The sequence below is a fragment of the Rhinolophus hipposideros genome, assembly GCF_964194185.1.
Source record: "Rhinolophus hipposideros genome assembly, chromosome: 8".
Classification (NCBI taxonomy): domain Eukaryota; kingdom Metazoa; phylum Chordata; class Mammalia; order Chiroptera; family Rhinolophidae; genus Rhinolophus; species Rhinolophus hipposideros.
The window spans coordinates 34,099,798-34,171,886 of NC_138054.1; positions in this window are offsets into that span (position 1 = coordinate 34,099,798).

Here is a 72,089-nt window from a genome sequence, read left to right on the forward strand (position 1 = left end):
GAGACTGGACTTTATCTTTTAGGCAGAGACACTGTTGAATGATATGGAATCCTTTGGAAAACAGAAGTGACATCTTTGGATTTTATGAGCCCTCAGGGTTAAGGTTTCCAGGTGGGAATTCCCGCCCATTCTCAGGAATATTTTTCACTTTCCCGAGAAAAGTTGGTCAGAAAATTGGGAAAATCAGCTCCTTGAACCCAGGTGGTTGGTAGTATCGGCCGTCACTTTGATGAATAGTGGAAATTATTCATCGTGGAGAAAACAGTTTATATCTCGGGATTCGGGAACAGGAAAGCGAAAACAATTCCTGAGAATGGGCGGGAATTCCTGCCTGAAAACCCTACCAAAAAGGAAGCTCTGCTGCAACTAATTGGTGTTATGAAGACTTTAATAGTCTATAATAATATCCAACATAGCCTGATTAAACTTACCAGTTCATTTTACTGGCTACTAAGAAACCACTGAAGCATATGAAATTGGAATCATTGCTATTTACATATTTGAATCAAGAATGAGAAATTAAAAGAGTCATAAGTTAACATAATTTTAAAATTAAGTAAGCCTGTTTTTGTCAGTGCTGAACAACATGGAAAAGGAATTTACATATTACAAGGATAACAGACGGGCTATACAGTAAACTTCTGATGTCAACACAGAGAGTTTCAAATAAACAATAATGAGCACATAATTTGAGTTACAATGCTGACTTTGTTGTGCTTGTTACATAAAATATGTAAAACCGAAGTCTGCAAACAGGGCTGTATAGGGGTTTCTTGCAGCATCAAAAGAATTTGTCAAGGAGATTGCAAATAAATAGCAGTTGTAACTCAGCAGGTAACCAAAATTCAAGGTGAGATTCTAAGAAGAGATGAGACATTTGTCCTCTCTAGGAGCTGAGAGCTATGAGTTACAAGAATTATAAAAATGTTAAATTGGTTTCAGAAAATACCAAAATTACAAAAAATACTCCTAAAGTATGTTGATAAACTTTCTCAGTTATTTGATTCATTATTTTCAGGGTCAATATTTAGTGACCAGACGATCTCATCTCATTAATCACTCATTTAGTAGACACTCAGTCAGAAAGTTTCATCTCTTAGATTCTAAAGGAAAAGGTAAATGGAACCTGTATACATGAAGAATTACATTGTAACTTGCAGGACTAATTTTTTTTCATAAGTTTAGCCAACCATAAACTACAAGAATTATGATTCTCACATTTCCTTCTACCCCTATCAAAATAGCAATCTAAATCTGTTATTTCTGAGTTAGGGATATGAATGCTGTAAAAGGAAAATAATTGATACAAAAGGAAAAGATATTCCAAAGGAATTTCATGTAAAGAACATTATGTTGGGGGAAAGTAGTACACATTTTGCTTTAGACAAACACAAATAAATGATTGTTTTTTAAAATACAGGTCTTTTTTCCAATTATTTGTAAGAGTTTGGACATAGTAAGGAAGTTAGGAACTATCTCATGTTATCCTCTGAACAGCTCTAACGGTTAGATCATCATGTCTTCTTTTACAGAAGAGAAAAATAAGTAATTAGGAGAGCTTAATGACTTGCTCAAGGTTACAAAGTTAAGTTAGAAGAAACATTGAGATATGAACCCAGGGCTGTCTGACTCTAACATTTTTTAATTCTCCAGTAGTGCAGGTAATATTATGCAGTGTGTACTATGCTGAAAAACAGATTCATAATTTTCATCAGATTTTTAGTGGCATAAATCATGTGAAAGACACAGTAGTCTTAGTTTTCCTTGGGATCACCAGGAAAATATAGTGCAAGTGGAGATGAGGCAGCCTGGCTTAATCTCACTGGCCTCAGAATGCCTCCAGCATCATGGAGTAGATAAAATGAGCTTGGAAGGTTCCCTCTTAGCTGTAGGGTTGGTACCGCCCGATATGCTCTGGTATAGACAGAATTTGTTCTGGTTGGTTGCATGTCTGACCTCATGGTTTAGGTATAGGTTCTGATTAGTCAGTGCTCTCGCCATGTTCATTGAGAAATATTTTGAAAATTTAAAAAGTTTTCCCAAATGTTAAACAATACAATCACCATTCCGTATTACAAACGTCATCTGCAATCAGTCCCATACTGGAGCCTCCTATCACCATCCAGAGAATCTTTTTCTTCATGGGTGTCTCATCTAAGAGTCTACTAGGTCTCTTGTGGGATCAGTTGTTGCTTTAGCATTCATTTGAGAGACCATGAGGTAAGGGCAATTCCTATATCTGTCCCAAGTAATACTGCTCAGAAGAATGAGTGTACTCCCCAATACTCAACATTATCTCTTTGAACACTGAGATTACATCTTAAATGAAAAAAATGAAGGATAACTATTCCATCAAAAATTTACCCTAATCCTTAAAGAACATTATAAAATTGTATGAGATAAAATGGAATAAATAACATCACACAGTTAGATTATTTTGAGATGTTCATACATGTAGACCCTCAGCTTGCTAAGAGTAGAGTTCCAACAATATCACTCACTCCATTTCACTTGAAACCATCATGTTTAAAAGCACTGTCACTGCATAGTGGGAATTTTATTTATTTTCTCTCCTCTATCTTCCATTGTTGTAGAAATCAATTAATCATTTTAGCTAAGAGGTAAGTGGAGAAAAGGAGGGTGGGAAATAGCAATATAGAGATAGAGCTCCTCTTAGATATAACTAGAATATGCAGCAGGGTGCTCTGTACTCACAGCTTCTTATTAAAGCCTGAAAGTCTAAAATTGTCAAGTCATCCTTTTTTGTTATTTATTGCTTTCTTCAGCTAGTTTCTTTCCTCCCTCCCTCCCTTCCTCCCTCCTACCTTTTTTCTCTCTTTCCCTCTAGTCCTACTTTTATCTTTCCTTTCTTCTTTTCTCACTCTCTCCTTTCCTCCCTCTTGTCTTCCTTCCTTTCCTTCCCCTCCCCCCACCCACACACATATAATGTTCATTCAATACCGAAAATACCTCACAAGTTAAGTATTTTCCTCATTTTTCAGATTAAAAAATGGAAGCCAGCAGGATAAGTAAGGTGGCCAAGACCATATATTTATTAAGTGGCAGAGCTGGGATTCAAACAGCTGGTCTTCCTTTAATATAAAATTATTGCATGGCTATCATTGTGGAGGGAAAAAATGCCTTTCCTTTTTGCACTAGGTCGTCAACATGAATTGACCTTTTTCTTTCTTTTTCTTTTTTTTTTTTTTTAATGATAGTAGCCTTGACAAATGTAAGAGCACATACTGAAAAGAGTAAGGTCTGAGATTTTACAAAATAAAAAATCTCACCAATTTTCCAGGGTCAAACCACTAAATGCCAGTGTGTTCAGAGTTACCTGATAGAAGATCATTATCGGGCTGTTTCCATCTTTGTCAAACAAGGTAGTAGTGCTATAACAGAAGTTTCCTTATTCAGAAATTAAAATTAGGGTTTACCACTGAAAAAAAAATTCTGAGAGATCTGTTAGAATCTCTTTCCTTGAAAATTCTTGAAACACTTATTCCCCAGAGATTATGCAGGTTTTTCTCTATACAAACAGGAATTCCAATATGGCTCTATTCCGAAGACTATTTTGCTATTAGCTTCTAAGTTCTTTTGTAAATAGTCAAGTAATCTGATATATAAACATTAATAGCTTACATGTATTAAGTAATTCACATGAGAAGTGCTTTCCATTCAATCTTCAAAATAATCCAGTGATACAGAAACAATAATACAATCATTACAGTTTTACAAGTGAGTTAACTGAGGCTTTTTGGCAGAAAGTAAGTTACCCAATGTCACGAAGCAAAAGAATAAAGGAATAGGGACCTGACCTTGTTGATTTGACCCCCAAGCCCACCACTTTGCTCACCACTGCACTGTATTGCCAGAGACTGTTAAATTAAAAAATAATAATAATAAATCATTCTTTTAAAAAATCAAGCATTTTATTTCTTTAGAATATTTATATTGTTTCACTTATGACATTACTAAATCTCTTTATCCATGGGTTAAAAAATATTTTGCTCTTACATTTCAGTGTAACTTTCCCCTTGAATGTGGTAATTTCTCAAAGTGTTAACCACATTGTTGATAGAAACCTATCAGTTTTATAAATTATTCCAAAGTCCAGCTGTTGTTTCAAATTGAAAAAAGAACTTTTAGCATGTTTTTATCTTATGATATAAATCATAATAGATGGATAGATGTTCCTTTGGTGTTTGTTTTTAGGTAAGAATTGTTGGAAATACTGGGAACATATGAAGAAAACTGTTAAAAACTCAAAAAGAAAGACGGAATTACTGAAGAAATACATAATTCAGAAAGCAAAAACCCCTGTGTACTAATGTACGTAAATTTATGTGATCAAGCATCCTTATTTTAATTTCCAATAAGTTATTAATATAAAAATGTTACAAATTGCTAAGAGTACATCTTAATTTGGCATCAGAAAAGTTTATATTGGCATTAGACTATTAATATAAAACTTCTGGGATTAAGGTAAAACTGTGATTTTATGGAAATAAATTAAAATCAGTGTGAAGTCCCTTTTCTTACCATCTGCCAACTCCCAAAATTAGCACCCACAGTAATCGTGAGTGAAAATATTTATCTCTCTTCCATTTAGAATTTTGTGTGTGTGTGTGTCAGAATTTAGCATGGTCTTATTTTCTCATTTTTGTGTGCTATAAACCAGGATATGACAAATGCCTTTTAATTAAGGTAATTTAAACAAAATGACATTCTGAATGAGCTGAGTGATATAGTCTCTGCTGCTTCTCATTTTCAGACATTGACTTTTCAAATATTCACTTCCTTATTTTTAATAATTATCTCACTCTAGCAAAGAATCTATCACAGGCAAACAAAGGAATAGTTCAGAACAATAAGCATTATGTGAATGAGATGATCTGATTACATGATTGAGATTTAAAGATATATATATATATATAGATAGATAGATATAGATAGAGATAGAGATAGAGATAGAGATAGACAGATAGATATAGATATAGATGATATAGATATATATATAGATATAGATATAGATATAGATAGATACAGATATCTGCATCTATCTATCTATCTCTATCTATCTATCTATCATCTATCTATCTGTCTGTCTGTCTGTCTGTCTGTCTGTCTATCTATAAATATAATTTAGCATTGGGGAGGGAATCCTATTCAAATTCACAGAAAAAAATGCATTAAATACAAAATACTGAAGATCATGTGAAAAAGTTTGCTATCTCAGTAAGGTTTTAAATGGTGTTATAAACTTCATTTTGTCTTTTATCCCTAAAACTAGAATCACATGGTTTACCAGAATTTCTTTTCACTGTCTACCCCTCTTTGTGACACTTGCCAAGAGCAGTCTCAAACACTGTAGTCAAGGGCATTTTGTTTAATCCAATACCAATAAAACACAAGTGATTTCTAGAGCTTTACATTATGCTAGCCCTATGAGTGATACGAATATATAAAATTAATTTACTTATGAAAAAGAGCTTACATTTGCTTTCTTAGAATTTCTCGGGTTTTCTGGTGAGTGAATGTCCCAAATTTCACTCTCAATCTCGTATCCTCTTTCATAAAGCATTCTTTTGCCCATGGGCACAACGATCCTAATTTGACTTCTCTAAGCTGGGTTGCCTAAGCCTGCATCCTTGTGTGGAAACTGGGTTACTTTCTTCCTGTATTTCTTTTCTTTTTTTCTCCCAGATTTGTTGAGATATAATTGACATCTAACATTGTGTAAGTTTAAGGTGTATAATGTGTTGATTTGATACATGTATATGTTGCAAAATGGTCACTAGCACAGCAGTAGCTAATACCTGTATTATGTCATATAATTACCATTTCTTGTCTGTGGTGAGACTATTTAAGATCTACTCTCTTGGTAACATTCCAGTCTATAATACTGTATTATTAACTATAATCACTGTGCTGTACATTAGATCATCAGAGCTTATTCATCTTATAACTGGAAGTTTCTACTCTTTGACCAACAGCTCCCCCTTTCCTCTGCCCCCTAGTCCCTGGAAACAGCCATGATAGTATCTGATTTTATGAGTTTGGTGTTTTTACATTCCACATATAAGGATTTCATACAACATTTGTCTTTCTTTGTCTGACTTACTTCACTTAGCATAACACCCTCAAGTTCCATTTATGTTGTTTCCAATGGCAGGATATTCTTCTTTCTCATGGACGAATAATATGTATCTCATTTTCTTTGTCCATTCATCCATTGACAGACACAGGTTTTTATATCTTGGCTATTGTGATTAATGCTGCAATAAACATGGGAGTACTGATATCTCTCTGAGATTCTGTTTATATTTCTTTTGGATATATACCCAGACGTGTGATTAATGGATCATAGTTTTAATTTTTTTGAAAAATCTCTATATTGTTTTCCGTAGTACTGTACCGATTTGCAATCCCACCAACAGTGTGTGCAAGTGTATCCTTTTCTCCACATCCTTTTCTCTTATTTTTTTCATAGTAGCCATGCTAACATATGTGAAGCAATATCTCGTTGTGGATTTGATTTGCATTTCTCTGATGACTAGTGATGTTGAGCACTTTATCATGTCTGTTGGCCATTTGTATGTCTTCTTTGAAAAAGTGTCTATTAAGTTCCTCTGCCCATTCTTTAATATGATTTTTTTTTTGCTGTTGTATGAATTCTTCATATACAAGTTGTGATCAAAAAACATGGTAAGTGTTTAAATTAAAAATAAAATTATTACAGTAAAAGACACATGGCCATTAATTCCCCTCAAAATATTCCCCCTGGCTTCAAACACACTTATCCCATCATTCTTGCCACTTTCTGAAGCAGTTCTGGAAGTCCTCTTTCATGAGTGTCTTTAGTTGAGTTATCGTGGCTGCCTCAATGTTCTGAATCAATTCAAAACGTCTTTCTTTCATGGTCATTTTGACTTTGGGGAAGAGCCAGAAGTTATACAATGCCAGATCCAGTGACTAAGGTAAATGAAGACACACTGTAATATTTGTATTTAACAGAAATTGACACACCAGAAGTAATGTGTGACAGGGAGCATTGTCATGATGGAGGATGAAGTAAAGACACTCATGAAAGAAGACTTTCAGAAATGCGTCAGAAAGTGGCAAGAACAATGGATAAGTGTGTTTGAAGCAAGTGGGGGGAGGATATTTTTAGGGCGATTAATGGCAATATGTCTTTTACTGTTAATATTTTTTTATTTAGACATTTACCATATCTTTTGATCACACTTCATACCTCTGTCATCTCCTTTGTTAAATTTATTCTTAATTTTTTATTACTTTTTGATACTATCATAAATTAGTGTTTTCTTAATTTTTCTTTCTTATAATTTGTTAGAATATAGAAATGAAATTAATTTATGTGTGTTGATTTTGTACCCTGCAACTTTAATGAATTTATTAGTTCTAACAGGTTTTTTTTGGTGGAGTCTTTAGGGTTTTCTATATATAATACATGTGATCTGCAAATAGAGACAATTATTCTTCCTTTCTAAATTGGATGGATTTTATATATTTTTCTTGCATAATTGCTTTGGCTAGAATTTCCAGTGCTATGGTGAATAAAAGTGATGACAGTCGGCACCCTTGTCTTGTTCTTGACCTTAGAGGAAAAGCTTACAGCTTTTACCATTGAGTATGATGTTAGCGGTGGGCTTGTTACATATGGCCTTTATTATATTCTATACCCAATGTACTGAGAGTTTTTATCATAACATCATGTTGAATATTACCAAATGCTTTTTTCTGTATTTATTGATATGATCATATGCTTTACATCTTTCATTCCACTAATGTGGTGTGTCACATGTATTGAGTAGTGTTATGATGAACCACCCTTGAATCTCAAGTATAAATCCCACTTGACCATGATACATTATCCTTTAAATGTGCTGCAGAAACTTTAGTCTGCTAATATTTTGTTGAGAATGTTTGCATTTATGTCATATATTTATCACAAATATTGACCTATAGTGTTTTTTTTTCGTGTTGTACCCTTACCTGACTTTGGTATAAGGATAATGCTGTACTTATAAAATGAGTTTTATAGTGTCTTCCTCTTCAATTTTTGGGGAAATTTTGAGAAGAATTGTTATTAATTCTTCTTTAAATGTTTGATAAAATTCACCAGGGAAGCTATCTGTTACCTAACATTTCTTTTTGGGACATTTTTGTCTACTGATTCAATCTACTTACTATAATTAGTCTGTTCAGATTTCCTATTTCTTCATGATTAAGTCTTGGTAGGTTGCAAGTATAGAGGAATGTATCCATTTTTTGTAGGTTTTCCACTTTGTTGATTTATAATTGTTCATATTAGTCTCTTAAAATCCTTTCTATTTTCTGTGGTATCAGCTATAATATCTCCTCTTTCATTCCTAATTTTATTTATTTATGTCCTCTCTTTTTTCTTGTTAAGTCTAAATAAAGGTTTGTCTATTTTTTAAATATTTTTAGTAACACACCTTTTAGTTTCATTGATCTTTTCTATTATCTTTTTAGTCTCGATTTCATTTATTCATGCTCTGATCTTTGTTATACTCTTTCTTCTACTAATTTTGGTTAATTTGTTCTTTTTCTAGTTTCTTGATATGTAAAGTTATGTTGTTTATTTGATATCTTTCTTCTTTCTTAAAGTAAGCATTTATTGCTATAAATTTCTCTTTTGATGAACTTTTGCTGTATCTCATAAAGTTTGATATGTTGTATTTTCATTTTTTTTTCTCAAAATGTTTTTGATTTTTCTTTTGAATTTTTCTTTGACCCAGTAGTCATTCAGGAGGATCTTATTGAATCTGCACATATTTGAATTTTCCAGGTTTATTCTTGTAATTGATTTCTGGTTTCATAACATTATGGTTGGGAAAGATGCTTAATATGATTCCATTCTTCTTAAATTTATTAAGACTTATTTGTGGCCTAACATATGATATCTCTTGGAGAATGTTCCATGTGCACTTGAGAATACGTATTCTGCTACTTTGGATGGAATGTTCTGTAAACATCTGTTAGATTCATTTGACTTAACATGTCACTTAAGTTGAATGGGTCCTTAATGACTTTCAGTCTGTACAATCTATCTATTTTTCAAAGTGGGGTATTGAAATCTCCTACTATCATTATATTGCTACTTCTCCCTTCTGATCTGTAATATTTGCTTTATATATTTATTGATTTAGTTTTTTTTCTTTATTAGTTTCAGGTGTACAAAGCAATGTAATATTTAGTCATTTACACCCCTCACAAAGTGATAACCCCCCCAACATACTACCCCTCTAACATCGTATACAGCTGTTACAATACAATTGACTGTCTTCACTATGCTGTATGCCATATCCCAGGGATATATATATATATATATATATATATATATATATATATATATATATTTAAATTAAAGAAAAAATATATATATATATTAATATAAGACCTGGTCTTATATAATATAATATAGTGTGTGTGTGTGTGTGTGTGTGTGTATATATATATATATATATATATATATATATATATATTTGCTGCTTTATATATTTAGATGTTTCATGTTAGATTCATAAATGTTAGCTACCATGTTTCCCCCAAAATAAGACCTAGCCAGACCATCAGCTCTAATGCGTCTTTTGAAGCAAAAATTAATGTGAGACCTGGTCTTATACTATATTATATTATATAAGACCTGGTCTTATAGTAAAATAAAATATTATATTATATTATATTATATAAGATATATATTATATATCTTATACTATATTTATTATATAAGACCCCGTCTTATAGTAAAATAAGACGGGGTCTTATATTAATTTTTGCTCCAAAAGACGCATTAGAGCTGACGGTCCAGCTAGGTCTTATTTTAGGGGAAACAGTAATAGCATATCTTCTTGATGAATTGACCCCTGCATAGTCCATATTGGGATGTTTTTTAAAAATAATGTATGCATGCAATTATGAACTTTTTATCCTCTCTCAAAGCATTAAATGACTTTTATATATTGATCAAATAAGAATATGGATACCATTCATCGCTCACCCTTTGTATGCCAGGCACCATCATAGGCAGTTACCTGTTATCCTCACAATGATCTTAAATAGTAGTTACTACTCTTCTTATATTTCAGAGGAGGTGAAACAATTTGCTTGAAGTCTCCCATCCAGTAAATAGCAGGACAAAGGTTTGTACCTTGATTCAATTGATCCAAAAATAATTTGCTTTCCACCATAAACATATGTCTACAATCTTTGATTAAATATTACCATCATTTTCAAAATTCTCTGATTTTAAAATTATCATTGAGTGAAGAATCGCTTCACCTGTCGATGCTCTCACTAATGGGCTTAGGAAAGATAGAAGGCCTGGAGAACACAGCATGCCTGATCTCTCTTGTCTAAAGAGTGGGCCAAAATCTTCAACCCTGGGTTTAGAGACATGCTATTCATAGTTTTATTTGGCTTAAAACTACTTGAAAAATGTTCTACAGCCTTCTAAGAAAGTAGAGCTCTTAGTTAATCTCACTGAGAAAAATCCTTCAGAGTATGTAACAGAAAGAATATTCTAGAATTTCTTTGTTGGCATAGTTAGCATGATAAACACACACTAATCAAGTAATATTCAAAGAAAAATATCATCATGCATAACCTTCTGAACAATAGATTAATTTAACATAAATTCCAACTTGAAAGTATTATTCCACGGAGAATTAGCTTTGTATTTGCTTGTCTTTTGATATATTGTTTCAATAACAAGACATGTTATAATTTGAGTTCCAAGAACTGATGGAATAAGGACATGTAGAAAATTAATTCTGCTTTCAGAGGGAGGAAACACACTAAAAAGATAAAATTTCTTCCTAGTATGTAGAGTTATGGAATGCTTTCAGTTTTTCAAAATGTATTGGATTTTATTTTCTTCAGGGTTGTTATTTATTTATTTATTTATTTATTTATTTATTTATTTATTTATTTATTGCGTGTGTGTTTAAGTTTCATTATCTGAGATTTAAACTTGAACGTATACTGTTTAATCTGTATCTCATAAGTTGTATTTAAAATAATAAGCATTTGCTGAAAACTTACAGAATTACTAGCTAGTAATTGCTAGCTAGTAGTATTATTTAGATGCATATGTTTAAAATAATATCATTTACGAGTCAAATTCTTAATGTAAAAATATGTGAAAGCTACTCAGTTAATTAAAGAAAACCCTGATGAACAAATAACTAAGTATGGTCAAAGTTTTGTCAAGCAGTCACAAAGTACTTAAGAGTTTGGGTCTAGTTATGGCTCGCAACCTAACCTTCTCAAATTCATCCAACACTGTAATCAACCATATGCTTAGTATAAGGAATATACAGAAGTTAAGGTCAGAGCACAACAATTGTAACTGCAATTTTTCATTTTTTTGAAAAATGACGAATTACAATACCATTCACCCTGAGCTACTGCTTATTAATCATAATATTTCAAAAATATTTTTAGAAACACTAAGTTTCAAGACTAAAATCCTACCATTTAAATCTTTTATTTCCTTTCTGTGGAATTTGGCATCATATATGGGAAATTTATTTTAATATCTATAGACACTTAGATATATTCAAACCAAATTGAATGAGAAAAGGAATTATGAGCATATTTCATAGTATACATTTGCAAACTGTGAAATATGCATGAATCACTTTCCTGGAAAAGATCCACAATTGAAATTATACTCCAGAATTTTCTGAGTGACCCGAACAGCTTGATGTGAATAATAGTCTAAAGTCATCTTATTGATAAAACAAATCTGTGTTTTGAGGCAATAAATAGTTATGTTGCAGCATACTCTAAACTGTCTAAGAAAATGGTCACCAAATCTTTTCTATGAATATTTAATTAAATTTATCTGGCTAATAATGGTTCTTTGAAAAATCTAAAGCTGAAAATTAAGAGAAGCCATGCACCTGGGCGTCTGATTGACACCACTTTTATTTAATATAATAATACCTATTGAATTCAATTGAGAAATTCATAATGGCCTTTATTTACATTTAATTAGCACCTCTCTGGATTAATTCCTCATTTTATAAACCTAATACAACCTTAATACTGGAAGATGAGAATCGAATATGATAACAACGTGAACCTGGTTGTTTTAATTAATCTGTCTAAACTGAATGTGCCACTTCAAATTCATAAAGATCAAGTTTCATGCTACCATTAGACTTCTCATCATGTTAATTGGATGCTCTTCTAGAAAATAACCTTTACATTATTCTGACTCTGTGGCAAATAGTACAATTCCAGTTGGTTATAATGAGCATGGAGAGTAAACGTACAATCCTTATTTCAGATATTTATTTATTTAGGTTAGAGGAAAATAGAAGTATTAATGTTGGTTAATCCCAAGTGGTGAAAGCTAGATGATTAAAAATAATTTTTATGTTTTTCGTAATTTTCTACAATGAAAATTTGTTATAGCTGTGAAAAATAAAATTATATTATTACATATATGATTTATATATGTATATATGTATATATATGCATATGTATCAACATATGTAGTTGAAATCTGTCTTGGAAAATTAAGGAAACCATGCATCACACATATTTTTTGCTCATATTCTACTTGATTTCAACATGAATAAATGTAAAGGTGAAAAGCATATCAAAAAATATGATGCCATGTGAACCTTATTGGTTTGGATAAAGGATAATAAGAATAATTTAAGTGTACAAATGAATGAATGAATGCTGTCTTATGCCTCTTCCTTTTGGGGAAGCCGATGGCCAAATACAGTGTGGCAGTTATTGTCAAAATGTCTTTGTTGACTAAAGTATTTGTTCATTTTAGTGTTCTCATTGGATTGGACTCAAGACAACATATTTACCATCAGATTCTAAGATTAGAGTCTGTTGCCACTAATTAAATAAATAAGTGATTATAGGTTATATCAGAGGCATATTCCAATATTTTGTGATTATCAATTAGCCATATTCAGATGGAGAGAAACACTCTAGTTAGAGAGACAAAGAATTTAAAATGTAAAACAATATGTTGACAAGTAGAAAGTGGAAATATTATATAGTTTAGAAATTCTATAAAATAGAATTTATGATGTCATATCCTAGTCAATTCTGTAAATTGAAATTGATGCCAAAGGCAACCAGAATTAGGTGCCAAAAAAGTCTAACCTGTTAACATAAACAATTTCTCCTATAATATTCTTTATGCTCCAAGAACTTAAAAAGTAATGTTGAAATATTATAGAAGTAATTGTTGCTGTGTCATATTTGATAATGGGATTTTTTTAAATTTCCGTGTTCTTACTAGAAAAAGCAGAGTTACATTTGTATTTCAAAGTTAATTTTTAAGTGGTTTTTATTTTGCATGTGTTTATATTAGTTTTTTTAGTTTTTTATCATCTTGATTGCCCCACTGATTTCTTGCAGCATCCTTTTCCCCCAATCTTTAACTGTCGCCTTTAATTACACTCTATCGCTAACATAAACTTGTATACTTTGGAGCTACAGACAGGGAGCCAGACACAAATCGTTCTCTAGAGAAATAGGGAGGAACGCAATGATTAAATAAATATAAGACTGACTGGGACAAAAATTAATAAACCTTAAAATGTTGACTAACCAAAATTCCTTGCACTCCAACATTTGATAACAGTAGTTTTCCTTATTCATTCAATGTAAATAAAGGCTGTATATCCACACTAAATGAGTGCTCTAAATCCAGTGGGATTACACAGCAGTACTGCGACCAAGCTGGGAAACAAGGAGACGTAGATTCTAGTTCTGGTTTTGTTTCTGCTTAGTTCTAAGACTTTGAATAAAGCATAACTTTTGAAACATCTTTTTTTCACCTGTAAAGACTTAATTGACCTATATGATTCTGGCATCGCCTTGAATTCTTACCTATAAACCTGGCAGGTTATGAATAATTCCACCCAAAGGTAAACTTAAACCAAATTGTTTACCAACTTGAAAGAGTACGTAATGTGATCTGTTGATTCATTTCTCCTCATTCCTTATTTTGTTGATTGTCATTAGTTTGTATTGATAATGTGTTTTTTCACTTTAAATCAATATTATGATCTATCTGTTTACAACCTACTCCATGAACACACTTCACAAATAACAAAGGAAAATCTATAAATACATTTTAGAAATGAGTCTTATTTTATGGGTTGTCATATTTGAAAAGAAAGATAAAAAATAGAGCACTGTGAATTAGCCTGACCACATGCTTATCACACCTTTCATGTCAAAAAGTTGGAGCTAGCAAGCAAACCGTGTGTTAATATTACAAACTTACTACATTCCAGCTAAAATCCCCTTTGTGGTATTTCCAATACCCTATTAATCTGGACATTTTAAATATCCCCAAGTAGGTTAGAAATTGTGTACAATACCCAAAGATTTTAACCCTTTATTGTCAGAAGCATTTAGATGTCATATTTGATAGGAGGTGCGAGGAGGAAGTACTACAGCCACAGTTAAGAAGAATTTGGCTGTGAGAATTAATGATGTACATTTGACTTGTGAGTTTAAGCTTTTTCATTTTCTTTTATATCATTTACAAAGTAAGGATAGCATTATACTCATTTCATGGAGTTGCTGTGGTTTTTAAGTGAGATAAAGTAAAAATATATATGTAAAGTGTTTATCATCAAAATGGCTCTTACAAGTTTTTCTGTAAATGAGATTAATAAGAAAACATTTCAATGTTTGAGAGTCAAATGTTATTTTCCCAGGCGTTTATTGTTTGCTGTTAGAGTTTTACAATTAAAATACCTAAAAATTCATGTTTAAATGTATAAGTTTTTAATATATTCATAGACCTTTGCAATGATAATCACTACATAATTTTAGAACATTTTTGGCACTCCTCAAAAAATGCCATTGCTTAATCTCTTTTCTGTCTCTATGCTGGACATTTCAAATGAAGATAATACAGCACGTCTTTTTCTTTTTCTTTGTGTGTGTGTGTGTATGTGTGTAACTGGCTTATTTCTTAGCATAACATTTTCAAGTTCCATTTCTGTTGTAGCATGTATCAATACTTCACTCCTTCTTATTGGTGAATAATATCACAATTTGTTTATCCATTCATCAGTTGATAGACATTTGGGATGTTTCTACTTTTCCACAATTATGAATAACTAAGAATATTCATGTACAAGATTTTGTGTGGCTATGTGCTTTCATTTTTCTGGTTTATGTACATATGACTAGAAATGCTGGCGATCATATGGTAATTCTGGTCAATAGTCTGAGAAACTGCTAGAATGTTTTCCAACATGGCTGTACAATCCTACAATCCTACTAGCAATATATGAGTTTTCTGATCTCTCCACATCCTAGCCAACACTTTTTTCCCCCTGTGGTTAGCCATCCTAGTGGGTGTGAAGTTATATCTCGTTGTAATTCTAATTGACATTTTCTTACTGACTAATGGTATTGAGTATCTTTTCATGTGCCTGTTGGCCATTTATATATCTCTTTGAGTAAATCTTATTCAAAGATTTTCCCCTTTTTAAAATTAGTTTACTTATTTTTTTGTTTGTTTGTTTTGTTTTTATTGTTGAGTTCTAAGAATTATTTATATATTGTAGATATTAATCCTTTATCAAACACATAAGTTGAAAATATTTTCTCCCATTCTATGGTTTATCTTGGTACTTTTGTGATTATGTTCCTTGAAACAAAAGTTATTTAATTTGATGACGTTCAATTTTTTTTTCCTTTCATTGTTTGTGCTTTGGGCTTTGTACCTAAAAATCATAGCTTAGTCCAATGTCACTATATATACATATAAAATTATAGTTGACACTCAATATTATTCAGCTTCAGCTTCAGCTTCACGTGTACAGCACAGTGGTCAGGCATCTATACCGTCCATGAAGTGTTCTCCCTTATGTATTATTCTTGATATTAGGGAGAAAGCAGTGATCTTTCCACCTCTAAATATAATATTTGCTGTGGGTTTTTGTAGATGTATTTTTACTAAGTTGAGAAAGTACCCTTCTATTCCTAGTTTCTGGAGTGTTTTTACCACATGAAAAGGTAACAGACTTTTGTTAAATAATTATTCTGTACATATTGTTATAATCTTGTGGTTTTTATTCTTTATTCTATTAATATCACATAACAGAATAACTGATTTTCAGATGTTAAAACAACTTTGCATTCCTGTGATAATCGTACTTGCTTATTTTTGTTTAATTTTTTACATGTTGTGGGATCTAGTTTGGTAGTATTTTGTTAAAGATTTTTTTTTTGTTTATATTCATTTGCAATATCAGTCTATAGTTTTGTTTGTTTGTTTTTGTTGTTGTTTTTTCCCCCCTGTAATTTCTTTGTCTGGTTTTTGACAGGGTAATACTGGTCTCATAGGATGAATTGGTAATGTATCTCCTATGCTATTTTTTGGAAGTGTTTGTGAAGAATCGATATTAATTTTTAAATGTTTTCTTAGAAGTCACCAGTGATGGATCTGAGTGTGGGCTTTCTTTATTTCAAAGGAAACTGTTACAATTATTAATTCAAATTCATTATTGTATTATAGTCTATTCAGATTTTGTTTCTTTTAAAATCATTTTTGACTGTATGGTCTTTCCAGGAATTTTTTTTATTTTTTTTTTATTTCATCTAAGTTATCTTTTTTATGGCATACATTTTAAAATAGTATTTCATTATAATCCTTTTCATTTCTATAATGCCGATAGTGTGGTCTCATCTTCATTTTTGATTGAAGTAATATGAGTCTCTCTCTTTCTCTCTTTTTTCTTAGCTATTCTTTCTAAAGTTTTGTCAATTTTTTGAACAAACAATAAGCTTTAATTTTATTGATTTTTTCTTTTGTATTTCTATCCTCTATTTCATTAATTCCTGATTTGACCCGTATCAGTTCCTTCATCCTGCTTACTTTAGGTTTACTTTCTTCTTTCTCAAATTTCCTTTTCTCTTTCTTTTTTAATTAAAGTTAATTGAGGTGACAATTGTTAGCAAAGTTAGATAGATTTCAGGTATACAATTCTATAATACATCATCTATATCTCACGTGGTGAGTTCACCAAATTTCTTAAGGGAGAAGATTAGGTTATTGATTTGAGTTTGTTTTTTTGTGTTTTTCTTTTCTTAATAAACGTGTTTATAGCTATGAATTATAACTTTAAGCCATGCTTTAGCTGGATCCCATAAGTGTCAATATGTTGTTTCTTCATTTTCATTCATCTCAATATATTTCCTAATGTCTCTTGTAATTCATCTTTGATTATTTAGAAGTCTGTTAATTTCACATATTTGTGAATTTCCTAAGTTTTCTCTTATTTTTTTTCTTCTGTGATTTCATTCTCTCATGGTCAGAGAATATACTTTCCATAATTTCAACCCTTTTAAATTTACTTAAGATTGTTTTATAGCCTAGCATATGGTCTATGCTAGAGAATCTTCCTTATGTTCTTGAGATCAATGTATCTACAGGTGTTGTTGGGTAGAGTGCTCTAGAGATATCTATTAAGGCTAGTTGGTTTATAGTTGGATGTTTATCTTCTGCATGTTTTATCCTTTATTGAAAGTGAGGTATTGAAGTCTTCAACTATTATATTTGAATTATCTGTTTCTCCTTTTAATTCTATCAGTTTTTGCTTCATGTATTTTAGGGCTCTGTTCATTGAAGTCTATTTCTTCAGCAGTGTACATCCTGTAATGTTGCTTCTCAGAAGGGTCAGCTTTGGGAATGCAGTCACCTTTATCTGCTCTCCCCATCCCAGGGATGACAGTGGTTTTATGTGAGCTCTTCAACTGTCCCCAGCTCCCTGTAAGTTTCTGGCTGGTCTTTCTATATTGGTATCACACCCAAATGTTAGCCCTCACTAACTGCTAGCTCATTGTTCTCTTGTTTACAGCAATGTCCTAGAGCATAAATTATTCCACAGTCTGATCAAATTAATGTCAATCTCCTTTGTGGGACAAATCTTTAACTCCAGTCTTTGAAGCTTGCTTAGACCTCAGGAAGGTTGTTCTCAGCTAAAGTCTTCATTTTTTTGACAGTGCCTTTAAGCTGAACTTCCCACACATTTTTCCAAATAAAGACAGATCCTTTAGGTACCCCATGTTCTTTTCTTCGCCTGCCCTGAGAAATAATTCCATCAAACTGAGCTGGATGGGAGTAGGGAGGTGGTCGTGGCTTAACTTCCATAGACCGTCACTATTCTACCAAGATTTAGTAGATTTTCTGAAATAAGTATATCTCAATTTTCTTTAAAAATTTTTTGTTTGTTTCTATTTTTTACCTGTTGTAGTTGTTTTTTCTAAAAAGACAGTTTACAGAGCTTCTCATGCCACTATTCTGGATTGCTTCTCCTCCCCAAAATGTTTTTAAGTGGTTCACCCTTCAGTGCAAGTATATGGAAAGGACATTTTGTGGTATAATTTTTGTCTTTCACAAGCATTTTCTGGCTTCATCAGGCTGTGAGACTACTCCAGTCAGCCGCCCAATGACCTCAAACCCCAGATAAACCCTGGAGCTGTGAATATAGATGAGGGTAGACTTTGAGAATCTGCTTGCTCAGGGCTTCCTCAGCAGATGACTCTCACTTTATGTCCTGATTTTTATTTTGTGGGAGAAGTAAGGGTAAGAATAGTATTGTATTTAGGTTTTAGTTTGGTTCATGACCTAAACAGATTGCATAGAATTTTAGGGGAGTCATGGGAAACTCTCAAATAAATATATACTGCTCATTGGTTATCTACTTCAACATGAATGAGTGTGGACTTTCAGTTTTGCAGCCCCAAAAGCTATTTAATGAGATGGGACTTCATGCCTTATGTGCTAGGCCATTTTTTCTATGCTTTTAACTAAATTTCTGTCTTTATGTGTTCTGTTCTGTACTTTCATAGCTGGAAACTCACAGATTATCATTTCCAGACATTCTTAACAACAAACTTTTGTTTAAATTATGCCAATAAGAGGCCCTGGTAGGACTTGAAAGAAAGGAGTGACTTCCTTCATCTTTCCTGTTTCTCATGGCATCAGCAGCAGCAGTGGAGCAGGAGCAGGAGAATGACTGCAGATGCAGTAGCAGAGGCATTGGAGGGCAGCTCCTTCCTACCGTGTTTCCCAGAAAATAAGACCTAGCTGGACAATCAGCTCTAATGCATCGTTTGGAGTAAACTTTAGTATAAGAACCGGTATTATATTATGTTATGTGATGTTATGTTATGTGATGTTATGTTATGTTATGTTATGTTATGTTATGTTTGTTATGTTATATTATGCTATATTATACCCGGTATTATATGATGATATGATATGATGTGATGTGATATGATAAAGATCTGGTCTTATAGTAAAATAAGACCGGGTCTTATATTAATTTTTGCCCCAAAAGATGCATTAGAGCTCATTGTCCAGCTAGGTCTTATTTTGGGGTAAACATGGTGGTTCTTTTTCTCTAAGGACAAGAGCTTCCCAGAGATCTCAGGTGCTAAGAATTTTCTGCTTTCCTTTTGCTTCTCCAATTCTGGTTTCCAGTCACTAACCTTCGGGTAAACTTACTTTCTCCTGTTTTGTTCCTCCAGCCCTTCCGACATCCTCATAACCAATTCTGAATTAAATTATCTCTGTCTGAAATACTAAAGGTGGTTTCTCCTTTCTTTCTAGACTCTAACTCATCCAAAGTATTTATGTTAATCTCTCCTCTCACCTAGGAAGGTGAGAGGAAAAAATGGAGTCAAGTTATTGCAAAAGAGTTAAAAGTACTAATGTTCATTAATAATAATTGACTTGAAAATGACATCCATTGTGAATCCATACAACTAATAGCAAAGTGTAACATTATATTTAGGAAAAAAATAAGGAAAAGCTAAAATTATAAAGTACAACTTATAATACAACTTAAGGAGACTATCTTTGCAATCTGTGAGTTCATTACACATACTGTGAGTAGGTAAAGATTGTGTAAACAGTACACAGAAAGCAATAATTATAAAAAATAAGGTAAAGTAAACTATATTAAAATTGAAAATTCCTCCTTATCAGAATACATTAAGAAAATGAATAAGCAAGCCACAGGCCTGGAGAAAATATTTGTAAAATACACATATCTGACAAAAAGCTTATACCTAGAAAATATAAAAAACTTTCATAATAATAAAACAATACAATTAGAGAAAAAAGGACAAATGAATAAAATAGACAGTTTGAGAAGAAAATATACAATGGGTCAATAAGCACACAAAAAGTCTTCAACATAATCAATCACCAGGGAAATGCAAATTAAAATCACAATGAAATACCACTAAATACCTACTAGAATGGCTAAAATTAAAAGACCCCAAGTGCTAAAAGCATGTGTAATGACCAGAACACGCATACTACAGCTACTAGGAACCTAAAACATTTCAGTAGTTTCTTATAAAGATGCACGGACACCTACCCTGTGACCCAACAATTCCACTCCTAAGTGTTTATCCAAGACAAATGAAAACGTATTTTCTCTAAATGTTAAATGTTCATATAAGCTTTGTTTTTAATAGTTCCAAATTCAGAACAATTCAGATCCCAATATCAGGAAAACTAAAAACAAACTGTGATGCACATACAGTGGAATGTCATTTAGCAATAAAAGTAAAGGACCTACTGCTATAAGCAACCCCATGAATGAATTGTACAGATATTATGCCACATGAAGCAAGCCAGACACAGAGGACTATTTACTGTGGGATTGCATTGATTTGATATCTAGAAAAATAAAACTATATTTTAAAAAATGAGCAATATTTTTGCTTTTAGGGTTTGGGGAGGATTTATGGAGAAGGAACATGGAGGAACTTTCCAGGGTGATGGATATATCTTAATAGGGGTGTGGATTATATGTGTGTGTACATTTGTCATAACTCTTCTTGAAGTTCACTTAAGGATTTGTGCATTCTACTTCATGTAAACTTCTCAGGTAATTTTTTTTTTTAAATGATGGGTATAAAAAATATCAGAAATCCACTCTTTCACTCTTGTGTACTCATTACTGCAGAATTAAGAATATTACTTATTTGTTAGTTGATCTTGAGCAAGAAATAAATGCAAAATGTAGTCTCCTTTAAAGTTATATAATTTGAAGGTAGAATAATTGTTAGCATAATCTAGATTCAGTATTTGGCAGGAAGGGGCAGACTATGGAAATTCATAGCAGTTCAGGCCTTGTTGAGAAGCCATATCTGTAGACATGGAAGCTTGACCTGGGAAATTATTTTTTTAGAAAGAGACACAAGAAGATATCAATCTGAAAATTATTTATATTAAATTAAAGAAAAAGAATAGAAGTAGATGAAGTATAAGTAACATGAAAGAAGCCAGACTATAATCAGACTAAAAGACAGAAAACAGAAATAAATTGAAAAATGACTAACATGTCTTGTATTTGCCTTGGTGTTCACACTCCCTCCCCCCTGCCCTCCACCCCTACCCCCAGATTTACTCTCTCTAATGTTCCAAGCTTTAGTGCAATCTCTTGCCATCTTTGGAAATTATTCATTGTGGTTCCAAATCTACTGATACAAAACCCATTTCCTGTCAAGCTATTTCAACTAGTTCAATCTCTTTGTATACTTCCTTTCATGTTATTTACTTTTAAAAAGTGATAAAAACAAAGGAAAGTCACACAGATAAAACCTTGACTTGCTGAGCAGACTCTGGAAATGAGTATGGAAGATTCAGTCTTTCTGACACATAGAAAAACTGCCATTTGGATACATTTTATAAGATCTTGACTAAGCTGATAAAATAATAAAAGCAGGCCTGTACCAGTTATGCTGTGTCTAGTATAGCATGAGGCTGAGAACATGAGGTTTGAAATAACCTACAGCTGGGTTCAAATTGCAGTTCTGGTCCTTAACAGCTGTGTAACTTTAGACAAATTATTTAGCCTCTTTGAACTTCAGTGTCTTCGTCTTCAAAATTCAAGTAATGCTTACCTCAGAGGGTTAATAGGATTAAGTGAGAAAATAAATGAAATTGCTCAGTACCTGACATTAATATTAAGCATCATTACTTTCAAAAATATGACTAACGAGGTGGCTCTACACAGTTCAGCTGCCTCTTTTTATTGTAACTAAAGTTTATTTGAATCAGAGTTTAACAGTCACCAAGACATATTTCTTTAAAAGAAACAAGGCAACGTAAGGACAAACTACGTACAGACTTTTAATCTAATTTATTATGGGCCTAGCTCTAGTGCAGGACTTTTCAACCTTAGATAATTTCACTAATAGGTTGATAAACTCCTAGCATTGGACAGACTGGTGGAGTTTCTATTTAATTCTCCACTGAGGCTCTATTTTCCCTTTCTCTCCTGTCCCAGGTAATGGATTTTTCTGATCCCCATCTATTGTTGCTGCTAAGACTTTTAGTCTTAGACTGAAGATTTTTAAGTCTGTCTGTCTGATTGTTATTCATTCAATCACTCAACAAACACTTATTAATTTCTCATCATATGCATGCTGCCGTGCTTAACACTGATGGTATAAGCACGGAATATGATAAAGTCTCTCTCCTAAAAAAAAGTAAGTTAAGAAATTTTAAATCACTAAGTAGACAGTTAGTCTTTTAACTATGCTACTATTACTGACGAGGAAAGGTACAGGGTTATAAGATAGTGTTTTGGCAAGAGTAAGGGGTTTGGGCAGATAAGAATTCCCTAAGAGAGTAACATTAAACTGTGATCTGATGGTGTGTAGGTATTTGAAAGTGCAACAAAAGCAAAAGCCATAAGTAGAAGACTTGTGATAATTCAAGTTACTTAACTAGAGCTTATCTGATTGGTGCTCAGAGAGAAAGATGGTGATGGCTCAAGGTGAACATTAATAAGGTGTGCTGGGCTAGGTGATAGTTCTTTTAGGCCATGTTAGATATTTTTTATTTCTTCATAAAAGCTTATTTTTCCTAGTAGGGACAGATTTCCTGCTAACTCTGCTGTGTACTGCCTTTGCTTGTCCTCATCAATTTGTATAAACTATCATGTTGGAGCTCCCTGGTGATATGTACTCAGTTTGCTCCAAAGGCTGGACTTTCTCTTTGGCAGCCTGTGCCCTAGACTATAACTCATGTTTCCTGGGCCATTAAGACCTCTCATCATTGGCTTTCCAGGAACAAGTTAGTGATACCTTTGGATATAGTCCTTGACCCCAGGTCAGTGCCCTCTGCCAGTCTATTTTCCCCGCCAGGACCAGGATCTCACCAATGATCAACTCTTTCTGATTTGACTGAGTGTATGAGCCTGTGATTAGGATCCCACCCTCAAGCTCATCTCAGCCCTCACTTGGGTATCCATAGTGTCTGTGCCAGCCACATAGTTCCCTTGTGTCAGACTTTAAGATGTGTCTAGCAAAAACTACATCTTACTTCACTTTCTTCTGATATCTTTGCAAGGTGAGGATCCTTAGATTCTACTCACCAATGAGATATGTGAGCATTAAGGAGATTTGCTCACTTACCCAAAGTTACACAATGAGTACAATGTATTAAGATCTAAACCCAAGTCTCTTTGGTTCAAGAGCAAAATAACAGCAATAAGAACAAAAAGACAATGCTAATTATTTTGCCCCTTGATGTAGAAGAAGAAAAGCCCTATTTCAGGGCTATGAACACTAGGTAGAATAAAAACTACACACACACTGCCCCAAAAGCACTATTACTTAAGACATGAAACCTTTTTCTCAATTTTATTATTTCTTATTTAGCCATTTTATTTTCCATCTGTTTAAGGATTAATTCCCACCTCTACTCATTTCAAAAGTCTTTCAATACTTTCAAAATTCTTTAGCTCTCTTCTTTCTCCTACTCAGCACTACAAGTTGGTCCCAAATATGACATTTTTTTTTCAAAATAAACCATCAGAGCTTCTGATCAAAGTTTTAATTCTATATTGGACTGGTCCTGCCTTTTGCTGATATATTTCTCTGGTACTTTTTCAAATTTCTTTAAGCAAGACTAGCTAAATTAAGTGAGGTAGAAGAAAAAAACCAATTTTTTCACTTTTAAGATGGAAAAACACATCTTACTTTGATCCTCTTTTTCTGATTACTAATGTAGACACTCACACTGTAAAGAAAATGGACTATGCGAAGGAGAAACGCACAAACAGTATCAGATAACCTAAGATAAAGTCAAAACAAGAAAAGAGATTACCAGTGTCTCTAAAATAAATACACATTAGCACAGGAAAACTGTCCACAATAAAGCTATAAACAAACTCTAGAATCACCATAATTTTCAGCAGATGTCCTTTAACCTGACTCTATTTTTTTAATCAAAAAATGTTTCAGAAAATTTCCCTATAAAAAGTACTTGACCTTAATTTTCACTTTTTTAAAACCTGTAGTCCTTGAACTAATCACTATATAATATATATTGCCAAGTTCAAAATGTTTACAATAAAACAGAGTTGTATAAAATATAGGAATAGTTATGTTACATAAAGTAATATCTCACTAATGTTAACACATCAAAAATATATGACAATTGGGACTAGACCTTAGAGAAAAACATATGGATTTTAATTTCAGACTATGAGATAGATAACTGTTGAATGGCTTGTGAAATATGTGTTGGTTTTGATGAGCCACTGTAATTTATGTTGTAGCTTATTTAGGGCTTTTCAGTATTCATAATTGACTCCTTATTGAAGCTTTTTGCATGAGTGACATCCTTTCCAGAGCATCCCTTCTCTAACATTTAATTAATGTGTCCTTTTGGCACTTAAAATGTCATCTAAATAGGTTTTTGTGGGGGGAATGGATAAATAGTTTAAAGCAAAGAGAAACAAAAGTAAACACTGGACTCATTTTCATCATATTGCCAAGAGACAAAACTATAGACAAACATCCAGTCTTATAATAAGCCAGAAATGCATTTCAAATCCCATTCTGGCTGCTGAAAATTCCACCCTTAATATATTTGTAAACACATTGTCATAAAATCAAACTCCTTGCCTGATGTTGATGCTACATCACTTTGAAATTGTGCAGGGGACCTGATTCTAGAAAATGTAATTTCCCTGTTGCTTACCTTGTGAAATGCCCTATATTTAATATCAACTGGATATGAACTAGAATGATTGTGACAACCTCATCTCTAATGCAACAATATTTGTGGTTATTTCATAGTGCTTTGCTTATAGAAAAAGAAAAACAACACACACAGAAATATCATATGGAGAAACACATATTTTATGGGTCTAATGCTGATGAACTTGAGTAGACAATCACTGTTCTGGCTATAGATTTTCCAGTTAAGATGGCAGAATCGGTAAATGTTGTGCTTGTATCTTCTCAACCACCTCAAAATTACAACTAAACTACAGAATAATTCAATGACAATCACCTGAAGTGGAGCTGAATGGAAATCGTATAACTAAGGACATACAGAAGAAGCCAGGTTGAGACTGGTAGCAGAGACAGAGATGTGGAACGAGCTAATCCCACATCCACGTGTTGGCAAAATCAGGAAGGATATCTTCGCTATGAAGCTTCCCCCAGAGTATCAAGGAGTCCCAGCCCCACAACAGACTCCCCAGCACAGAGTTCTAGTGCTGGGAAGAGAAGTCCCCACAACTCTTGTTGGTGAAAACCAGCAGAGATTGTGGCTGAGTGAGACAGAGAGTGACTGCAGTCTCTTGCACTCTTCTTACAGTGTTTGGACATGGACATACTCGCTGATGGACTCACTCGCTCTGAACTCCAGCACTGGGATAGCAGCTCTAAAAGTACCAGGGACACACGAGGAGAAACTGAATTGTCTGGCTTCAGGACGAGGGATGGAGGGGCAGCTTTCTCCCACATGGAAATGCTGGCAGAAACCATTATTTCTTTGTTGAGGCCTCCCACACTCCCTGCATGCAGATACAGATGACCGCCATATTGGAATCTGCATCAGTCTGGCTGACACTGCTGGCCTTGCCCTCATGATTACCTGAGACCCCAACACATCCAACTTGTGGACCCATCCAAGTCAATTCCAATCTTTTCCATACAAATGGCCTGTTTGGGCTCATGCAATGTAATTTCCTAAAATCTCTCAGAGGTTCACAAACCTCAAACAAGCAGCAATGGTCTCAGTGTGCCCTGTACCTAATGCTGAGCAGCCCCAAGCCAGGCACTAGCAGCAGCCAGACTCAGTTTGCCACATGGCTTCTCCCAGACACCTCCAAGCCCAGTGCAGGTAGGTTGCTATGTGGCCCATGCCATGTGGCCTCGGACTGAACTTTGCCTGTGGTGGGGCCCCTCCCAGGATCCAATGGACCCAGCTGGAGTGTCAGGCAGCTGCCACTGTGGACAACACACATAAAGAGCAGAATAAGCAGGCACAAGGGTCCTGCTAAAGTGAATCCTGCTGCATAGGGTCAGACCCTGCACAACAGCTCCTCCACTATAGTCACAGACAGTCCTTACAACCAGCCCAAGAGTCAATTCCTCCCACAGATATGCAAACAGCAACCAAGACTCAATTACAATCAGAGAGCACACATAACCCACACAAGAGACACCCCTAGAGCACCCAGCTGAGGTTACTAGGGAGACTGTGCCACTGGGCCCCAAAGGACAGTTACTACATAAGGCCATTCTACTACAACCAGGAGACATAGTAGCCATGCCTAATACACAGAAACAAACACAGGGAGGCAGCCAAAATGGGGAGTCAAAGAAACATGTCCCAAATGAAAGAACAGAACATAGCTCTAGAAAAAGAACTAAACAAAATAAAGACAAGCAATCAACTAGCTGCAGAGTTCAAAGCACTAGTTACAAGGATACTCAATGAACTTAGGGGAAGAGTAGATGAACTCAGTGAGAACTTTAACAAAGAGAAAGAAAATATAAAACTGGAGATAGAAAACAAAAAAGAACCCGTCAGAAATGAAGACTACAATAGCTGAAATAAAGAATACCTAGTGTATACAAATTCTTCTTATCCAATTATTTATTGTAATAAATTTATTGAGTATTTTCCATATGTAAGGTAGTATGTGATTTACAAGTTCCTAATTCTCTCTCTTTAAGCATAATAATATATAGTGTTGAAGTACATTGTATATGCAGGTCGAAATATTACCATTCAAATAAAAAATAATTTGCCCTGTGTATTGTTGTTATTGTCTCCTTTAAAAAAACAAAACTTAGGAGTGCTCCGTGTATTATATGTTCTATCTTAAACAACCCCTCAAAACTAAGATAACTTACTACTATGTAAAACATAATCCATTTAAGCATATTTATTAGCATGCAGTACGAAAAAGAGACTATTTTAAACTTATCAATGACAATATTTGTCTCTCTAATATCTTTTTTAATATTTTCACCCTCTCATGTGTTTAATTTAAAAATTACTTATAAATTTACATTAATCTGAGGCACTTTGAAAATTACTAATTTAACAAGATTAACAGTGGCTTCTTCAGTACATTATTAAAAAATTCTGTTTAAGAAAAGTTTGGTCTTAATGGTGAAGGGTTTTAATGTTAACAAATCATTAATGACAAGGTGTTAGCAAATAACATTATTTATTCTTCCTTTCAATAAATCTTTAGTTTTTTATAGGTAAAAATTTTGATATTGGATGCCCATTTTCCATATGTAGGAAATCTTTTCACAGACAGTTATACTCTTTGGTTCCTTCTGGCTGAACTAGAACCTCATCTCACATCTTCTTACTGATTGAGTGCTATTTCCAAACAGTTCCCACTCTGCTATTAATGCCTTATGTCCCAAAACACTGCACAGTGTCTGGCATTTAATCATGCTTGTTACAGCCTAGCAGGATTGTCATTCTCTTTACCCACTACAAGTAGTTTTAGGGCTTTTTTTCCCCTCAGGAGTTAAAACTAGACATTTGTCCTACAGGAATAATATTCTACTATACAGATTGTTGGCTATTCCCTAGTACACTCTTCTCTACCCAGAAGATCAGCTAAAATTTGTAGTAAGCAGTCACCAACTTCTTAGAGGCCCTGACATTCGAGGCCCTGACATCCTTTCCAGGATGCAAGGACAGTTTTATAGAGTCTCATGGAGTCTTACCAAATTAGGCTCCAAGGCTATTGTTTACTAAATTAAAAATAGATTGTTCCTTTGAGGAACAAATGGAGAGATCTAAAAAAAAAGAAAGAAAACCAAGAAGAAAAGGGGGTAAAAAAGAGCAAAGTTGAAACGTAAGAATTCCTGACATATTTGTGCCTTTTACCAACCAATAATAACAGTAGATCATCAAAAACCAAACCTTACTATGCTCAGACTGAATGGTATGAGAAAGTAATTTTAGCTTCACGTTTTAAAAAAAAAAAAATGGATAGTTTAAATTCTCTGAAGATGGGTATGAAATACTGGAAGTAGTTACCATAAAGTTCTCAAACATTTATTTTTAAATAAAAATAATGCAAGCTTTCTGTAGGTTTAATGTATTTGTTTATTTCTGTATGTCCAGTATCTATCACACTGTCAGGCACTTAGATTTTGCTCAGCAAGTATCAGCTATACGAATATTGAACAAACAAATGAATGTCAATGGAATGCTATGGGGCTATCTGCCTGATACCCTTCTTCTAGCAACAGTTGTCTTTCACTATCACATGACTGGGATGAGAGCAAACAAGTTAGTGGCAACTCAGCTCCCTGACCACAGCTGATTGGTTCAGGAGCAGATAACTCATCCAAATAGCACTGATCTTAATACTTTACTCCTTTCCTTTACTCCCACTCAGAGTGAGTGGGACTGAAATACTGAAGTGCCAGTCTGACTGAACCTGGAACAGTGAGTCCCTTCCCTGGAAATTGTGGCCTTGGATAATGAAGGCTATGTGGTCAATCTTCTTTGGACATACGAGTCTAAGATGTAAAATTCAAATTTTTGATGGCATTTCTGCATTTGTCCTAATTGTCCTCAAGACCTGAATACATTTATGTTCTTCAGTTGTGTGAGAGACTTGAGCATTTACAAAATAAAATTTTCAATTGTCTTAAACTAACTCAGGGTTTTTCTCTACCTGTTAATTTTAACTAAAAAAAGTTTTTAAATGTGTTCTCCCTCCCTCTATCCTTTCGTTAATTCCTTTGTTCCCCTCTTTAAAATTAGCCATTGATCCATCTATTTCCTGTCTAAATTGAATATTCTTTAAAAGAGAGCTATTATTTTAAAATAAATAACTGATAATAACTTGTCAGTTTTCTGAAGACTGCTATCTCTGTTATGGGCAAGAAGAAAACAGTTATGGATTGAGGGGAAATTTTAGTACCTCAATTATGATCACCTATTTTTCTGATACATGCCCAAGGTCTTAATGTAGAAGATGAACATGATTAACAGAATTTTCTGTTTTAATAAGTTGTTTTCATCCTGTTATGTCTAAATACTAACTCAATGTTTCTTGAAAGCATGACTGATGTAACTATTATCCTTACATACCAATTATTGAAGAAAGTGGGTAGTTTATGCTTAATCTAAAACTGCCAGGATGTTTATAGATCAAATATCTAAAAAAAATCTGTAAGTTCAAAACACACACAAGATTTCTAGCACTGACACTCTTTTCTAACTTCCAACCCCAGAGATTATTTAATCTTAATAAATATAATATTTTCTATTGAGAATCTCAAACTTTAAAACGATATTGTGAAGACATTCCATGCTCCTGGATTGGAAGAATCAACATAGTTAAAATGGCTATATTACCCAAAGCAATATACAGATTTAGTGCAATACTCATCAAAATACAATGGCATCTTTTAAAGAAATAGAACAAAAAAATTATCAGATTTGTTTGGAACCACAAAAGACCCCGAATAGCAAAGCAATCTTAAGAAAAATGAACAATACTGTAGGTATCACATTCCCTGATTTTTAGCTTGTACTACAGGGCTACAATAATCAAAACAGCATGGTATTGGCAGAAAAACAGACACATAGACCAGTGGAATAGAATTGTGAACCCAGAAATAAAACCACATAAATATGGACAGATAATTTTTGACAAAGAACCAAAAAACATACAATAGAGAAAAGACAGCCTCTTCAATAAATGGTGCTGGGAGAATTGAATAGCCACTTGCCAAAGAATGAAACTGGACTGCTATTTGTCACCATGTACCAAAATTAATTCAAAATAGATCAAAGACTTAAGCATAAGACCTGACACAATAAACTGCAAAAAAGAAAACGTAAGTAGTAAATTTATAGACCTTGGGTTCAAAGAGCATTTTATGAATTTGACTCCAATGGCAAGGGAAGTAAAAGCTAAAATAAACGAATGGGACTATATGAAACTTAAAAGCTTCTGCACAGCAAAAGAAACCATCGACAAAATAAAGAGGCAACTAACTGAATGGGAGAAGATTTTTGCAAACACTGCCTCTTATCAGGAGCTAATATCCAAAATATACAAGGAACTCATGAAACTCAACAACAACAAAAAAAACAACCCAATTGAAAAATGGGCAGACAACCTGAAGAGACATTTCTCCAAAGAGGACATACAAATGTCAAATAGACATATGAAAAAATGCTCAACATCACTAATCATCAGAGAAATGCAAATAAAAACCACAATGAGATATCACCTCACCCCAGTCAGAATGGCTATCATCAACAAGACAAATAGTAACAAGTGTTGGAGAGGCTGTGGAGAAAAAGGAACCCTCATACACTGTTGGTGGGAATGCAGACTGGTGCAGCCGCTATGGAAGGCAGTGCGGAGGTTCCTCAAAAAATTACGAATAGAATTACCATATGACCCAGCAATCCCTCTCCTGGTATTTATCCCAAAAATCTGAAAACATTTATACATAAAGACATGTGTGCTCCAATGTTCATTGCAGCTTTATTTACAGTGGCCAAGACATGGAAACAACCAAAATGTCCTTCGATAGATGAATGGATAAAGAAGTTGTGGTATACATACACAATGGAATACTATTCGGTGGTAAGAAAAGATGATATAGGAACATTTGTGACAACATGGATGGATCTTGAGAGTATAATGCTAAGCGAAATAAGTCAGACAGAAAAAGCAGAGAACCATATGGTTTCACTGATATGTGGTATATAAACCAAAAACAACAAAAGAACAAGACAAACAAATGAGAAACAAAAGCTCACAGAGACAGACAATAGTTTAGTGGTTACCAGAGGGTAAGGGGGTGGGGGGAGGGAGATGAGGTTAAGGGGGATCAAATATATGGTGATGGAAGGAGAACTGACTCTGGGTGGTGAACTCACAATGGGATTTATAGATGATGCAATACAGAATTGTACACCTGAAATCTATGCAATTTCACTAACAATTGTCCCCCCAATAAATTAAAAAAAAATCTTGAACTAAATGAAGCACCAGTTAAAAAAATTTTATCATTGTATCTATTAATAATTAGTTAATAATGGCTAATGCTAATAGTGCTTACTATGTGCCATTAAAAAGTTTTATATTATTGATTTATTTAATTATCATGCAATTATCTGAGGTAAACTGGAATCCTTATTTTATAGTTAAAAAAACTTGAAATCAGAGAAAATAAAGAACTTGCCAGTTTCACTAATATTTGTCACAATTTGTTGGGGTTCTAGTGAACTCAGATGCTAGGCTTCTACACACACATACTTGGTTATAAGAGATTGAACCAACTGAATTGAATCCCCTAATATACTTCTAGAATCAACAGTTCTTCCTTCAGGTATTTGATTTTTTTTTGGTATATCATAAGAGGTGTTCAACTTATAAAATAAAATGAAGAATGGATCTGAAGGATTCACAGAAAAATATAAAATAATATTCTAGCCTTAGATGAGAAGGCAAGTCAAGAAAAATGTCCTTTGGTTCTTCATTGATAAACAATTATTTCACTCACCTTTAGGAGTTGTGAGTGTGCACTAATGCAACAAAGATGAATTTTGGAATCAGAAAGCTTAGGTTCTGGTTCCTGTCTATCCCACTACCTATCTATGTGAGCTTGAGCATGGCACGTTGTATTTCCAACATTAGATGACTCATCTTTAAAGTGAAAGTAATGATTCATGCCTTACTGCCCTTAAGTGATTTTTTTTTTTTTTTTAGGAACAAAATGTTCGTTCATGTAACATACTTTATAAATTCTGAAGCACAAAAGTACATTACAAAAATAGGCATTTTTGAATCGAACGCATAGGCTTTGAAATGTTAAATATCACAATTGCCAATTACCCCACCCAAACCCACAATATAATGCTGTCTTTATGTACGTTGACATCATATTATTTGCTTGAAAAGATTCCATTCAAATGTGTCATGTTAGATTTTAAATATATCTTATTACTCAAATAGTTATTCTAGTAGTCATAAAATCTTAAGTGTATATTAAGATTCAAGTCTAAATAAGTCTAAATCAGCTTAGTGGTATTCTGAAAATTTCCTCTGATTTTAATCATAAATAATATTAATAGAATCACATGTATTGTTGTCACATTAGACTGGTGAAAAATAGTATCATCAGGCAACTGGCTTTCCCATTTCCCATTTAATGCAGAGCAATGGTGAAAACAAAGTCCTTAAGAATTTTTTAATTCACCTGAGTTGTATTACCCATGAGAAGCTTATGTAGTGAAAGGAAGTCTTTCTTCAGAAATTTATACAGCTTTTCTTAAGAATATTGATATTTATTAATGAATTTATAAATCTCTCATTTATGACTTCCTAGAAGTATTTTCAAACAGATTCAGGTAAGAGAGATCCAAGATGGCAGAGTAGCTAAACACTGTGCCTGTGTTCTGTGAACACATTAAAATTACAATTAAATTATAGCACAATCAACCTGGAGAACTATCTGAAGTCTAGTTGAACAAAAGTCCCATAACAAAAAATACAAAAATGAAGCCACATTGAGACTGGTAGGAGAGGCAGAGATGTAGAACAGGCCCCAACCTCCCTGTAGTAGTTGAGAACTGGGAGGGATATCTTGGCCATGAGGTTCCCCTGGAGAAGGGAGGGACCCCAGCCCTCACAGCAGGCTTCCAAGCCCAGAGTACTGGTGCCAGAAAGAGGAGCCTCCACAACATCTGGCTGTGAAAAACAGTGGGAATTCCGACTATTTGGGTGAGGCGGAAGGCTGCGGGAAACCCAGCCATCCTCTTAAACTGTGTGCGCACAGGCTCAATCACTCGCACCACTCACCTTGGCCTCCAGTGGATGGATGGTGACTTGGAGGGCCTCAGAGACATACAGGGGGCAGACTGCAGAGTGTGGCTGTGGAGTAAGGACTGGAGAACAGTCAGCATTTTCCCAGTTAGAGATCCTCCTTATGTGCAGGGCACCATATTTTCTGTGTTGAGCCCTACCCCAACAAGCCAAATCTGAATCTGATTGGTCTGGTGAGCTCTGCTGCGCTGCCTTGCTGACTCAGCAGGGACTCCACACATGCAACTCGTGCACTTCTGGGGGCACTTTCTTATGAGCTGCCAGCCCCACCAACATTGCACTCTTTCTTGGAAAACTATCGGAGTTTGGCAGGCCCCAGGCAGGCAGCCAGTGGCCTTTGTGTGCTCTGAGACTTTTGCTGAGTCACTCCAGGCTCAGCACTAGCACAAAACAAAACCAGAATCTTCATTAACCTGGTGACCACAACTCTTACCGCTTTAGTGACTACTTGAGACCCTGCCTCATCCAACTTGCATACCACATGCGTCGTTCCCTGCTTACCTGCGGCTGAACCTTAAGGGAGCTGGCAGGCAGCAGCATGCCTCAGGGTGTCCTGACTTTTTGCAGGGCTACCCCAGGCCCAGTACTGATAGCAGCTGACATCAGTTCACAGTAAGGCCTCTCCCAGGTACCTCCAGGTGCAGCACAGGCAGCGAACAACAGTGGATAGCTTTACAGCTCCTACCAGATTATCCCCGGCCAGTCATAGGCACTGGGTGACCTGGTCCTGCACCAAAATCTTTCCCAAGAGGCCCCAGAACTAACATTGGTTTCAGACTACAGCAGAGCACCACCCAATTACTTCCACATGTGGCATTCATAAAGCATGGTCTCAACAGGCACAAGAGCCCAATGGGGTGAATCCCGCTCCGTTTGATAAGCCTCCCTCATGGCAGCACATAAGCTGTGGGCATGGCCAAACCCCACAGCCAATCAGCCTGAGGGTCAATCCCACCCACCAATGTGCCAATAGCAATCGAGGCACACAGAATCCACCCAAGGAATACACCTAGAGCACCCAGCTCAGGCACCAGTGAGACTGTGCCACTGGGCCCTACAGGGCATCTACTACATAAGACCACCTGGCAACACTGGGAGACATAGCTGATGTACCTAATACATAGAAACAAACAGAGAGGCAGCCAAGATGAGGAAACAAAGAAACACGTGCCAAATGCATGCTGTATTCCTGAAATTAATATAAAATAATACTAAATGTCAAAACAAAAAGGATTCAGTTATACGCAAAATATTGAAACTTACTTGGTTTTAAAAGTTATATAAGTGCAGCTCTAATGAGATCTTTAACTTAATATCCAATGCTTTCATTCCCAGAGTTTGCCTCTCAGAATGAAAGGTTAGGAAAATTAAATTTTATTATACTTTTACATTTGAATAGGACTTTTCAAAGTTGTCTTTGATAATGCTGTGAGGTACCATAGGAAGATGACCATTTTTCAGAAATGTGAGGCAAGGACTATTATAAACAAGAGAGTAAAGGAAGGAGACCAGTTCAAAACACACTTCTTATCAGTGTTTGGTTACATAAATATACAGGTATTCCCCGCTTTTCAAAAGTTCACATTACTCTACCTTGCTTTTAGGAAAGACCTACATTAGCTCCTGTTTTCACTAACCAAAAGAAATCCAAAGAAAATTGAGACTTTTATGAAAAAAACAAACAAACAAAAAAAAAAAAAACAAAAATAGTGTCCAGCGTTATTTTGCCCCAACCCATTATAGAGGCCTCTCAAACCAGGAGCAGCAAGAATGGCCCTTCCAGCTCCTTCTGGGAACTGCACTGAGTACCTCAGCATCAAGGCACCAGCTTTGAACTGTGTCTGTGACCATCTATACCCACAACTTGATTGATTTTTGTGTAAACGTTAGCAAGATGTGTCCTAAGGAATCAGAAAAGCCGAAGAGAGCTCGTAAGGGAGTGATGCTTAGAGTAAAACTGGGTGTAATTAAGTATGTTTCGTATGATTTGGTAAGTTAGTTTTTGGGTCTTAGAATGCCCAAAAGTTTTTTCATATAAATTAATGGTAATTTCATTTTTACTTTAGGCCATTCTGGCTTATGAAAGTTTTATAGGAATGCTCGACTTTTGGACAGCTGGTGAGACGTGTTATGTGTAAATCCTATGAGGAGGTAAACTGAAGGAGAGAGAAGAAGTTGAGATGACAAGCATATTTAAAAGCAACTCTTCTTAATGTGGTGAAATTTGAGCTTGAGAAACAATAATATCAACTAACTCAGGAAGGGCCTTTAAAATCTTTTCAAAATATTTCAAAAATCTTTTAAGGCAACAAAATTTCTCCATGGAGTATCCACTCTGCCTGTACCACCCACTCTCAATTTAGTCATCTTGTTTCTTGCTTTAACTCCTATGTCAGATGTTTCAAAGAATTTAATCATTTGACTTCAGAAAGTACACCATGTTCTCTGCAAGTTCATGGACTCCATGGAAACTAAATACAACTAAACAAGCATGTTTAGATGAGCTTTTTTAAATATAGATAGATGATAGATGATGATAGATAGATAGATAGATAGATAGATAGATAGATAGATAGATAGATAGATAGATAGATAGATAGATATGTATATATGCATAAACAATAAATTTGCTATAGGAAAATTCCATTTCATATTATATTAAGCTTAGTCAGTTTTCTTCAGCTGCCTTATCAGTAAATGAATTTGGAAATTTTCACTGCAGGAGTTTGTACTTAGGTCTCATAGAAGAAAAAGTCAGTAGTATTATCTTGTCTAATATTTACTAACTGGGTGACTTTGCCCAAATTACTTAATTTCTATGGGTCTCAATTTCTCCACAGGGGGAAAAATAGCATATTAATGGTACCTGTCTCGTAAAATAATTGAAAAAATTGATCAGTTTATATAAGTAAAATTGTAGAACAGTACCAGCCAAATAGAAAATATTCGATAAGTTTAGCTATTGTTCCTAGTATCAGATTCATACCCTCAATGTGAATATGAGATAACTAAAATCCAAAAATATACTGGCTGTTACCCAAGAGCACTCAGCAGTGTCAAGATGAGGCAAACCTCTCAGCTAGTCTTGTTTAACTCTATTCTTCCTTGAATCAATAACAATCAGCCCTCCATGTTACAGTGTTCCTTGTACACAATTCTGTAATGGTTTTTACACACTGGATTTTGATTACATGTTTCTATCTTGATCCATATCTCCCCTAACTCCAGCCATACATGAGATCATTGAAGCAGGAAAAATGTTTTTTAGTTCTGTGCATATTGCGTGGAACATACCAGTAGTTCAATCAATATTGGTATAGTAAGTAAATGAATGAATGCATGCATAAATAAGATATTCTGTTGACTGAGAAAACCAACCTTCTAAGTATACTCCAGGCTCTTCCTGTCAGTCTTTTATAGTTGTTCTAACATAGTTCAAAACAATTCAGAAAGGTTAGGAAGAACAATTTCAGTAACGTTGTCACCCCTCTTTCATCAATGATGCAATTTCTGAGTGGAGCATATCAACTTCTCTTATTTTTTCGAGTTATTGACCATCTGATTAAAGTGTGTCTTTGCTTAAGTGGAAACTTGTTTCAGGTGTTGCTACAATAAAGAAATTTATATCAACATTATATTGATTCTGCTGTATACTGAATAAAGTCCTTAGCTGCCAGTACCTAACAAAAGCGCTGCCCAAGGACTGCTCAGCTTGGCATAACATTCAAGGTAGACTGAATAGCTATGAAGTAGGTTTTGGCCTTGTAAACAGCATAAAAATGGCAAGTTACTGATTATTTCTGAAGAACAGAAAAACAAAATTAAGAAAAGGCACTAAAAATACAAAGAGAAAACACAAGAGGAAAATGAGAAGATGAAAAGTGAGTTTTTAACCTTCATGGCTCAATTGATGTACTTTTTCACGGAAAAAAAAAAAAGGACAATTAGTCTGGTAAAGATGAAAGGTTTGTATTATGAGGTCTTGTGTTAACTAGATGACAAGTGGACAGAAAGCCATGGGAGAGAGTAATGGGGGAGATATTATAAAGAAGAAAAAATAAAGGTAACAGGCTAGAATAAATATGAAAGTGGAAAAACTGTAGTTAACAGTCTAGAATAGATATGAAAGTGGAAAATATATTAAATAAGTCAGTGAGAATACATTTCTTTTTTTTAATTTATTGGGGTAACCATTGTTAGTAAAATTACATAGATTTCAGGTGTACAATTCTGTATTACATCATCTATAAATCCCATTGTGTGTTTACCACCCAGAGTCAGTTCTCTTTCCATCACCATATATTTGATCCCTCTTACCCTCATCTTCCACCCCCCCATCCCCCTTACCCGCTGGTAACCACTAAACTAGTGTCTGTGTCTATGAGCTTTTGTTTCTCATTTGTTTGTCTTGTTCTTTTGTTGTTTTTGGTTTATATACCACATATCAGTGAAACCATATGGTCTCTACTTTTTCTGTCTGACTTATTTCACTTAGCATTATACTCTCAAGATCCATCCATGTTGTCACAAATATTCCTATATCATCTTTTCTTACCACCGAATAGTATTCCATTGTGTATATATACCACAACTTCTTTATCCATTCATCTATTGAAGGACATTTTGGTTGTTTCCATGTGTTGGCCACTGTAAACAAAGCTGCAATGAATATTGGAGCACACTTGTCTTTATGTATAAATGTTTTCAGATTTTTTGGGTAGATACCCAGGAGAGGGATTGCTGGGTCATATGGTAATTCTATTCGTAATTTTTTGAGGAACCTCCACACTGCCTTCCATAGCGCCTTCACCAGTCTGCATTCCCACCAACGCTGTATGAGGGCTCCTTTTTCTCCACAGACTCTCCAACACTTGTTACTATTTGTCTTGTTGATGATAGCCATTCTGACTGGGGTGAGGTGATATTTCATTGTAGATTTTATTTGCATTTCTCTGATGATTAGTGATGTTTAGAATATTTTCATATGTCTATTTGACATTTGTATGTCCTCTTTGGAGAAATGTCTCTTCAGGTTGTCTGCCCATTTTTCAATTGGGTTGTTTGTTTTTTTGTTGTTGAGTTTCATGAGTTCCTTGTATATTTTGGATATTAGCTCCTGATAAGAGGCAGTGTTTGCAAAAATCTTCTCCCATTCAGTTAGTTGCCTCTTTATTTTGTCGATGGTTTCTTTTGCTGTGCAGAAGCTTTTAAGTTTCATATAGTCCCATTCGTTTATTTTAGCTTTTACTTCCCTTGCCATTGGAGTCAAATTCATAAAATGCTCTTTGAACCCAAGGTCTATAAATTTACTACTTACGTTTTCTTTTTTGCAGTTTATTGTGTCAGGTCTTATGCTTAAGTCTTTGATCTATTTTGAATTAATTTTGGTACATGGTGACAAATAGCAGTCCAGTTTCATTCTTTGGCAAGTGGCTATTCAATTCTCCCAGCACCATTTATTGAAGAGGCTGTCTTTTCTCCATTGTATGTTTTTTGGTTCTTTGTCAAAAATTATCTGTCCATATTTATGTGGTTTTATTTCTGGGTTCACAATTCTATTCCACTGGTCTATGTGTCTGTTTTTCTGCCAATACCATGCTGTTTTGATTATTGTAGCCCTGTAGTACAAGCTAAAGTCAGGGAGTGTGATACCTCCAGTATTGTTCATTTTTCTTAAGATTGCTTTGCTATTCAGGGTCTTTTGTGGTTCCAAACAAATCTGATGATTTTTTGTTCTATTTCTTTAAAAAATGCCATTGGGATTTAGATGGGGATTGCATTAATCTGTATATTGATTTGGCTAATATGGTAATTTTAACTACGTTGATTCTTCCAATCCATGAACACAGAATGTCTTTTCATTTTGTTGTGTCTTCTTCAATTTCATTTAAAAATCTCTTATAGTTTTCAGCATATAGGTCTTTCACAATTTTGGTTAAGTTTATTCCTAGGTATTTTATTCTTTTTGCTACAATTGCAAAAGGAATTGTTTTTTGTATTTCTTTTTTGAGATTTCATTGTTAGTATATAGGAATGCAATGGACTTTTGTACATTGATTTTGTAGCTTGCAACTTTACTGTATTCATTGATTGTTTCTAATAGTTTTTTGGTAGAGTCTTTAGGGTTCTCTATACATAGCATCGTGTCATCTGAAAAGAGTGACAATTTAACTTCTTCATTCCCAATTTGGATGCCTTTTATTTCTTTCTCTTGCCTGATTGCTCTGGCATGGACTTCCAACACTATGTTGAAAAGCAAAGGTGATAGGTGACAGCCCTTTTGTGTTCCTGAACGTAGAGCAAAGGGCTTCAGTTTTTCACCATTAATTATGAGATTAGCTGAGGGTTTGTCATATATGGTTTATATTATGTTAAGGTACTTTCCCTCTATACCTATTTTACTAAGTGTTTTAATCATAAATGGATGTTGTATTTTGTCAACGGCTTTTTCTGCATCAATTGATATAATCATGTGATTTTTTTCCTTTATTTTGTTTATGTGATGTATCACATTGATGGATTTGCAGATGTTGAACCATCCTTGTGCCCTTGGGATGAACCCCACTTGGTCATGATGAATAATCTTTTAATGCATTGTTGTAATAGATTTGCTAGAATTTTTATTAGAATTTTTGCATCTGTATTCATCAGAGATATTGGTCTGTAGCTTTCTTTTTTTTGTATTGTCCTTACCAGGTTTTGGTATCACGGTTATGTTGGCCTCATAAAATGAGTTATGGAGTACTGTATCTTCTTCAATATTTTGGAAGAGTTTGAGCAGGATTAGTATTAGATCCTGTTTGAAGGTTTGGTAGAATTCACTAGTGAAGCCAACTGGTCCAGAACTTTTGCTTTTGGGAAGGTTTTAGATAACTGATTCAATTCCGTTACTGGTGATTGGTCTGTTTAGATTTTCCAGTTCTTCATGGTTCAGCCAAGGAAGACTATATGTTTCTAAGAACTTCTCCATTTCTTCTAGGTTATTGAATTTGGTGGCATAAAGTCCTCCATAGTATTCTTGGATGATCCTTTGTATTTCTGTGGTGTCTGTGATAACTTCCTCTTTTTCATTTCTGATTTTGTTTATTAGTGTCTTCTCTCTTTTTATTTTAGTGAGTCTAGCCAAGGGTTTGTCAATTTTGTTAATCTTTTCAAAGAACCAGCTCTTTGTCACATTAATTTTTTCTATTGTCTTTTTGTTCTCTATTTCATTTAACTACTCTGATTTTTGTTATTTCCTTCCTTCTGCTAACCTTGGGTTTCATTTGCTCTTCTTTGTCTAGTTCTTTGGGTGTAACATGAGGTTATTTATTTGGGATTTGTTTGTTTCCTGAGCTAAACCTGTAATGATATAAATTTCCCTCTTAAAACTGTTTTCGCTGCATCCCAAAAATTTTGGTAGGATGTATTTTCATTGTCATTTGTTTCTATGTATCTTTTGATCTCTCCTCTAATTTCTTCTTTGACCCAGTCGTTCTTTAAAAGTATGTAGTTTAATCTCCATGTATTTGTGTTTTTTCCTGCTTTCTTTTTGAAGTTGATATCCAATTTCAAAGCCTTGTGATCAGAGAATATGCTTGGTATGATTTCAGTCTTCTTAAATTTGCTGAGGCTGATTTTATATCACAATATATGGTCTATCCTTGATAATGTTCCATGTACACAAAAAAAGAATGTATAGTCTGATGTTCTAGGATGAAGTGCTCTATGTATGTCAACTATATCCATTTCATCTAATGTGTCATTTAGGGCTACTATTTCGTTATTAATTTTCTGTTTGGATGATCTATCCACAGCTGTCAATGATATATTTAAGTCCCCTGGTATAATTGTGTTTTGGTCAATTTCTCCCTTTAGTTCTGTTAGTAGTTGCTTGGTATATTTCGGTGCTCTCTGATTGGGGACATACATATTGATGACTGTTGTGTCTTCTTGTTGTATAGTCCCCTTTACAACTATGAAATGTCCACCTTTGTCTCTTGTTACCTTTTTCACCCTGAAGTCTGTTCCATCTGATATCATTATGGCTACACCTGATTTTCTCTGGGTACCATTTGCTTGGAGTGTCAATTTCCACCCTTTCACTTTGAGTCTATGCTTGTCCTTCTAGCTGAGATGTGTCTCTTGGGGACAGCAGATGGTTGGGTTTAGTTTTTTGATCCAATTTGCTACTCTGTGCCTTTTTATTGGTGAGTTCAGTCCATTTACTTTTAGGGTGATTATTGATATGTGTGGATTTCCTGTCATTCTATATTTAGCTTTCTGGTAAGGCTGTGTCTCCATTGTTTCTTTGTCTTTTTGTTGTTGTCTATTATTTCTGTGTTGTGGTATTCTATGATGTTTCCCTCTGTTTCTTCTTTTATTACAGTATATATTTCAGTTCTGGATGTTTTTTGAGTGGTTACCCTTAAGTTTATGTAAAAGAAAGTTTGATATTTAGACTATTCCATTTTCTTCAGCACGCTTACTTTCTCCATTCCCATATTCCGGTTCAGGTCTTTACTCAGCCCCCTTTTTAGGTTTTGGTTGCCATAAAATGTCCCTGTTGATGGTGGTTGAAGAGCTTCCTTTAGTATTTCTTGTAGTGCAGGTCATGCATTAGAAAATTCCCCCAGCTTCTGTAGGTCTGGAAAGGTCTTTATTCCTCCTTCATATCTAAAGGATAACTTTGCTGGATATATTATTCTTGGCTCATAATTTCTCTCTTTCACGAGTTTAAATATATGGTTCCACTTCCTCCAGGCTTGTAGAGTTTTTGCTGAAAAATTGGATGATAATCTTTTCCTTTGAAGGTTACCATCTTCTTTTCCCTGGCTGTCTTGAGGATTCTTTCTTTGTCATTGATTTTAGACAGCTTCAATACAATGTGCCTTGGAGAAGGCCTGTTAGGATTGAGGTATTTAGGTGTTCTATTTGCTTCTTGGATTCGGGGATCCAGTTCTGTCCACAAGTTTGGGAAGTTCTCATCAACAATTTGTTTGAATATATTCTCAGTTCCTTTCTCTCTTTCTTCTCCTTCTGGTATGCCCATTATTCTTATATTGCTCTTTCTGATGGAGTTAGAAAGTTCTTGTAGAGTTTTTTCACTTCTTTTAAGTTTCAAGTCTCTTTCTTCTTCCATTTGTGTCATTTCCAGGTTTCTATCTTCGATGTCACTGATTCTTTCCTCCATCTGGTCAAGTCTACTACCTAAGCTGTCTATTTCATTCTTAATTTCTTCTATTGCATTCTTAATCTCCAGAAATTCTATTTGATTCTTTTTAAAAATTTCAGTCTCTTTCGTTAAAATGCTCATGTTGTTTTTTTATTGTTTTTCTGAGTTCATTAAACTGCTTTTCTGTGTTTTCTTTCATCTCATTGAGTTTTTTCAGAACTGCCATCTTGAATTCTGTGTCATTTAAGTCACATATTTCCATGTCTTAAGTTCCTTTTCTGGAGACTTTTCACTTTCTTTCTGAGCTGTCATGTTGCCTTGGTTATTCATGCAATTACTGATTTATTATTTCTCTTCCTAGACATCTATAGGAGTGGCTTCAGCAACAGGTTGATAGGAAGAGATCTTTCTTTTGTTTTTCAGTACTTGTTGGTGGAATGTTTTATTTTCTTTCCAACTGCAGTCTTTTTTTCTCTCTCACATGTAGTGCTATGTTTTTCTCTGCACTATTCCACCTTCTCACACAATGGGGGGTTTCCCTGGGATACAGGCTTCTCCGCAGGGATAGTTGTGAGAGGTGGCCCAGAGCAATGGCGGCGACCACCACCAAAGCCAGTCCTGCTTCCACATCTCACTCCCCTTTGCCAGAACTAGTTGGGCTGCAATCTGTGTCTGAGATCCACAGTTCTCAGAACAGCAAATATTCTGTTCTTTTGATCTTACACTGCTACTGTTCCACTTCTAGCACCAGGCAGGTTGAGGCAGGACAAGCTCTGGGACAGTAGGGAGGAGGCAACTAGTCTCAGTGCCTAAGGCTTCCATTCTCTGCTTGGCAGTGAGGGCTTAAACCACTGTTTTCAGCCTTCTTCCCTCAGTCTTTTCTTCGAAGTCTCTGCCATGAACTCTGGGTTCAGCTATGTCATATGCTGCCCCCTCAGCCCTGTGGGACATAAACGGAGCCCTAGTAGTCCGATTTCTTCCCTCTCTTGCAGCTGCAGTAGTTGCAGGATGCAGTGAGTTCGGAGCACTGAGCTAGGTCTGCATCCTGTACACTTGTGTCTCTGTCTCCGCACTTCTCCCTTCCTTCCCTCCCTGCTCTTGATTCGCCCATCTTTAGGTGAATTCAGTAGTGGGTCTCTTTGTCTTGCCTGTCTGCTATGCAGGGAGTCCTTTGTGGAGTTATAGTTATTTGATTAGTTGTAAATTCCAGGGAATATTTACAGAGGCTCACCCCATGCCACCATTTTGATCCCAAATCCGGGAATACATTTTTACTATTATTTTGTTCATTGCATAAACAAGAAAGAAATATGTTGGTAGAGGTCCTCATTATGAGCACTCAACCCCTTACTGCCTGAGTTGCTTTGCTTCTTGAATGTGGCTCAACGTGAAAAAGTACCTAAGACAGAGAATACCCTACCTTTTTTCCTTCTGTATGGACTAGAGACCTCACTTTTCCGGCCACTTTGAAGTAGAGAGAGGGGAAAAGATTATTGAGTAAAAAAAATTGACATCATTATTCAACAAATCTCATCCACACAGGACATTAAAGAAACAAAGATAGATGACAAATATCTTTCCATACACTGCTTATCATGCAATTTTTTGACAGATTTAATCCGGTAACCAAAAGAATAAATTATTCTTCCAAGGCATTCAAGCTGGTTAGTTTTGTAAACCAGGGTTAAACTTTAGAACTGTCTGGAAATGATATATAGATATATTTTTAAATTTAGCCATGATTAGAAAATAAGAATCCATATTTTTCTCAACTTTTAAAATTTTCCTTGTTTTATTTTATTTATTTTTTATTTTATTAAATGTTTGTATTAATAGCTTCACTCTGTGTCCTTTCCTGAAGGAAAACATACCCATCAAGTGATGAGTCTTGAAAAAAAAAATTAAATCCAACATTACAGGTGAGAGGAGTAACCCATTATCATCATAAGAAAAATAGATTTATTTTAGTTACAAATTCTTAATAATTTCTCAAATGTCATACTAATGACTCAGCGCTTATTCACCCATCAGACAAAACACCCCTTACTGAGAAACCTTCACAGCTACATTAGATCCTCACTTGTCTGAAGGTCACTTGTAATTATTCATTCACCCACCTCACAGAGGCACTGGATGGAATGACTAATATATCATTGATAACTACTTTAAATGGTATACATTAAAAGCCAGATTCACATCTTGTATTTCTTTATGGAAAGTCATTGGAAAGGTAGGATAATGAAATAGTCTTTGGAGATTTTCAGCAAAAGAACCTGTCTGAGTAGATGAGAAATCATTTTTAAAACCAAGCTCACCAAGAATGGACTGCAGCTGCTATAAAGCATTGTCCCCCAGTGGTATCTTACAAATACTCTGGACATACATTACATTACATCACTGCCGCCATCTGTACACAACACTATTTTTTGGTGAGAAGTGAGTGTGATCAGATGCAGCTCTTGAGACTATTATGATTTTATTTTAAATGGATGTGTTTCAGTGTTTCAGCCTTTAGCACAAAAGACTATTGTATTTTAAGACAGAGTTGTGGCCTCTTTTAAAAGTGAAACAAATCTTGAAGTTGTGATTTAAATGTACACTGTTTTCTTTTAAGAAACTCTATGAACCTCCATCCATATCCCATTTATTTTTCTGTATTTAAGAAACAAATTAGAGCTTAAATCCATCAGGATTCACACATTTAAAATTGCTCACATTTATTCTTATAAACTAATAGGAAGGAGTATGTATATAAATGAAGAAAAATATTCTCTGCAGTCTCTAAAGTGAAGACAAGTTATGAGCTCAGAGTTAATTAAAAATGATGTCAAGGTGTGCTGTATCATGGCGTGGTATGGCTCATAAGAAACTATAATAAGAAAGAAAACTAGTTCTAAGGTGTCAGTGTGTCTTTGGGAGGAAAAAAAGGCTATGGTATTAAGTTCTAGTCAAATATAGATTCTTCCTAAAGTAGTAGCTTCTCACTGACCTTTTGATTCAACATTCGCTTAATCAGCTCTAAAAGCAAGTGGTACATAATGGCAAGATTCTTTATGAGTAAGAGTGAAAAATATAAAACAGATAGGGGAAAAGTGGGGTGTTAATAAGTGTACAAGAGTCTAATAGGCAGAATGTGTGCACTGCCTCCAAATATGTACATGGCCTCATTCCTGAGACCTCTGAATATCTTATATTTCATGTCCAAAGGAACTCTACAGATGAAATTAAAATAGGAAGATTATTTGGATTAGCTGGGTCCAATCAAATCACAAAACCCTTAAAAACAGAAAACTTTCTCTGCCTGGAGGCCAAAGACATGAATCAGATGACTGAGGAAGCAGGAAATGTTTAAAAAGGGTGTTAATGGAATCATGTCCAATTGGAAGAGGGTCTTGTTTGGGATTCTCATTGTTGCCAAATCTGTGTAGACATTATCACATGTAATGAAGTACCCCAATGTAAAGTACATTCTCTACCATTGTGATGCTCAAGGGCTCCTGAGCCAAGTGGATACAAGAAAACTCACCAGATTTCCAGAAGGGTGGCTGTGGTTATTCTCATCAATGTTAAAAAACTAAAAATCAAATTTGCAGTTTACTTTGGCATTTGGGGATTTGAGGTTCTCTGACATAATTCAGGAATGTAATTTGAGGTACCAAGAAAAATTGTTCTTAATTCTAACTATTTTTCAGAATTAATCATGGATTTTGAAAAAAAAAAAAAATGAGTTGTTCTATTCTTATCCCAAAATTATAAAATCAGAATTTCCATGGGTGAGGCTTGACATAGGTATTTTTTGAACTCCTCAAGTGAATAAGCTTTATATTTTTGTGAACTCCTCCAGGAATATTCCCTGCACAGCCAAATTTTTGATGACGGTAGCAGTGATTTCAAAATTATACAATCTGATAAAAAACTGACCTCCACATACACTATGCTTGTCACATAACAACCAGGAGAAGGCAGGGTAGCCATCCTCTTGTGAACTTATTCCAGGATTCCTGTAATAACCTCACTTGTACACATGGTTGGCAAAGGAACTAGAGTGGGCATCTGCAAAATTTCCTCACAAAAAATTCTGGAGTCACTTCAATATGCAGAAAAATTAATGCTCAAAACTTTAATGTTTCAACTTAGAAACATGATTCTTGTCAACTTTCTCTGGAAAAACAAAATGCAAAGCACATACTACCATTACCCAGCATGGCTATAGACTCATATCAATACTGAATTCACAGAAGGGAAAATTCTTTTTCAAAAGTGAAACTCAAAATATACTTCTAGATAATTAAATGTAAAAAAAAAATTCTGAAATGAATGATTGAATATAGACTAACTAAATATTTGAGATCTTCTGATCTTATTTTTTTGGTAGTGATCTTCATAATTTTGGACATTTTATTGAGAGAGAAACAAAAAGTAGTCAGGAGTAATGCAGAGCTAACTAAAGCCCGTTTGTTCCTCTAGGAGGATATTGAACTGAGAAAAACACACATGCAATTCATACAAAAGGAAACTTGGTTTAATTTAAAGGGAATATTTAAAATCTTATCTCCAAGATTTGAGTGTGTATACGTGTATTGTAAAGGTGGGGGCAAGTTGAGTTTCTACCCTTCTTGTAAAGTATGTAATGATCTTGGTCTTTTTAATCAGCTTTGAAGAGTTGCTATTTTTTTTTTTTTTATGATATGAAGATGGAATTGCCACTTGTTAAAGTAGAACTACTGAGATATGACTATCTAGAAAACTTCAGTAGATAATTTCAAATTTTACTACTCAGTTTAATTGGATTAGCATTATTTATGTGAAAAGCCTTATTCTAAACTCTAATGAACATTTCATAAGACAAAAACAAAAATCCAAAACCACTAATTTTCTAAGGAACTTGTAGGTGAATAGTGAGACTGCCATATATGTACCCCTGGTATTCACTTATAAAAATGTGTAGAAATTTTTAATAAAAATTTATATCTAAAGAAAAATATTTTTGAGGCAAAGGAAAGAGGAAAAGAATAGTGATGTGCGGCTGTTTTTAATGACTGATCATCGTAACTACAGATATTTGAAATCAATTCCTGATATAGAAAAAGGTATACATTTTGTTCCTTTGGTAACAAAAGGGAGTGTGAGCAACGATAGATAGAGAAGCTGTGTATAAAACTCACTTAATGTTATACAACTTTATATAAGAAAAATGAAAAATAATTATTATTCTTTTAACATAAACTATACAAAATGAAGATGGACAAAGCCCTGCATGGGGAAGCATTTGTAATAAAAGCTGACGTAATAATACTCAAGGTCAGGTTATAAATTACCTGAGTGAATGTGGTTGATCAAGGAAGATTAATTGAGAAGCAATTCAGCCAAGAAAATCAAATTGATAAAAAAAAAAAAAAATTCAGATAATAAGAAGTAGAAATAGATTTCTCTAAAGAGAATTCCAGTAGAACTATCAGTTTTCTATGTAGCTGAATAGATCCAATTTGTTAATCTTAGAACATTAAAAAAGAGACCCCTCATTAGGAAGAATAAATAAAATTGTGAGTCTTTGGCTTTCTTAGGGAGAATAAACCCTGGGTTTCATGTCAGGAGAGTATTGGACTTGGGAATCTTGAGACTTTCTTTAAACTCTGGAATAATACAAATGCTTCCAAAAAACCAAATGTATAATAAAGCAGGAACTTTTGAGAAAAGATAACTTTTAAACATGTTAAAACTATAATTGAAAGCAATTATACATTAAAAATCAAAGTACACAAATATACTAAAGTGAAAAATTTGTCTAACACTTGGAATTTTAATACATCATAAGAAGATGGAGTTTCTAAAATTTAGTATTTCTGATGGTGCTTATGATATGTTGCTTAACATAAATAAAACAAGCACATTATTTGTACTTGAGAATCTCAATGATACAAAATATTATTTTAAAAATAATTAATACAAAATCAGTATCTCAAAAATCCCATTACTTAAAGGTGAAGGTCTCTATAAGGTTTAGTTACTCTTAAAACTGATTACCATTCAGAATAATAATTTTGTGTGCCAAAGAGTATAACCAAGATCCATGTTTTTAAAACATTGATATTAGGAGGTAAGCTATAACTCTACAAAACAAACAAAAAATATAATGCTACATAATTTGAAATAGAGCTTGGTAATTTTTTAAAAATTTCTGTAGACCAAATGTATTCTGTTAACATCACATATTTTTTTTTATGTTTCCCAATTTTTAATCCCATTATTCATTTTTAGAGGTGTGTCATAAGTAGATTAAGTTAGAGTAAATTCAGTTCTTTAATAATGTACTAACTTTTTAGCTGGGTTTCCATCATATAGTACCCATAATATGTTTAATTCATTAGTAACAAAGTAATTATTTTCAATCCCATTTTGACACATGAAATTCTGAAATCTGTTTATAGTCAATGGATTGCAATGCCTTCAGTTAATGTAGATAAAGAAATAAAACCATAATGTGATTCCATTATTTTGTAGGAGGGTAAAAAGAGTAAATGTTCTCCATCCAGTGTCAATTGCTCATCTATCTTGGAAACTAAGTGTTCTGCCAAGGGAGCTGGCATTCACATTCACAAAGGAGACACAATTTTTGCTTTGCTTCACCACACTCACTTTGAAAATGTACACCAGCAGAGGTTCAGCAATATCACTCTGTATGAGGCTACATGTGCTTCAATAAATCAAATACATGGTGGGAATCTTAGTTTGAATATGTTAACCTTGAGAAGTAACAAGTCATGAAGGCCTTGAAACAAATGTCTAAAAATAAAAAATGAGAAGCAAACATAATTTTCTCTTTTATTTCAAGCTCAGAAGTCTGTATATCTATCAAATATTAAAACAGCACTACTATAAAATATTCAAATGAAAAAGGCAGACTATGTGTTCTTACTTAATTGCCATTCTGTTATATAACACAGAAACATGTTTACGTATCAAGTCCATTTTAACATTAGTCCTAAACATTAGTCCTTTGCTCTGACTTAAACAAAATTAAAAAATGAAATACTTTTCTATCTTCCATATTTTTCTGTAGCCTTGTAAAATTCATCAGTAAGTCACTATTTCATAATCTATGAACAATATGGAATCGATACACATATAATGAAGTATACAGTGATCCATTCTAGTCTAGTGACAGGAGTTAGAGGGAGTTGATTGAGGAAAGTTACTTCATCCTGAGACTTATTGGCAAGGGCCAATGTGGAAAATAGGATGATGACATTTCTAGGCATTATTAGGTAGTAATAATTATTAGGTAGTAATAATTATTAGGTAGTAATAATTAGGTAGTAATAATTAAGCATTCAGTGATAAATAAGGATATATTACCTTTGGTTCCAAGGTAGAGTTAGGTATTGGGTTGATAAAGTTTTCAGAATGCTTAAATCATAACATAACTTTTGTCTAACTCTTTAGATCTGTAATTGTTGGAGCTCTTGCTATACAACTGGATCAGGGTGGAAAGGTCTTCCTTGTGAATAAGAAACCCAGAACTCTTAAGATGACAGAGGAGCAGACATGATTCCAAGTTGCTAAGAATGAGAAAGCAGCAGTAAATCTGAAGTCATCTAGACCATCAAGAATTAAGGAGGGACTATCTTAGCAGGATCATCAGAACATGGCACCCTGTAATTCCCCTTTGTAAGGCCCATCATACCTGTGATTTTTTGATAATCAATGCCTTCCTCAATGAACAGTTAACTGAAAGTTGGAATTATTGGAGTCCATTCTATTCACTGCAGTTATAAATGCCTTGAGGAGTACTTGACATATAGTAGGTGTTTAATATTTATTGATTTTTATATTGGCCAAGAAACTTCATCCCAGTCAAGTTGGGGCTCAAGGAAACTGGGTAGTGATTCAACTCCCAAGGACTGCCTTTTTCCCAGTCAGAAGAGAATACAAAAGTGGAGTTGTTGAACCCCAATGATCCTTTTTCTCATTACTGCCTTTTTAATGCCACATATTCTTAGTTTTGTCAGGTCCATAAAGAGTCAGCAATTTTGAAACCCTTAAAATTACCTCTAAGCAGATATTTTTAGGGTTACTACGGCAGGTAGCCCAGCATGTGTATATGTGTATTGTAAAGGTGTGGGCAAGTTGAGTTTTTACCCTTCTGATAAAGTATGTAATGATCCTGGTCCTTTCTTACACTCCCTTAAAAAACAAACAAACAAAAAACCTTCAATGAATAAAAATAAATTTTTTTCTCTGTAAAATAGTGTCTTTTAATCACAATTTTTACTTTGCATCCTCATTTAGGTTTTAATCAACTGTACAGAAAAAATCCAAAAGTCATTTCAATGTAATTCATTATTATTACAGATCCCAGTCACTAATTCAACAATTATTTATTGAGTATTCAAAATGTACCAGCCACTAGTCTAGGTCTTGAAGTTACAGCATTCAACAGGACTAATCTCATCCTTCATGAATATTAAGAAATCAATAGCAAATATGAAGTGTGTTTATCTGTGTGTGTGAGTGTGTGTGTGCGTTTGTGTGTGTGTGTGTGTGTGTGTGTGTGTAGTTTGACAATGTTGGATACTATAAAAACAATAAAGCAGACAATAAAGGGACTGTTCATGATGGGGATGGAGGAGGTACATAAATAATGGAGGTACATCTAAATAAATCAAGAAATTCCTCTCTAAGGAGATGACATTTGAACAGTGACTCAGATGATAGGAAAGAGAAAATTACATGAGTATCTACCAAAAAGCATTTCATGTGGATCAGTGTAAAGGCTGTGAGATGGAGATGAGTTTGGCCCATTTAAGAATCACTGACAATACCCATGCTGTTGGAGTGGGTGACTGAGTGAATGAAAAACAATTAGGAATCATTAAATGAAGGGTTTTACAGTCAATGCTGAAGACTTCCTATCCATAATGTGATGGGAAGCCTTTGAGGGATTTGGTTTGATGATGAGTGGCAGATGTAGTCTTGAAGAAGGATATCATCATATTTTCTTTTTCCTTTTAAAATGTTTCTTTAACTGCTTTGAGGCAAATATGTTATGGGAGCTATAAAGAAAATAAGACCAATTAGAAGACCAATATATTAGTCCAGGCAAGAGATAATTATTACTTGGTTTACGATCCCAATAGTATAGATGGTGAAAATAAGATTGCATTTCGGTCTACATAGATGCTAACGCCTACAAACCTTGCAGATTTGACTGAATAATGGGAATTGAGGAAAGGAAGAAATTAAAAAAAAATGAAATGCTTAAGGTTATTGCCTGAGCAACTGAATGTGTGGTTGTGCCTTTCTCAAGATGGAAGCAGCTAAGAGGGATTAGATTTGGGTATAAAAATGGGTAGTAATAAAACATTATATATATATATATATATATATATATATATATATATATATATATATATATATATATTTTTTTTTTTTCAGATATATAGTTCAGAGATGATAAAGGTTTGAGAGTAGGCATAAAATTATAATGTATTCAAAGTCATAGAAGAGGGTGGTATTGCTCTGGGATATACGAATAAGTAGAAAAGAAGAGAGAACATTACATGTGACAATGACTCAAGTGAAACAAATGTAGGATATGCAAGAAGGAAAAATTTTATATAGTCAATGAAGAGGAAAACAAAAGGAATTGGTGTCTTAGAAGTCAAGTAAATGGGGACTGACTGACCAATAACAAAAGAGTAAATATTTGTGCTTGTTGCTGCTGAGTGTTTGAGCATGATGAGAAAATTAATTTGATCCTTGGGCTTTACACAACATGGATCTATTGATGAGCTAAGTGAGAGCAGCTTCAGTGGTGTGGTGGTGACGAACACCTAACGTTCATACATTAACAAGAGAATTATGAGGTGAACAAGTAATCAGTGAACATAAACCTATCACTCACGGAGCTTTCTTTAAAAAAGCTACTGAGAAACATTATGGTAACTGGAGGTAAAGGGGTTTTTAATGAAAAGACCACTCAGTGTTTTGTTTTGTTTTTCTTTTGGAAATGATCCAATAGAGAAGGGAAAATTGGTGACAATGGCGAGAGAAGAAATAAGTGTATCAGCAAAGCCTTTGAATGAAAGAGAAGGGTCTGGATCCCAGGTTAAGGGGGTTATTGCTCCATGGGAACAGGGATGATTTATATTTTGAGAAGAAAAATTATGTAAATAACATGGTTACAGGGGGGTAACAGGTTTACTGATAGAAATATGAGATCATTTTCTTTTCACTGCTATTTTTTCATTAAAATACGATGTTTGTTTTTATTATTATTATGATTTTGACCACCAGATATGAGTAATGAGTGGAAAGAGGTTTTAGAGTTATAACAATATCTGCAAGAGAGACATTTCAATAATTTTAAAGATGAGTCATGAGATCTAAGCTAATAAGTAAAAGAGATTAAAATGCGGACAAAGACAATAAACCATGAATAAGTGGTGAGACAATAGATTGAAACTCCTGAGTAGATGAAAAATATGACAGTGGAGTCCATACAAAAAATAAGCTGGGAAAAATATGAGATGGTATCAAGAATGCAGGATGCTTGAATGGGCATGTGGAAGGGGGGCCATTATTAGCAATGGCATACTTTAACATATGACCATAAGACTGGATATTAGGGTAGAGGACTGAGATGGAGTAGAGGATAAGTTGATTAATGATACAAAGAACTGAAACCAGCATTATAGGAATCACCTCTGTCATTCTTGAAATTGCCAAGAATGATGCCAGGAGTCCTCTGTAAAGGAAGACAGTGAGCCAGTTGCCAAAAATTTTAATGAGTGAGGGGAGTAATAGTGAGGTAGGAAGCCTAGTGGGTGGTACAGTGTGATGGCATGCAAATTCTTGGACACTGTGGTAGTGAGAAAAATCTACTGAGAGCTGAAAATCAAGGAGGGCACCTCCAGACTTTATGGAACATGGGGCATAGTAGCAAAGGTGACTCCACCTGAGAGCAAGGGAAGCTGTAGTCTTCAGAGATAACTGAGTTTCAATAACACATGAAAGGAGAAGGGTTCCTTCGCATGTGATTTTGAGGCTTTGTGAGCTTTGTTATCCACAGAAACTGAGCTTGAAAGATCATAGTAGAGAACTCATTTTTGTAGATTGGGAATATTTAAATAATATAAAGTACAATTATAATTATGATAATGTTAGTCACTAATATGCATTGGGTACTTACTATGCACCAGGCATTATGTAAAGTCCTTTGCATATATTATTTAAATTTATCCTTATAACATCCTATTGATTGGTCCTATTATCCATATTCTATGGTTATAAAACATTCTACAACATGACTAAAATAACTTAGCTAAGATTTGAATCCATATCTCTCTGACACAAGTGTCTAGATTTCTAAACTTGCCTTGTTTTTCATTAAAGCAGTCATTCTTTAGCCATGCGTCTCTTTCTTCGTGTTGCCATAAGTCTATAGAATGCTATTGCATTTAACTATAAATTTAACAGTTATATGGACTATATTAAAATATAAGTTAGTATCATTATTAAAAAATCTGAGTGTTTTGATCAGTTACAAACAAAAGTTTGTAAAATGACCTTAGTAATAACTTTATCTGTTCAATGGTGAATCCAAAGGAAAGAGTGCCCAACATTACCTCACCCTCCCCCATTTATATTTTCCTCCTTTTTCCAGATACCAAAGCTGGGGCCTTTGGAACTCTGAGGGGTTTTTTGTGTGTAAATCCACCGATTGTCAATTTGTTGATAGAACAAATACTTATTAAATCCTCATAATAGATCTTAGGCACTGTGCTAACACAGTGGAGAGTGAGACTGATATAATTCCTTGCGTCTTAGAATGCAGAGCCCAGTGTAGAATACACACTAAATGGATAATTGCACATTTTAAAAAAAAATTGAAGTACAATTGTGGAAGTGCTTTGGATAAAAAATACAAGTTCCAGCCTGAATATATAATAGAGGGCTGCAACTATCCTAAAATAACTTCCTCCATAGAGTTGCATGTCTTGTGCAGTTACTCTCAGTGTGTTTGCTAAGAGGAAGATGGAATCTATTACCAATCCCATTTATCTCTGGTTAGGTCATATTTGTGCAGAACCAAAGCCAAGCAAAGGTTGAGTGATTATATAACTGATATAGATTTTAAAACTTCCAGTCGATCCTGCAGGCCACAAAACCCAATCCTCTCAGCTTTTGCAGCAAGTCAGACAATACAGGAAATAAGAGCCAGGCCTCTGGCCCCTAATCCAGTTTGTATCTCCTAGACCACAGACCATTTCAGGATTAATTTTTTGATCCAACCATTCTGAATAAATCCTTGTATTATACACATAGTTGTTTTCTGCATTAAAGAAACAGTTATTCTTCCATTGACCTTGGACAACAAAACATAATCGTAAAATAGCCATATCCTCTATTCCCAGGCTAATCTATCAGAAAGATCAAGAAATAATAGAAAAGAGTGATCAAAAGCCTGCAAAAGACATGCAGGTATTCTGGCCTGGGAATAGTTTTGTCCTGATAACTATATTGGCTCATCTTTAGAAATAAAATGTGTAATTTAAAGTGCCTTTCATAAGTTATCAGGAGTTAAAACTTCCTGCAGGAAATCAAAGTTTGATCATTGCAGAATTATAGAGACCAGGTGTCTTCACTAGTACCAGACTTCTTCCCAGCTTGTTATCTGGACTCAGCTAGCCTATCCATTTTAGAAGCAATGGAGACCAGCACAACTAAAATCATCTCCTCGCCTTTTAGTCCCAGCCCTATGGCAAAAGAATATAAAGGAGGTCAACCTTAAGAGTTACAGCTTCTAATGTCTTAGTTGCCCCTTAATAAGTATGTATTCAGAGCACATGGACAATAGTGCGACTGACATTGTTACTAATATAGAACAAGTCAAAATACAAAGAATTTTAAATGTCTCAGATTCTTTAAAAACGATTTTGGAAGGGTTTCTTCTTCTAAACCTGAGTCTCCTGCTGCTCCTGTAGGTAATAAGAGCTCTAAAGTGCCAGACAATGGTGACTGTGATGAATGGTCTTCATAGTCAAAGGTTCCCTGAGTGAAAAGCAAAAGAATAAAAAGCTGGTCGCACTTGTGTGATGACAGTCTTGGAGACAATAAATGTCTGTGCATGTTCCTTTAAAGCCACATCTTTAAAGCTGATTGTTAAGCAGTTAACTGTTAATACTTCGAAATGTTCCATTCTTTGTAGGTGAAGAGAAAACTTTCCATACACCTGTAAACCTGAAGCTGCCTTCAGTTGAACTTAAATCATCTCATTACTGCTTCTTAACATGAAAGAGTTTAAGCTTTAAAAAGTCTGAAGAAACTAGGTATTTCTAAGAATCAGGGAAAAAGATTATTTACTATAATTGACATTAAGATATAATTTTCATAATAAAATGTTCCTAGTTCTTAACAAGTCCTAATAAGTAAAACTAAGAGTGAGAAGGATAATCTCACAAGACCAAATAGAAAAATACTATCTTTATCTTTAATTATTATTTTAGAGGTTGTTATAATTTCTTTGAATGACTGGCTAGAGTTTCTTCAAGTCAAGTTTACAAGGTACAGAGGCTAATCAGCAAAAAGTTTAAAAAGCTTATTTTATTAGTGACCTAGTTATGTTTCTCAATTGAGTACCAAAGGAATTGAATCTATATTGTTTTTAAAAAAGGAAAAAAATAAAGAACTCTTAAGCTAGTAAGTCTCCCCTAAAATCCCACTATAGTGCAAAATTGTATCAGAAGTATTATAGTATTACACCACTACCTACATCAATAAAATGCCAGTTTGACATATTATAAAGAAAAATCAGTTACACTTCAATAAGTCCAACTCTCTAGAAAGAAAAAGAAGTGAGAGGTACATAGTATGCCTCATCCACAACAAGTCGTCAGAGACCACAGAGCCATATAATTCTGCCATAGCATAGCATTCTTTATTTCAAAAGGAGTGGTTTCTAGCATGAGGAATCTCACTTCCTTAGTTGCTACATTTTAATAGTGTGCCAAGACAGTCAGGCAACTCTGAGGAATAAATAGTGAAACTGGAATGAGATCATGGTCTTTTATACCATTTTATTGTCCTATTCCAATCTTGTCTGCACACACATTTAGAATCTGATTTGTATTACAATATTCATAGGAAACTTTTCATTTGGATAATGAAGGTAGCCTTCTTTAAGAAGGCTCCATGACTGCTAACCTTTGATCATTAAAAAATTAAAAGAATAGGATCTTTCAAACTTTATTTATAACATCTGAAGGGCAAGCATAGATGCCAACTGCAAATTTACTACTCATTCAAGCCTTGGAACAATGAGGAGGTATAAATAATCAGACAACTCTGGATAGACAATAAATCTGCTTCCGGCTTTGTTTCTTTCTACCTACTGAAGTTTCATTTTAGGGAATCCAGGATATTGTGGGGGCATGTTCCCGATATTTGAAGTTGACATGAAGGGGATATCCATTCACTTCTAGCAAAGTCTGAGAAGAATACTAGAATGCACAGGCTATTTCTTTAATGCAAGTTAAATTCCTCATGTATTTTTTTGGTTTGTTTAATTTAGGGATTTGGGATCTACCTTCCTCCTGAACAGGTAATGACATTCTCCTGCCATAACATATGGTCCTTTCTAGTCACAGATTCTTTGACCAGATATCTTATATTCTGTAGGCCTGTAGGTTTTCCGTAACACTCATTACTATCTTTGAGATGTAAAAACAATTCAGGCCACAGCATTGATGTTACCAAACCTTCTTCTACTTCTACTAATATTATGGTTTACAAAAACAAAAAACAAAACAAAAAAGCAGCCTTCATCTAGCAGGAGATAAAAACTGTCTTCATGGAAAGGTTAACTATTCAGATGGGCTTGAAAAAAAAAAAATGGCTAGCATTTTTCTGATCGAGTTGTGAAGGGTGTTCCAGGTAAAGGAGTGCATATTAACAATATTATCTGAGGTAAACTATTGAGTTGAACACTAGAGAATTGTGAGATAAGTTGAAAAGTGAGCTTAAGGTTTTACAACGGACGGTTTTGAAAAAGAGGAGGAGGCATTTACTCTTAATTCAGCATGCAGAGGCTAAAAGGTGTGGAGGTATTGAGCAATAACACAACAATCCAAACTTTGTTGTACAAGATTAATCTAACTGCAGTGTGTTGGAAAACTATAAAGGGGAGAGAACAAAGGACTCTATTTAGGGAAAAGATATTGAAGCCTGACTATGGTTTGAACATAATAAATGGAACAATTCTTACACTCTCTTCCAGTTCTTTGCTCAGGTTGCTCTCTCTGTCTTGACTGCTCATTTTCTATCCTCCAAATTCAGCTAATGAAGAATAATTCCATACTTGAAACAAAATTCAAATCTAAATTTTAACAAGAATCTCTGAGATCTGTAGGGAAACTCCCTCATGCCTTCCTATTTTTAACTATAATGTTACATGGCTCATGGCAGATACCAAACAGTGTGTGTCAAATGACTGAATACAATAATACACACATACTTACATTGTGTTAAAGTTGGTTTTGAATGATTTTTTCTTATGCAATCAGGAGAAATTGTCATTTTTAAATCTTTCATCTTTGTAAGGAGATTTGCACATAGTAGGCAGCAAAAAACTTGAATTAAACTCAGATTTTCTGAAAATGTATTAATCCAATAAATCTATATGTGAGCATGCACAATATTTTAAATAGTTGAATTCATTATTATGTATTATCACATAGAATTGTGTTCAGACAGTAAGATATTGAATAAAACATTTCAGAATAAACTATTTCTCTAGATGTAAGTTAAATAAGGACTGATTTTTATCAGAGGATCACAAAAGACCAAGATAATTAAAAACCATGGTAACAAGGAAAGCTAAAATTTAGACTCTAATTATGAGTGTATTCTAGTTACCGATTTATTGCTTCTCAACTTCAAATCTACACTTCTTCCCACGCTTTGTGATGCTGGAACTGGACCCTGTCAACCTCTCTCCTTTGGTAGTAGCGCAGTGGTAGTAAAGGGTGCTAGAGGAACTCCCAAATGCAGATTCCAGTGATTTTCACCATTATCCTAGTGACAGATTGCCAGCACCACAGCAGGCAGCTTTCCACTTAGCTTTCTCATTTTATAGCAAGCAGCTTCTTAGTGACTATTATGGCCATTTCATTAGATTGGATTCCTAATGTTTTACCAGCATCCGAGGGGTGGTTTCTTGTGGCACCTCAGCGAATTTCTCTGTCCAAGGTGGCCTCAATCACATCTCTTAGATGAAGTCTGGGTCTCAGCTTTGGGCTAGAGGATAAGAGGAGCCCACTATCAAGTTTGTTTTTAGCGTGTGTTCTCCCCCTCAGCTCTGGGGATAATGATGTTTCCTAACTCTGCTATCCCTGCATCCTTTTGGGTTCTCGTCACCTCTTTCAATAATTGATCCCTTTTACCAATTTAATACCTCTTAATATTAAATTTTTCCTGTTCAAATTACAGGTGTGTTTTTTTTTTGTCTACTGAATGGACCTTGACTTAAACAGTGTGTGAGGGAATTTTCTGAAAGCAGGCAACAATAACAGGACGAATAAGATGCTTGTATTCCAATACTGGCTAGGTCACACAAAGATCCTTTCTGTTTCAAATGGAAGACTCAGGATCCTTTCTACACCTATAGTCCTACCAAGGAATTCCTTATAAATAGGTCCCCTTCACCCTGAATACAAATGAATGAGTCACTTTTGCAGAGCCAGCAATCTTATAGGCATTCAGTGGCTTTTGAAACATTCTGGCAATATTTGCTGTTCCCGAAACAGATGCTCTAAGTTGATAATGACCAAATCAATCAATCAACTTCTCTCTGATGTAATAATGAGTCATGGTTAATAGGTAGAGTCTGAAATAGTACCCACTAAGGCAGGAGCCATGAGCAAGTAGGAAGCACAAATAAGTAGAAAACACAAGGTAAAAAGCCTGAGTTACTTGCTCTCATAAAAGCCTATACTTTTCTTTCATAGCATTATCTATTTTTTTAGTTGAGGTAACATTGGTTTATAACATTAAATTTATTTCAAGTATGCAATATTATAATTCGACATCTATGTATACTACTTGATGCTCACCATCAAAAGTCTAGTTTCCATGAGTCATCATACAACTGACTTCTTTTACCCAGTTCACCCTCCCTCCACCTCTATCCCTTCTGGTAACAACCAATCTGTTGTCTGCCTTTTACATAGCATTATCTTAAGTGTGTTGCTTATGAATTACACTTAGACACTTTTCTTCCCCATCAGGCTCTGAGCTTCACAAGAGTAGGGATTGTGTCTGTCTTGCTTTCATAAATCCTAATATCTATCACAAGAATGAGTACTCAATAGATATTTGGTGAATGAATGAATGAATGAATGAATGAACGTCAGTAGAAGGCAGTTGTATCAAGAACCATAGAAAAGTATTCTTAAAACACATAAAGGAAACAGTACAGAGACTAACACATGAGAGTAGCAGAGAGGTGACCAACAAGGTAACTAGATTGAGTCTTGCATAGTACCCTGAATAAGCGCTTGTTCTAGTTCCAGAAATATATTTTAGCCACGATGAAACCTAGCTGATTTCCTATGAAATACGGTAGTGTGGGTGATTCATGACACTGTCATTTTCCCCCAAGTATTCTTGCAATTTATTGGAAAGGAATTCAGCCTTTGGTCTTTGTTCCTTGCAATCAAGAGAAGACTGGCAAATGCTCAACTTTGTATTCTGATTGTCAGTACCTCAATTACTAGTCGTGAGGATATTACTGGGCTTCTACAATTACCCAGTTCTCCTCAATGGGCACACATTTTAAAATAATGGTGATACAGGGACCAGACATTTAAGTGGTAAAAGGAAAATGATACACGCTCTTAGACTTTGACTCTCCCTTAGCTCTGTGCTTCTTTCCTATATATATTGCAGAAAGTAGGTGGTCTTTAGTTTCACACTATCATAGATTAAAGACCACTTACTTGGTGGCACTATTAACTATTTCTAAGGAAACAAAAAAAGTATCAATAGATTTCCTATCTGTGCTGCTTATAAATTTCTGCCACTGAAGCTTTAATAGTTCTACTGGTTTCAGGCCTAATGTACAGCCCCAGGGATGTAGATATCTAACATTAAAGAACCCTGAGAACATAATAAAATATACTTTCTTGCCCTCAAGAAAATTCCATTATGACTGTAGAATAATCAGGATACACAAGGACCCTTTTATCATATACTTTCCTTTATTGTCATTTTGCTGAATGTTGACCAGTTACAAGGGCTTCATCACTTAAAACTATTGTGATAGGTTATAAGTGATGTTCATATTCTGATTTTGAAAACTAATGAAATGTTCAAAAGACTATGCAATTGTATCTAGCGTAATATCTGATAGATTAAAGGCAATCCCCAGCTGTTGTTCTGTCCCTGGTGATTAAGGAAAATAAGGAGTGTAAATATTAGTAATAATAAGTATTACATAGTGAGAAAGGCAAATTTAGTGAAATTTTAATACACACCTTTATGTATTGTAAGGAACTGAATGCAATTTATAAATCTACATAAATAACACATTGGGAATTCCACTAAACTGTAATATGCCTTAAGTCAGCCATGATTGAAATTGCATTTGACAGGAAGAAAAACAGTATTTCTCTTTCCAACAACTCCCTGCATTACCATCATGGCATGGTTGGGTAGTAGTGAGTGCCAGCTGAAGACCCTTCCCTCCTCTGTGTCACCATCTGGCTTCAGTTCCACTTCAATCAATTTCTATTGGTTTTTTGATTTATGCTGGAATTTACAAGCGAAAATAAAGTTTTGCCCATACTTTTGAGATAATTCTCTTTCTCCTCATTTTTGTCCCTTTGAAATTTATGGAGACATTTTGAACTCAGAAGTCTTGGCCCAGTTAAGCTTTACCAGCAGCAAAGAAATGCCACCATTCCTGCAAAATTGCACACTTTTTTTTTTTTTTTGCCAAACCATGATGTCATTATTTTCTCCCCTGTGGTTCTACAGTGTGATCAGGATTTTTATTTATACTATATCAAATGTAAACTGTCCACCACAGGTAGATGATATTGTTTGCCTTGCTTAATTTTAGTTAGCTATGAAGACCTTTCTATTCAACCTTGAGTTTATGCTATTTTGTTTTAAAATTTTAATATCATTCTATATTTACTTTTGGGATCCCAACAGTAAAACACTGTGTGTTGACATTGTTATGAAAGATGAGCTGAGTAAATTCCTATGAAAATCATATTATTTCAGGTTTCTACTCACTCAGCAAAAATCAGGAGTAATACAAAGCTGGGCTCCAAAACAATTTAGTACAGAGTCTGAGTCCTCAAAAATTGCTAGAATAGAACGTTGTTCACCTCTCTTTACTCACACCATGATGCTAATCAGCTATTCATTATAAATGTACCGTTAGAAGAAATATTGGTAACACCACTCTACTTAACAGTCAGTTGGGTTTTCCATTAGAAACCCATTTTCATGGTTTAATATATCAACATTCCACCCTGTAGCAGATCTGAAATTGTGTACAAAGCATTGAAGCTACAAATAAGAATTGAAAGTGAGTTATTTGGGGATATTAGTAAGAAGCTCTTTTTTTTAACAAAATACATATGTACAGATACCTTTCAATTATCCAACAAATACTTATTAGTTGTCCTCTGAGTGTTGGAAATTTATAAACCATACTCTGAAGAAGTTACTATCTAGTAGTGAAGGGGTATGTGTGCTTGTGTGTGTGTGTGTGTGTGTGTGTGTGTAAAACATAGAATTTTAGAGCCAGTCTGCACCATAAATGCTATCTAAATTAGGTTTTCCATCTTTTTAAATTAAAATGTTAGTGCAGAAAGGATATATGACATTCTTTGGATGTAAAAAAGTTGAATATGACTCCTGGTCCATCAATATTTCTAGTACACCATGCAGCCTATACCACATGCATATCAGGAGTGTACATATTTTATATGACTATAGAGAGAACTTCAGAAAATTTAACGTGTTCTTCTGTGACAATTAACAAGATAGACTAATTATCATTCTAGGATCATTCTATATAATGACTATAGGCCAATAAGGAGAGAGATGCCTAAGCGAAGAAACTGTTGAGATGAAACAGCCAGAGTCACCCAGAGTCAGATTCAGCCAGAGTCAGAATCAATAGCAAGCAACCCAGCAACAACAACAACAAAAAAAAGTGACAAAGAAGAACAAAGCCACATCTCTGCTACAATTTTCCTAAATGTCTTTAGCCTTGCCTCAGAACGAGATATTCACTGATAGACACGATATGTTTGTGATTGCTAGTGTTAGTATATGTTCATTGGAATGTGTACGATTTCCTAGAGTATGTGGTCATTTTCACGTGTCCTGTTTTCAAAACCCTATTAACAGGAATTTTGTGGAATTTACAATTGCTGATGTAAAATCGTGCCTTGGGGGAATGTGCTTTCCAGGTATTGAAGTATATATGATGTTCAAAAAACTACTCACTAAAAAACTCTAACTTCCTAATTTTCATAGCCTTGAAAAAGGAATGAGACAATTCATCTGTTTTTCACCTTAATTCAATGAGGTATTTGATTTTCAACTACTGTCTCAGCACTGTATTAAAACCCTGTTACTAGGGAATAAAAGAAAATTACCTGTAATCCCCTTTGCTCAGAAAGCATGTTATTATAATGGATTTTTCACTTTAGCCTGCGTTAGCTGCTGTCTGGAGAGAACTCCACGTGCTTTCGGAACACCGCAGCTGCTAAACCACCTCACCAGCAGGCGATGCTCACCTTCTCCAGCTGAAGAAACAGGTTTGCTCTTACCACTGGGTTCAAAGAAAAGACAGAAAGCTTGTGGATTAAGGTGACCTCTCATGGATTTCATGATTGGGGACAGGTGAAGTGACAAAACTTCACTTTACTTGCTGAGACAAAATTTTGGGTGATTACCCTAAATTAGAGCAGTGTTCTTCAAAAGATACTCCTATATTTGATATTATTATTCTATCATGGAAAACATCATATGGATATAGAAAATGTGGAGGTTTCGTGAACAATAAAAGGTGCACATCATCACATCTAAAATAACTTATTTCTTCTTATATTTATGCTTTCCTAATTAATAAAATGGGACCATATTATGCTAGCTTCTTCCTGTAGGTCCTTTAGTCATGTCTATCTCCTCTTTACCCATTGTCTATGCTCGCCTAGACACTAATTATGTCTTAGAAAATAATAATCATTACCACCATCAGTAATTATTTATTGAATGGAATATAGAAGAGATAAGAACAGACACTTATGTAATCTTTAATGTGTGCCTGATATTGTGCAAGACATTTAAATAATTTTACAGAACACCTGCAAGGTAGAACTTACTAAATGGGGGAAATTGAGTATTTCAGAGATAATTTTCCCAAGCCTTTTCCAGGGGTAGTGAAAGAAGGCTATTAATAAAATGGTTGATTGAAAGTGTTGATGTGGGTTAAGTAATAAAGGCCACAAAGAAGCAAAGTCTTTGTCTTTGAAGAACTTACAACATACTGGGAGAAATAGGATATATACAAATGTTACAATACAACCATGTATGAAGTACATAATCAACATTGGAGCAATGGAGGGGAAGATGAGATCATGTATGAATGACAGAATTAAGTTTTGAGAACTCTTTCAATACCAAAGAAAATCATAGCTAATAATTAGTGAAAACCCATCACTTTATGTATGTTTGATGCTGCTGTTCAAGTTTCATATAAAATAAGCCAAAAAAAGAAAAAGAAAAAAGAAAAAAAGGCAGGTTTTCTTCATTTTAGAATAAAGATTTTTGAGGCACACGTAGGTTAAGAGCATGTGGGGACAAAACCCCAAAAAACAGTTTCCAGGCTCTCGGCCTCACATAGAAAGGTGCTGGCTCGGGTAGTAAATGGCCATCAACTGTGATCAGATGGCCAGCAGCTGTGGCTAGTTGGCCGTCAGCTGTAACCCGTAGGCCATTGGCCACTAATATAACGGCTGTGGCTACGCTAGCAGGAAAAGAATGGGGGCTAGCAAGAAGATGGTGGCTGGCAAGCGCGGACTGCTGTTAGGCAGATTATGTAGATCCTGCTTCCTGTGTCTCCAGCCCAGCCACCAGCGAGAATATATTGGTTTGATTCCCCTATCTATGGCTCCGTGGGTGTTCCTTTTTGGCCTTACCGTGTCCTGCGCTCTTGGGCGGGGAGTAGGAGCTGAGACCCTGCACGACAAATGGCGCAGCGAGCAGGGTTCCCTGCGTGACACATGGCGTAGTCGGCAGGATACGGTGCTGGCCAAAGCTTTCCGAAGGGCAGTGGAGCAGTTTGTGCGTATGAAAGCTCAGTCTGAGGAAGACCAGGAGGAGCAGCTGCCGGAGAGCTCGATTCCCGTGGAGGGGTGGAAAGATGTGGATGGTTCCCCAACCAGCAGAGGCTGGAGAAAGCGGAGAAAGCGAAGGTTGTTGCTGCCCTGTGGGCTGGGAACTGCTTGCTGAGGCAGCCCGGATGCAGGACTTTTAGTCCCAGGAGGAAATGCTTGTTGAGTCCTCCTTGGGAGATGAGGGTGAGGTCAAGGTCATCCCTCACCCCCAGGACAGCCCTGGCGAATGACTATGGACTATGGGGAATTGCCTTCTATCCCTAATTTAATGGACGCTTGACTGTTTGGGAACATACCATCATGTAGTGGGACTGGTTGATGTTTGCTTTTGTGTCTTGACTGGCCGCCATTGATAATATGTAAGCACCTTGATGTGAGCCGCTGTTGTTCCAGCACGGTACCCCGAGAGGCACAGAGAGAGAGTGGCAGTGCCCTGAGAGCCCTGGCTGTGTCCAGGAAGTCTGGCTGTGTCCAGAGAGAGTGGCAGTGCCCTGAGGCCCTGGCTGTGTCCAGGAAGTCTGGCTGTGTCCAGAGAGTGGCAGTGCCCTGAGAGGCCCTGGCTGTGTCCAGGAAGTCTGGCTGTGCCCAGAGAGAGTGGCAGTGCCCTGAGGCCCTGGCTGAGTCCAGGAAGTCTGGCTGTGTCCAGAGAGAGTGGCAGTGCCCTGAGAAACTCTGGCTGTGCCCGGGGAGACAGGTGGTACCCTAAGAAGCCCAGGAAGTCTGGCTGTGACCAGAAGTACTGTGGTGGTCCCCTGAGAAAACCTGGCTGTGCCCGGGGAGACAGGTGGTACCCTAAGAAGCCCAGGATGTCTGGCTGTGCCCAGAAGTACTGTGGTGGTGCCCTGAGAAACCCTGGCTGTGTCCAGAGAGCCTGGCTGTGTTCAGGATAGTGCATTCACCTCCAGGCTCCTTGCACAGGGCCCCTCGCAGAAGACGCTTGTCGCGTAGATTGTGAGGCGAGACCCTGTAGGGGTGGAGTGTGGGGACAAAACCCCAAAAAACAGTTTCCAGGCTCTCGGCCTCACATAGAAAGGTGCTGGCTCGGGTAGTAAATGGCCATCAACTGTGATCAGATGGCCAGCAGCTGTGGCTAGTTGGCCGTCAGCTGTAACCCGTAGGCCATTGGCCACTAATATAACGGCTGTGGCTACGCTAGCAGGAAAAGAATGGGGGCTAGCAAGAAGATGGTGGCTGGCAAGCGCGGACTGCTGTTAGGCAGATTATGTAGATCCTGCTTCCTGTGTCTCCAGCCCAGCCACCAGCGAGAATATATTGGTTTGATTCCCCTATCTATGGCTCCGTGGGTGTTCCTTTTTGGCCTTACCGTGTCCTGCGCTCTTGGGCGGGGAGTAGGAGCTGAGACCCTGCACGACAGAGCATTACCCAAGAACATAGCTAATGTGTGGTGCTTGTACAGAAGTGTATTCACATACTTCACTGAGTATGTCATAATTTTAATTCACTCTTCAAGTGGTATAACTTAAGGTTTATCATAACTAAATTCTAGCATATTCTCAAATTCTTCCGAAAAGTTTTGTTTGTTTGTTTATTTGTTTGTTTGTTTGTTTAAATCAGTACCTGGTTTCTTGTGGAGGATACTGCTTTCCACACAGTCCACTAAGGAGATTTTTTTGAGAATCCCACAACAAACTAATTCAAGTCTTGTGAGGTAAGTGTTTTCATTTCTCCCAATGGCTCTCCCACTCATTGTCTGATCTGTGTGATTGGAAAGGGAGTTTCAATGAACAGAGATGGGAAATATTTTGAGGGAAACATTTGGCATGCAAAAAATTAAGAATTTAATTTAGGATATATTTACTTTGAGTTCTTAACGAGACATCTGAGCTGAGTAGATAGTTAAATATACAGATGTAAATGTCAGTGTGAGTGGAAAGCTGTGTAAATGTGTTAGGTATTTTTGAAGTAGTCTGTCTACACTCACTCTTTCTAGTCACTCCTTTTGTATTCACTCTTCATCTTTCCAGAATCTGCCTCCTTCCCTCAGTACCTTCTGAAATCTCTTTCTCAAGTTTCAACAATATCTTCTTAACAACTTTGCCTACACTTAGTCTTTAGTTTATTCACTTTTCTGCTGAATTGTATGCTTTTCATCATCTTTCTCTGTTCCTTTGGATCTGATGGAAAATATCCTCTTAGGATTCACAATAATTTTCTGCAGATCCTGTTTTTCTGCTAAAATGTCAAATGTTGTTCAAGGAATTGTGTTTTTCTTTCTTCTTGTTCCCATGGTCATAATATTTAATAACTTCAGGAGCCAGGCAGTAAACAAAAATGAGTAAAATAAACTTCTTATAGAAAAACATAAATAGGAGAGACTGTGACAACCTGTAAGGTAGACACCTTATTTTTTAAAAATCAAAAGCAAAGTTTTTAAACACTATACAAATAAAACAAATTTTTTCTATGGATTACCAGGGCTTGAAATAGATCACTGTCAGTCAATATTCTCTCCCAGCTCTCTTTCTCCCAACTTGAATTAAGCAATCACTTCTTTTCAGTTAGTTTGAAGACAAATATCATTAATGCAGATCTTTTTGAGTTATGTAGAAGCCAACAAACTAAAAACTTGGAGAAAATATGAACCGTATTCTCTTTTATTCTAAAGACACTGTACTTTTGGAGTCATTTCCAACTGTCAAATTAAATCTATACAATTGATATCCTAGAAGCACTAAACTTTACGTACTAAAATCTTGAGTACATTACTTTCTTGAATAAGTAGATCTTCTTCTAATGTCCCCTACCTCAGTAGTAATTTTCCCAGGATAGAAACTCTGGAGTCAACTTGAAATCGTGTAGTTCCTTTATCAATATCAATTACCCTTCTTTTATCAATATCACCTGTCCTTTGAACCAAGTACATGACTATTTCAGAGAGGCCTTCCTCAAGAACTTAGAAGCTAGATAAATAACATTGGTTTCTGAGACACATGTCAGATCAAATCAGACATAGGGAAAGTTATCCTAAAGAGTCAAACAGCTCCCAGATCTGGAAAACGTCTAGTCAGCTGTTACAATCTTTGTGCCATTTGGATAGCATCCAATAAAAGCTAGAAAAAAAAAAAATGAATCACTAAGACAAATATTGGTAGTGCCAATTCAAGAGCTGCCCAAAATATATTTAGTAATCTAATCCTTTGGCAATACTATCTTACTGTGAGATTGATTTATTAATAAATTCAATGGCTAATGTCAATAAGCAATTGATATAATTCTCTTCGTTTTGAGTCCATATTTATGAGGTAATAGTCCCATTGTTATTTGGTTTGATTTTCCTACTGCGAGAAAAATTCATTGGAAAATACATTTCCTGTTCAATTCCAATAATGATTGTTTTGCTTCAAGAGAGAAAACGAGAGAAAGAGAAGGAAGGAAGGAAGAAAAGTAGGAGGGAAGGAAGGAAGGAAGGAAGGAAGGAAGGAAGGAAGGAAGGAAGGAAGGAAGGAAGGAAGGTAAGGAGGGAGAGAGGAAGAAAGTGATGAACAAGTCTTAATATGATTTGTCTTTGCTATGGTTTGTATTTTGCTAGAGGATCCCATGAAGAAAATGGATAGATCATAATAACGGATTAATTTGCTTTCTGTGATAGAGTTCTCGAGAAAAATTAAATCATCTCCCTGTATTAATATAGTGGTCTTGTGAACTTAGTAATTTGGGGTTTCAGAGCCTTCAAGTTGTCAGACTAGATCAGAGTAAATACCAAATAAATGGTACTCTATGTAACCTCCTCAGAGATTGACAAACGAACCTCCCTTTGATTGCTAAAAATTTGAAGCTTGTCTACTATTCCAGGTTCTACAGATCCTACCTCTCTCTTCACACATTTATACCTCTTTTTTTTCCATTTCCACCCCCACTACCACACTTCTAAACCTGACAACTGTAACCCTAAAAGTCCTAAGTATTTTTTCTGCCTCTCAATATCTTTGATTTGTCCTCCATTGCCACACAGAGCTTTCAAAACATATATAAAACTATTGCTTGTATTTTTCCACATCAAAAGCTTTTCAAAGAGACTTGACCCAGGATAGAAGAAAGGAGTAAGTATTCAATAGTAATGGTCCATACTGGGAACAAGACCACCATCCCCTCCTAGAGGAACCAACCTATACTCACTGCCTTGAATCCAATTAGGCTTCCTCTTCTCCCCAAGGTAGAGAACTACACTTTAAGTATAATCTCAATTTAGGAAAAAATAAGTTTTTCTATTTTTTTTTCTTTTGAGCCACAAAGACATGTAGCTCACCTTGAGGTGAACTTGAGATAGTTGCTTCATCTTCAGTGATGTTCATTGTCTTAAGAACAGCTTTCAAGGGTGTTTATTTCAAGAAACACTAACTTGATCAAGTCTATAATATTAAAGGTGCGTATTTGTTCTATATAGTGAAGTAGGGATCATGTATTTTAGGTTCTAATAATTACGTAAGGGTACAAATTTAAATCAGATATAAACTACCAAATGAGTTTATGACATATTCAGCAAAATAAATTTCTTTTTATAGCCATATGCATAGAAAGATGAGCACATTGCAATGCCATAAGCTTTGGCAGTGCATATAATAGCACCATGAAAAGGAATGACAAGGAATCTTAGATGGTGCATTTTAGTAAAACTAGAGTTTGCCAACTTTGACACACTGAGATTTTCTTTTTTAAGAACTAAGATAAAATACTAACTTTTTGAATGCTCAGTTAGAATTACAAACATTATTATTAATAGAAGTGTAAAATGAGACCTCAACGAAATTTATTAGGCACTGTGAAAATTTGCCTTGTAAAGTATGTCATTTTATTCAATGTTGTTAACTCTTTCTTATGTTCATCCTCAGAAGGCAAAAGTGAATGATGACTATATTCTCTGCTGTTGGAACATGCAAAATAAACAAGAATACTATTATTATAGAAGCTAGGCCAGGGGGATATATAGGGGTGCAGCTGCAGATGAAGTAAACCAATACCATTGATCATTTTATTTCCCGAAAGATTAGAACAGAATCATGCAAATTAAGCTTTGTGAGAAGTAATGATATGGTCATGGGAACTAAACTATTGTCTCCCACCAAACTAAAGGCCCAAGAAACTCCAAATTGAGCTTTGATTGCCCTAATGTCAAACACAGATCCTTCTTTGAGTTAGCTCAGAATATAGAATAAAACAGCTGTTCTGGCTATCTCAGTACAATACTGAGCAAGCGTGATGAAGGGGCTGAGAAATTGTTGTGATGTATGATAGTGCCTGCATAGAAAGTCAATTTGTCTGCAACCTCCTGGGCTCACTGAATGTAAAGTAAGGCAACTGGGATTGGCACTTCTTCCCCTCAATTTCAGAGCTAGGACATGTGGAAATGATTGTAGGCCTACACTATCACATTCCTTCTAAAAAAATAAATTAATTAAAAAAAAAAGGTTGGCAAGTCCTCAGAAACTGAGGCCAGTTATTATCATTCACTTGAACATCATTTGGGGAAAAAAATAAGGTCTAATAGAAAAGAAAGATAATTTTGGCACTTTTGTGAATCCAAAAACAGTTTTGTTGAAAAATACAGCCTTGGAAAAATAATACAATGAAAAAAATATATATCAATAGAGTTTGATGACTGCCTCTCGAACCTTAAGAAGGTGATTGATCTAAAAGTCCATTTCTGCCTTATAAGACTAAGTTGTGCACCTGGAAAACCTAAAAATATAGGGTTAAATTCAAGGGACACAGTTCAGTTCTCGTTTCCTCATGGTAGAAAATTGTGCAATTTAAATTTACAGTATTAAAAGAAAGATACAAACTCTAACTTCTAAATATCAACATAATTATGAACAAATATAAGAAGAGTATGAAGAAAACAAGAGTATGGTTCACTATAAACCAGAATATTCTCTAGTGCTTTGGGGTTCTACATAGAATGGAAATCTCTCTTTGAAACTGAAATAGGAATGTCACCCCTATCACCCTGATTTCAACATAGTATTGGAAGTCCTTGCCAGAGCAATCAGGCAAGAGAAAAAAATAACAGTCATCCAAATTGGAAATGAAGAAGTTAAATTGTCACTTTTTGCAGTGACATGATGCTATATATAGAAAACCCTAAAGACTCCACCAAAAAGTTATTAGAAACAATCAACGAATACAGTCAAGTTGCCAGCTACAAAATCAACGTACAAAAGTCCATTGCATTCCTATATACTAACAATGAAACCTCGGAAAAATAAATTTTAAAAAAGCAATTCCTTTTGAAATTGCAATAAAAAGAATAAAATACCTAGGAATAAACTTAACCAAGGACGTGAAAGACCTATACACTGAAAACTACAAGACATTTTTAAAAGAAATTGAAGAAAACACAAAGGAATGGAAAAACATTCCATGTTCATGGATTGAAAGAATCAACATAGTTAAAATGGCCATACTGCTCAAAGTAATCCTCATCAAAATCCCATTTTTTTAAAGAAATGGAACAAAAAATTGTCAGATTTGTATGGAACCACAAAAGACCCCAAATAGCCAAAGCAATCCCAAAAAAAAAGAATAATGGTGGAGGTATCACATTCTCTGACTTCAGCTTGTACTACAGGGTAACAATAATAAAAACAGTATGGTATTGGCAGAAAAATAGACACACAGACCAATGGAATAGAATTGAGAACCCAGAAATAAACCCACATAAATATGGACAGATAATGTTTGACGAAGAAGCCAAAACATACAAGGGAGAAAAAACAGCCTCTTCAATAAATGGTGCTGGGAGAATTGGAAAGTCGAGTGCAAAAGAGTGAAACTAGACTGCTATCTGTCACCGTGTACCAAAATTAATTCAGAATGAATCGAAGACCTAAACATAAGACCCGAACAATAAACTGCATAGAAGAAAACATAGGTACTAAACTTATGGACCTTGGGTTCAAAGAGCATTTTATGAATTTGACCCCAAAGGCAAGGGAAGTAAAAGCTAAAAGAAATGAATGGGACTATATCAAACTAAAAAGCTTTTGCACAACAAAAGAAACAATCAAGAAAATAAAGAGGCAACTTAATGAAAGGGAGAAGATTTTTGCAAACAACGCCTCCAATAAGGGTCTAATATCCAAAATATATAAGGAACTCATACAACCCAACAACAACAAAAACCCACAAAGAATCCTATTAAAAAATGGGAAGAGGATCTGAATAGACTTTTCTCCAAAGAAAACATACAAATGGCCAATAGATATATGGAAAAATGGTCAACAAAATTAATCATCAGAGAAATGTAAATAAAAACTACAATGAGATATCATCTCACCCCAG